The sequence below is a fragment of the Aplysia californica genome, unplaced genomic scaffold, assembly GCF_000002075.1.
Source record: "Aplysia californica isolate F4 #8 unplaced genomic scaffold, AplCal3.0 scaffold00428, whole genome shotgun sequence".
Taxonomy (NCBI): Eukaryota; Metazoa; Mollusca; class Gastropoda; order Aplysiida; family Aplysiidae; genus Aplysia; species Aplysia californica.
In genome coordinates this window covers 279,271-351,359 of record NW_004797698.1, presented here as the reverse complement: position 1 = coordinate 351,359, position 72,089 = coordinate 279,271, and the positions used below count along the sequence as shown (strand labels likewise).

The 72,089-nt window shown below is 38.9% G+C and overlaps 2 protein-coding genes across 6 annotated transcripts in view; one reads left to right on the top strand and one right to left on the bottom strand.

Moving 5' to 3' along the window:
* The window catches only part of LOC101845414 (PTB domain-containing engulfment adapter protein 1), an 82,350-nt gene extending 71,672 nt beyond the window's left edge, over positions 1-10,678 (top strand). For 2 of the 5 annotated variants that reach the window (XM_005104613.3, XM_005104612.3), the window contains exons 9-13: positions 901-987; positions 3,782-3,932; positions 5,620-5,715; positions 6,920-7,038; positions 8,646-10,678. In XM_005104613.3, the coding sequence (XP_005104670.1) occupies positions 901-987; positions 3,782-3,932; positions 5,620-5,715; positions 6,920-7,038; positions 8,646-8,726 (534 nt within the window). In that variant the 3' untranslated portion in view covers positions 8,727-10,678. The remainder of the gene's footprint in view (positions 1-900; positions 988-3,781; positions 3,933-5,619; positions 5,716-6,919; positions 7,039-8,645) is intronic. The other 3 variants (XM_035971397.1, XM_035971399.1, XM_035971398.1) reach the window with 3 other exon arrangements.
* A 14,600-nt stretch (positions 10,679-25,278) lies between these two features.
* Positions 25,279-66,846, bottom strand: LOC101845184 (FYVE and coiled-coil domain-containing protein 1). The gene is made up of 24 exons (XM_005104611.3): positions 66,677-66,846; positions 64,633-64,741; positions 62,961-63,080; positions 62,130-62,242; positions 61,180-61,283; positions 59,810-59,953; positions 58,491-58,554; positions 56,126-56,379; positions 54,869-55,154; positions 54,203-54,313; positions 50,426-52,844; positions 48,427-48,550; positions 47,514-47,658; positions 45,970-46,098; positions 43,989-44,060; positions 42,981-43,147; positions 41,522-41,660; positions 39,960-40,033; positions 38,781-38,941; positions 37,134-37,185; positions 34,368-34,532; positions 28,680-28,839; positions 27,219-27,388; positions 25,279-25,993 (listed from the first exon to the last, which is right to left on the bottom strand). Exons 2-24 carry the CDS (start codon positions 64,724-64,726, stop codon positions 25,939-25,941), a joined length of 5,322 nt encoding a protein of 1,773 aa, XP_005104668.1. The 5' UTR covers positions 64,727-64,741; positions 66,677-66,846; the 3' UTR covers positions 25,279-25,938.
* Between the last annotated feature and the right edge of the window lie 5,243 nt (positions 66,847-72,089).

The window sequence follows — 72,089 nt, the reverse complement described above, 5'->3', positions numbered from 1 at the left end:
AGGCTTGAGTCAACATAGAAGCAGTAGACATGTTACTCTCACAGAAAAAAAAAAACGACAAAAGAGGAAGAAGTATATCAAGAACAACTTTCCGAGAGAATTTGGATCGATTTGTGATTAAAAAAAACTTGGAATAATAATGTTTTGTTTTTTTAAGTATCTGAGCAAAGAGATGACTGGTGGGCCACTATTATGAATGACTATTTCAGATCACGCACTTTAAGAAGAAGGAGAAAAGAAGAAGAAAAGAAGTTGATGGCTTGTATTTGTTCAAATGCTCTTACTTATTTGCATATGCCACTCCGTCATACTCCGTTTTGAAAAAGTGATGTATGACGACAGATTCTTACATGTGGCAGTTGGAATACTCATATGTGTCACGACATGGTTAAATCAGGCGCTCGTCCATTTTTGGGCATGTGGAGTTATTGGTATCATCTGAAAGCTGATTTATTAGCCTTGCTTCCAATTAAATAGATATCGTACTATCTATTTTGAATAGAACTCAAGATATTTACCATTGAAGGAAGCGAGGTCGCCTGGCTTCAGTGGTGAAATTAGAGAGAAAATGGCCCCAAAGTTTAATAACTCCAATAGCTAAAGAGTCTTTGAAACCTGAAAAATGACATAGTTTGTGCCTTTAATCAATATTTTTCAGTAAAATTCATATGCAAATGCATTTTTATATGGACATAAAAGAGGTTGAGTCAAATAATTAAAAATCAATAAAAAATCAATAAAAATGTCCAAACTGGCGAAAAATGCCTGATTCTCTTATTGATTTCTGTATATTGACGAGCGCCTGAATTCACCTCGCTGCCTCACATATTTGAATCAATCAAATATGTCACAACTGGAGCTGGAATAAAGCCTAACATTTTGTGATGACCTCGTCTTCAGATTAATGACCTCTCTTCTGTGAGCTTGACCCTTAGAGAAAGTTCTACAGAGGACGATGATGCTGTGTATTCCACGCCTGAGCACCAGGTATTGACAGGGCTTACTTCATTGCTCTGTTTTGTGGTCTTTCATCCATTTGACTGATAGATGTGGGTCACTTAATATCCATAAACTTCGAACTTGACAAATGTGGGTCCCTTAATATTCATTATATCCACTGAACTTGACAAGTGTGGGTCATTCAATATCCATGTCCACCGATTTTGACAAATGTGGGTCACTAAATATCCCTTAACACGGAACTTGACAAATGTGGGTCACTTAATATCCATAACCACTGACCTTGACAGATGTGGGTCACTTAATATCCATAACCACTGACCTTGACAAATGTGAGTCACTTAATATCCATAAACAATGAACTTAACAAATGTGGATCACTTAAATATCCTTAACCATCAAACTACCTTTTCTTTCTCTGTTGTTTAGTTTGTAGTGGTATGTAATTGTAACTTTGCTCAATAGGTATTAGTATTGACCTGAAAGAGTAAAGTATGGATTTACTTCATTTTAAGTTATCTTTAATCATTCTTATAGGATGTGCTCAATTTTTTCGTTATTCTAAATTTGCTTAATGGAACTATTGCTTTACTGACTCTACTTCACTGCTTTTTTCGCCTCCCAACTGCATCCATCAGCTTTTTGCTTGTTTCTCACACTGCGCCCCAGATTTTTATCACCGTGTCAGCTCTGTTGTGATTATATGCCTGTGGCTTTGTTCTCATGATAACCTTTTTGTTAATTTGATAGTAATATTACCAGTACTGTAGCTTGTAACTCCACAAACTGATTGACCTATTCAACTGATGTGGTAGTATTCGCAGCTGACAGATATGTAGTTGTGGAGATAAACACGCTGGAAAGTGAACATTTTCAAAACTAACATTTTCACAAATTATTTTAAAAGATTGATCATTCTCGAGCAGTTCCCACTTTCTGTGGGTGCCGTTGGGTCATTCCTTAAGAAAGAGTCCAATGGATAAGCTTTGATTTGAGAAAACAACTCTTGGATTTTCCTTGCTAGCATGCTGAGTCTTCACCAAGAGTGAATTGAAAGATGCAGAATGTTTTCGTCTTTTGTCTGTTGCATCAGTGCGGTATTCATGCACCCAATGTTCTCAAATATATCAAATGAATACAAAGAAAAGAAAAACAAAAACTGAACGAATAGATTATATTGATGGTGTGGGGCGCAGATGGGCCATCTTCCAGGATGCCTATTTTACAGAAGAGGCTAAAATCTGTTTAATTAAACTGCTATCAAAGATTACCTACTTACTTACCCTATACCGTCAGGTACATAAGGCGGAGAGCAGTCGACGCAACGCTTGTCTTTCCCTGGCCACATCCTCCAATTTCGGCTCATCCAGGCCCTGGGTGATTGCCTCGTCTCTTATTGTGCTTCTGTAGCTTCCAGTTGGTCTTCTGCGCCTTCTCTTTGCAGTTGGTTTCCAATGCCTTGTCTGATATCAAAGACTTCTTCCACTAAAATTTCATGTTGAAGTTTCAAGCATTTCTATATTTTGTTGAATGTTTACACTCTGCGTTGTCTTTCTCCTTCTTCTCGATCGCATCAAACTTGGAGCCCGCTATCATATACTGGACTGGGCTGTCCTGCTCTGTTCCTCTGTTGGTGTGTATGGACACAGTTTATTGAGATGACATCTATTTGACTTAGTTTTACAACACTGTCAAGAAAGAAATCAAGTTTAAAAAACATTTTAGAGTTTGTCTTTTTGTGTCTAACACTGTTGGTATGCTTTTATTGGATGGGAGAAAAAGGAAAGAACAGCTGAAAATGTATGGAATGTGAACTTATTGTTTGTCCCCTTATTTGTTCGTGGTTGGCGGGTGCTCTGGTGTGGTTTGCTTCTTCTATCCTGTCACACTTGTATTGTCATTATCTTTGTAAACTTGGTTCCTTTATTGTTTGTGGTTAGCGGGTTCTCTGGTATAGTTTGCTTCTTCTATCATGTCAAACATCTATTGTCTTTATCTTTGTGAACTTATTGTTTGTTCCTTTATTTGTTCGTGGTTGGTGGGTGCTTTGGTGTGGTTTGCTTCTTCTATCCTATCAAACATCTATTGTCTTTATCTCTCCCCCTTCTGTTCTGTGTTTTATACTGTCTTGTAACTCCTCTAGTCTTTGGCTCTTCTGAGAGAGCTGTAAAATGCTTACTAAAACACTGTTCCTTTATTTGTTCGTGGTTGGTGGGTGCTCTGGTGTGGTTTGCTTCTTCTATCCAATCAAACATATATAGTCTTTATCTCACGCCCTTCTGTTCTGTGTTTGTTACACCTCTAATCTTTGGCTCTTAAAAGACCTTATTGTGTTGCAAATGCCGTAAAATGCTTACTAAAACACTGTTCCTTTTTTCGTTTGTGGTTGGTGGGTGCTTTGGTGTGGTTTACTTCTTCTGTCCCATCAAACATCTATTGTCTTTATCTTGCCCCGTTGGTGGTCGGCGGGTGCTCTGGTGTGGTTTGCTTCTTCTTTCCTATCAAATATCTATCGTCCTTATCTCCCCTTCTTCTTTTTTATGTTTGTTACTCTCTTGTAACACCTCTAATCTTCTGGCGCTCATATGACCTTATGCAGTTGCGAGCGCCGTAAATCCTCTACTAAAACTTATCTCGCCCCCTTCTGTTCTGTGTTTGTTACTCTCTTGTAACGCCTTTAATCTGTGACCCTTTCAAGACGACCTAATTGTGTTGCCAGTGCCCGTAAAACTCTTACTAAAAATAAAAAATAAAAAGACTGAATTGTGTTGCAAGTGCTGTGTAATGCTTACTAAAACACTGTATCTTTATTTGCTCTCAGCAGAGAACATCGGTGGTGGGCCGGCGACTTGAGAACTTGATGCTAGGTGATGTGGCAGCCAGCAGCCCCGCCCCCGCCACGCCCCCACAGCAGACCAATGGCAAATACCACGGTGCTGAGACAACCGGGGCGGTGCCTGCCATGCCTCTATGTGGGTCTACTCGTGTGTGTGTCTGTGTGGGGTGGGTTGCGGCGGGGGGGGGGGGATGTTTGTGTTCTGTGTGTGTGGGTGGATGGGTGGGGGGTGGGATAGGGGGGGAGTGTTTGTGTGGGTGGATGTGGGTGGATGTGTGTTCTGTGTTTGTGTTTGTATGTGGTGAGTGGGGTGGGGAGGTGGGGTGTGTTTGTGTCTGTGTGTTTGTGCGTAGGGTGCATGCGTGGCCATCTTAGCCAGTTTCGACTGCAATTAGTTTTAGTCAAACCTATTTTAACTGCAATATGTTCACACATAAGAAGAAAGAAGATGTCTCTTCTGGTCAGAGTTTTGCTGCAAACCGAGGACCTTGCATTTTTTTGTGGGAATAGCTTCTCATGTGTTAGCCAGGTGTTTGAACAACAGAAAAGCCAAACAGCAGTGTTTGTCGTATAAGAAAATCCTTAAATCTCACCTCCTTTTTTGCTTTTGTTACTCCATCTTGTAACATCTCTAATCTTCGGCACTTATATGACCTAATTGTGTTGCAAGTGGTGTAAAACTTTTACTTAAACAAAATAAAGCAAATATACACCAAAGGGAAACATTTCAAAATTATTAATGACAATCTATTATCTATTTGTGGTGGCCAAATTTTGCTATTCAAAAGGCTTTTTAATGGCTGCATCGATCGACATGCAGTTTTCGCCAAAAGATTCTTTAAAACATTCTCCAGATCATGACGCCCTTCGTTTTTTCAGTATTGAGACAGTTTTGCGGCAAAAAGCTAAATTTCTTTATTTTGCTGATCGCTTTTGTAGGCCGACGCTTCTGTCTCTGTAATTTTAGAAAATCCGTCAAGTTTGTTTATTTCAAGTCGTACTTCCGTTCGATACCATCATCACGCATTGTCATGCAATAGGCCTACTGAGAACTATTTTAAGTGTATAGATCAAGCCTCATGTTTTCTTTTTTTTTACTTGGTGCTAAAATCGAACTGTCACCCTTTCTTTTGAAGCCCATCATCGTTTTTTCTGGACTCCTTTGTCAAATTTATTTTCTTGCTACTGGGAACAATCAACATGCTTCTGTCTCAATCCGTTCATCGAACGGGGCCCAGCTAGTATATTCTAAACCCATAGTAGTTCATGATCCCACAGGCCAGCCTAGGGGGGAAAAAGCAGAAATTAAAATATTGGAGATATAATGAACCAATATTGTCAAAAGCCCTTCACATGTGTCACAACGCGGTCGGATCAGATGCCAATCAATTTTTAGACATGTGGAGGTAAGGATTACATCTTGAGGCTAGTTCATTTATCCTATTTTCAATGAAAAAATTACCCATGTATCTTCGATAGTTTTCGAGATATTTTGGATTGAAGGCCATAGGGTCACCTGTTTTCTGAGGTAAAATTCTTGAGAAAAAGGCTGCCAAAGTTTGGTGACTTCCAAAGCTTGAGAGTCCTTGGAAACTGCAAATTTACATTTTTTTTATGCCTTTAATCAACATTTTTCAGTAGACTCCACACATAAATGAGTTTTTCAATGGACATAAAAGGTGTTGAGCCAAAATGAAAAAAAAAGAAGAAAAATATTGCTCAACCACCATATATATTCAGATTTGTTTGATATCGTTATTTTGACGGGCACCTGATTTCTCCACAATGTCTTACATATTTATGTTTCTGTTGTCTCTCCTCAGTGAGCCCACCACCTTCCAGCTCCCGCCAGACTCGTGCCAGTTCGTCCCGTGGAGCCAACAGCAGTGGCAGCAGCGCCATGTTTGCTCAGAGCCCTAGTGAGTTACTGCCTCTAATGAGTTTGTAGAATGTAAACGTTTTTTATATTCACCAACATAGATTATTTAGCAGGATGGATAAGTATATGATAGATACTGGACTTCAAGTGTGATACTATTGAGGAGAAGATGGAGGAGGAGGAGGAGGAGGGGGAGAAGGTCTTTGTAGTCTTCAAACCTCAGAGATAATGGATGTTCTTCTTTTCAGCCTCGATAATTTTGTCATACTTACCTAATGTTCTTTCAAAACTGAGTGTAGTTTTGTGATCAGAAGATGAGAAGACAGGTTAACGCAGAACAGGCTATGGCAAAATGTGCTTGTTTGAGTGAAATAGTTGTTTTAGTAAGAAGAAGGGTATTAACACAAGGGCAGTCATTTAATGCAGGTTGCATAAAGCAAGACGGACAAACAGACAGAAAAAATAGATGGTAAGCAAAGAAGTGCAGCGGGTGTTCTGGTGCGGTTTGCTCCTTCTTTGCTATCAAACATCTATCGTCCTCATCTCTCCTTCTTCTTTTTTGTGTATGTTACTCCCTTGTAACACATCTATTCTTCAGCACTTATGTGACCTTATTTAGGAAAACTTAAAGAAGTAAAGGATCTACCAGTGGTGCTCTCCAGCCACTCGCCATATACATTTGTATGTATGGCCTTTTGCATCTTGACTGATGATCTGAAAGTGGTATGAACAATACACCTTTGCCTGAGCGGTAAACATAGAGATTGCCCAAATACTACTTTCCTTCCTTCAGATCTTGACATCTATGATATTCTACAAAGGGATGGTTTGGTCAATATGTTGGAATCTAGGGATGTGTGTTAGGGATGTCTTATTATTTTACAGGCGTGACAGGGATATACCAAGATGATTCACTCCTCTCTTTGAGCCAATTAAAACTGTCTCCTCAAAATCTGGTTGCGCCCTCTTAAAAAATGCGCCTGCTTTTGTGAAGAGAGTTACCCTACCTGTGTGAAAAAGATTAAAGTGAAACTAACAAATTGTGCTATTCCTATTCTTCTTCTAGAGAAACAAAAGAGAGTTTCAAAACAAAGACTGCAGCGCCATCTGAACCAATGCGCGGACTTTCAAACAGGCGTTTGACGGAGTCTTAGTAACATTTAGCAGTCAATATATTTCACTTCTTGCGGGGAATTTTCTCATATTTGCTCCGGTTATCAGACACGTGTACCCACTGTCCTCAGATAACCCTTTTGCGGCCAGCCCACAAGCAGCACCCAGCCCTGGCCAAGTGGACCCGTTTGGCATGCAGGCTTTCAACCCTGGGGAGTCAGGCTCCGAGAATGAACTTTGGGACATACGGGTGAGCATTTATGTGGGGCAGCGTTGTGAAATCAGGCGCTCGTCAGTCAAAACAATGAAATTTAAAAAATCAGCATTTTTCTGGGCGTTGGTGAATTAATTTGTATTTTTTTACTTTTTGGCTCTACACTTTTTAAGTCCTTATAAAAATGCATTTCCCTGTTGATGTTGCCGAAAATAGTTGAATAAAGGCACAAAAAAATGTAAATTTTCGGTTTCTTTGGACGCTCAAGCTTTGGAAGTCACAAAGCTTAGGCAGCCATTTTCTTGCTAATTTTACCTCTTTCACTAGGTGATCTCCTCCTTCTTCAATTGCAAATATCTTGACTTCTATTCAAGATTGATGAGTACTTTTTTTTAGCGAAATGCAAGACACATGAACGAGCTATAAGATGATGTTAATAACTCTATGTGCCCAAAAACTAATGAGTGATTTGTGAGGGGTGCTGACAAAATGAGTTACTTCTCGCAATCTACAAATGGAGACATTGGTCAAAAATCGACACTAAGGTCAAATTTGTAGATTTTCTATTCGTGCCATATTCTTTAAGTATAACATGCCTTTTATTATTTCATACTGACTTACAAATTGTAAAAACTACCCCTATAGATATAAGCATGATGTACTGTTTCCATAAATAAGGCTTGAATCCGAGAAGTAACTCATTTTGTCAGCACGCTTCACATTTGACAGCGTTGTGACACATATGTAAAGAGGTCAAGTGAAAAGGGTTGGGGCGCTAGCCTTGAACTTTGAACTGTACCATTAGAATACGTCTATGAAATCGATCGAGTGAAAAAATAAAAAAAACAACAACAGGGTCATCCACAACGAAATGAGTCTCTGCCGTACTCAGCTGTTTAGAGATATAAGTTTAGTAAGAGTTTTGCGGGGCTCACTACTGCATAAGATCATATGCGCATGCGAAACGCCAGTTGGTTGCATTCATAACAGTTCACAGCAAGGCTTGGTTTTGGTCAATGATCAAATTAGAAAATGTAAAAACTTCTATGTTTATAATGCTTCCTTCGGGTCTTTCACAAGTTCAAACATAGTGTGTGTCTAACTATAATGGTAAAGACGGTATCTCATCCGACACAGAAGGATTTGTCCTCTCCCTGCAGGAGGTATTTATTCGTCAAGGAGGTATGTCTGATACGAAATACAGTAAAAATAGCTTTGTCTCTTCTGGAGAGGCCTGGAGGTTGAAGATACCGAACAAAGAGCTTGATTTTTCTCAAAACAGTGTTTTTGTGACTCTCCACCTTCAAGTGATATTGACTTTGGAGCGAACACAGCTTGGCTATTACATTAATGTCACATACTTGTAGGGTCTGAGCTGATTCTTGATATTGTAGTAGTAGTAGTAGTATATATATATATATATATATATTGCTCGTTAGTCAATGTCTGATGATGACCAATACGTCTGCAGAGGAGAATATTTCTCCAGTGAAATAGAAAAATTTGAAGAATTAAAGGTTACTGTAGTTGCAGTAGTATTATACTCTCAAAATATAACGTGTGACTCATTTTTAGGTATGCAGTTCTTTCAAGCTCTTGTTTTCTCCGATTTACATTCATGTTTTTGTTTCTTATATCAACAGGCGGGATTCAGCAGAGGACTTTCTTTTGGGGCAGACGATTTCAGTCTGGATGACCTTGACCCACTGAATCAGAGGCTGTAGATGGAGGTGAAGGTCATGCTGTGATTGAGACACCTGTAACTACTCAAGGACACAGTCAATACTCAATGCCTGTCAACGTATTCTACCCAACTTTCCTCCTTTCACGATCCGTCAGAAGGACAAGCTACATCTATCTAGTCACAGAGGAGCAGTAACATTCCAGCGACAAAACGAGAATTTGCTGAGAACTGTGGCTTTCGACAGATTGACTGACTGAATATTGTGCGTTTGTGTTGTCTTGCCTCTGCTATTTCTCCTTTCTCCTGAGTCTGATTTGTCCACAGGTCTCACAACTATGTGTAAGAGACCGAGGGTAGAGTCTTTTGTGTTTCAGACCCCTTACACACTGGTGTGAAGCCTAGGTTATGATTGAAGTGTGTGCCAGTGGGTTTGGAGAGGGATGGAGGGGGTTACACTTCTTGGGGCAGGATAGGATATATGAACCATGGTTCGTTAATGGAGAATTGAACATTACTTTACACTTTGTGTAAGAGATGAATCAAGGTAAATTTGAACGGTAGTATTGAATGTTACATTACACTTTGTGTAAAAAATGAATCAAGTTTTGTTAACATGGAACTGAATGTAACATTACACTTTGTGTAAGAGATGAAGAAAGGTAAATTTTAATTATAGTAATCAATGTTACATTACACTTCGTATAAAAGATAAATCAAGGTTAATTATTTAATGTAGAATTTAATATTGCATTATACTTTGTGTAAGAGATAAATCAGTTATTTTAAATGTAGAATTGAATGTCACATTATATTTTGAGTCAGAGATGAATTAAGGTTCATTAATGAAAAAAAAAAAATGTTATGTTGCACTTTGTGAAGGAGATGAGCCGAAGTTAGTTAACCCAGTCATTGCTCTGTCCCCGTCATTTTATGCAAGAAAAATTCTGAAATTATGCAAACTGAGCCCGAAAAAGTGAAATTATGCGATTCTGTTAATTTTAACAAAGAAAGAAAAATAATCAGAAATTATGCGAAAAATTATCAAATTTTGCTAAATTATGCTGGGTGCATAAAACCACAGAGACAGATTGCTTTTGCATCCCGATGGGACGTTGCTACCTCTGTACTAATTCGACATGAATAAGCTTGATTATGACAGCCTGCAGCTTTGTGTGGTGAGCGTCTGAGCCGCAGCTAGATCTAGTAAGGATTGGGTTGATGTAGAACTGAATTTCGATAACTTTACTTTTTTGTCTTCTCCTCTGCGTTTGGAAATCCTTTTCATTTCCGTGTCCTGTAAGTTTATTTTCTGTGCACAATTGTTGTGTGTGTGTGTTTGTGTCTGCGCGCGCGGGCGTGTGTGTGTGTATGTGTGTGTGTGTGTGTGTGTGTGTGCGCGTGTGTGTATTTGTGTGTGTGTGAGTATGTGCATGCATGCTTGCTTGCTGCACCTCACACAGGTCACAAGGGGTCGTTCACCTGTATGCACAAATTGTTAAGTAGGTAATAACGTAATGTATTATATTTTGTTCCTCCCCTCACATGGGTCAGACAGATTTCTGTAGAGATGCAGTGTACAATAATGACTTGTTACATTCACGTAAAGAGCGCCTCAACCCCTTATAAATATCTCTTTCTCTTTCTCACTCTTGCCCCTTTTCCTCCTTCTGGCCATCTATCTCTCTCTCACCCTCTTTCTATCTCCCACGCTTTGTCTCTTTCTACTAGAGCAATAGATACTACTGAGTTTTACTGTGTTTTTTTTCCTTGCCATATATTGTCCCCCCCTCCCCGCCTCCCTCTCCCTCATGCAGAAAATGTTATTATACCATAATATGTGATCGTACTTTTAGCTAGCTTTGATTGGTGGAAATAAAGACAGTAAGGTTTTAAAAAATTGTTTGTCTTTCTTGAGCCAGTGCATTGGCTTAATAATATGTCCAGCAATTAGGACTTTGTGTAATAAAAATAAAATATGTTGAAAAAAGAGTTCATTTCAAGCAGTCTTTCACTTTTTTTTCGACATGTAAAACAATTATAATTGTATTGCTTTTTTTTTCTCACAGTGAATGACTTGCTGTCTTTTTCATGTTCATAAGTAGTTTTCAGCAGTCCCATTTATCAGAAAATTTCTATACAGAGTTTCTTGACTTCTCGTTGTAAGACTCCATGGTATGTCACTTTATGTCCCTTTTCAAAATGGCGTATGGGGCTGTCTTAGACTGAACAGTCATTTTATTAGTTGTCTTTATTGTTGGCTTGAAGTAGGGCCTTGTTTAAGGGTACCTGTTGATAGAATGAGACTCATCCATTTCTTGTTGGGCTATGCAGCTAAGCTTTTCTCATTTTCTTGAAATACCTCTCATCACAGGCTATCTATGCAAAGTTCCATTTTTGCGAATCATGAATAATAGTTATTATTGTGCCATTCTTTGGGGGATGGGGAAAGAGGATCGTCACCACTGCAATATGTGTTGTTTTTTTTGGTACTTCTTTGAAGTTGTCAAATGGGCTGTCTTTGAACTTTGATGATTATTTTTGTGAAATGAAAAGAAAAACCTCAAAAGGAGTGAGTCTCTTAATTGAAGGTTGGCATGCTAAACAGAAGTTTCTCTAATAGTTTTCTTTTTAGGTTTTCTATCAAAATTAAGAAACTGTTATTATATTCATATTTATTTTAGGGGTGTAGGGGGATAGGGGTTGGGCAGCTATGTTTGATGGTCAGAATGTTAATGTTGTTGGAGCCTTTCTGTATTTTCTGTAGATGCACAAATGCTGATTCTATTTTTTCCTTCCCTATGCATGAATGATGATTGAATATGATAATTTATGCCCTCATCAACACAATTTAGGTCGTTTAGAAGGCTGGCTGCTTTGCCTCTACCTACCTGCCTGCACCAGCCTGCACTGAATGGGATACTACATCATAGCAGACAGATAGACATAATATTAAAATGAATATCTTCCTGTGTGGGTATCGAACTCTTAAATCCTCTGTACACAACGACAAAGAGCCTCACCATTACACCTCTGACACTGGTGATATATAGAGATTGGTCAGTGATGTTCATTTATTTATTTTGTGAATCACATTACTTCAGTGTCATTCCACAACTGCCGAAATCAATTTTTAGGGGTTTTGTGATAAAATTGTTATTTGTTCTAATAGAGACAGAATAGAGCATCTTACTGTATAGTTTTATTCTGTTTCGTTATATTCTTTCTAGTTTTTATTGTAAATTAAACAGTGCCAAAGTCATGGTCCTGATTTGGCAGTTCCGTTTTTTCTTAGTACGATCGGGATTCCACAGTTTTAGGCCCCAAATTTGGGGCAGCAAAGGGTGTTACCTCAGAACAGCTATAATTTAGTCAAACTTTGATTGATTTGCTTGTGTGAGCAGTCTATTTGTAATTGGACAGAGGATCACATTATGGGTGAAAATAAGTAGTAAATGTAGCACAAGCTCAGGTGTAGATCTTGCCTAATGCCACTCACTTGTCAGTCCGCTGAAATGTGAAACCAAGAACGCCACTATTAAGGCCATATGAAATTAAAGACGTAATTTTCTCAAAACAACAGAGGTTGACTTAGGCTCTTGTGGAATGACCCCCTCTTTTTTGTCTGTCTCTTCCCCCCCCCCCCCCCCAGCTCTCTCTTTCACTCACTTACTCTCTCTCTCTCTCTCTCTCTTTCTCTCTCTCACTCTCTCTCTCTCTCTCTCTCTCTCTCTCTCTCTCTCTCTCTCTCTCTCTCTCTCTCTCTCTCTCTCCCCCACTCTTTGTCTCTCCGTCTCCCTGCCTCTCCCCTCCTTCTTCACCCTTTCAAGCCGTGATTATTTAAGACATGACCTGACATGCAAAGAGTGTCTTTGAAATATTCGTGATTAGGATTTTCATTGTTCAAAGCTGGTCTATTTTCTGTACCCTGCACTTTGGTCGATCACTGCTTCTATACTTTTTTCCAAAATATGTTTATGAAAGCTTCATAATTCGAAAATTTCTTGGCGAAGCAAAAGCCAAAGTCAACCTGTCTCTTTATTCCCATCGTTACTTCTTTTGTTCGACCTATCCCTACGACCTTTTCTTTCAGGCATTGCTCATTGCATGATCCAATTTGGGTGGTTACATGGAATCCTTGGTATGTGATATGTACTGTTGTATTTTTTCGCTTATTATGCATCGTGCCAAAGTTGCATACCAGGTGGTGGTATCTTTAAACGATCAATCCGCTCTCTAACATTCGGTGTGACAAATTAGGCAGCCTGTTCTTTAATGTATATAAATACCTGTTTCTGTTCGGCCAACTTTTCATAAGGTGTGGTTTACATGATTTTACAGTTTGTTGAAAACAATGTAAAGAAGTTAAATATAATATATTCCTCACGTACTGACAAATACAAGCTTGCCAATTTAATGAGAGAATTTCTACAACGAACAGTTATGAACATGATAATATATTACAGGATTCCTTCGAAATTTTAAGATCATAGATTTACCCTATACTGTCCGTTTTAAAGATATCCTTCTTGTGCAAGTGTTTCCAGGATTATATTACGCAGTCACTTTTGACTGTTTTGTCTTTGTATATTATTTGGATGGTTATAGGATAAAGATGTCTTATTCATATAAACACCTAATTATTCAGTACATTCCTTTCCTTTCATTATTCTCTGATGCTTTTTTTTTCATTCTTTTTAATAGGACCAGACTACTGTATTTTGTAGGATCCCATGTTTTTCCTTGAATTGGTCAAAAAATAAAAATTGCTGTAAAATTAGAGCAATGATGACCATTGCCAAGTGGTCAGGCCATCAGACTCTTGATCATGGACAGTTGTGGCTTCGGTTCCTGGATGTTTCTGGTCTTAAGTTTTGTCTTTGCTAAAAACAAATAGGCCTACTGTCCACCGTGCGGTAAACTGGACTTACAAATACTGACCATCATATGGTAAACTGGACTAACAAATACTGACCACCATATGGTAAACTGGACTAACAAATACTGACCACCATATGGTAAACTGGACTAACAAATACTGACCACCATATGGAAAACTGGACAAACAGACTGACCACTGTACTGTAAACTGGACAAACAAACTGACCACTGTACTGTAAACTGGACAAACAGACTGACCACTGTACTGTAAACTGGACAAACAAATACTGACCCCCATATGGTAAACTGGACACCTTCATGGAGTGGAACCTACAGAAAGCTTGGCCTTGTCCAGGAGGATGTTGTTGTTGTTTTGTTTCTTCAGTTCTGGCCTCTGGGCGATATGCTCTGGCTCTCTGACCATTGTTTGGAAGCAAAAGAAGTTTCCTTTTAATATTTAAATGAACCTACATTCTCTGTATATGTTTACTTTAGGTGGAGTCCTCTGTTTGTGAAGTGTTATCCAAGAACGAATTGATTCTTGGAGTTGGACCAAAAGCTGTTGTTGTAATAATAAAGGTCGTAGAGAAGTCTTCCAGGCTTTATGAAATGATTTATGAAAAAAAGCTCCTGCCAGGCTATGTTTGGTGCAAATGTGATATTCTTATTGAACATGCACAGTCATATCTTGATTTGAAATGTTCAATTTTGAAAGGTAGCGATAGTTTTACTTTTGTGAGAAAAACTGTCTGCCAAGAGAGTCAAACTTGACATCCACCAATGGGTGAGTTCTCATCTGGACACTCTTGAGATCAAATCCCTATAGCCTATATATTTATATACACTGGCCCAATTTTGAAAAATATCTTGAACTGTATAGTATTAAATTCGCAAAAATGATTCAGAGTTTGTGTTTTTGCTCCCCAGAAAACTTCTGCCCAATATTTGGGTGTTGAGTACAAAACAAGGAACGAATCCTTTTTTTTTGCCATACTGTCTAATGCGCCTGTGTATACCTGTCCCCGTGGTTTTATGCCAAAAAAATTCTGAAATTATGCAAGCTGAGACCAAAAATGTGAAATTATGCGATTCTGTTAATTTTAACACAGAATGATAAAGGAAAATAATAAAAAATTTTGCAAAAAATTATCACATTTTTCTAAATTATGCAGGATGCATAAAACCACTGGGACAGGTATGCGGAATCATCAGTTTTCTCTCTATATATTTCTGTATCTACTTATTCTTGTAGAGTCTCACGTCATGAGCCAATAAAATGGGAGGGCAAGCTTTATTGATCCGGGACCTCTTTGAAATGGCAAAAGTTCTCATCTTTTACTACTAGACAAAGAGCAGTGCACTCGGTAACTTTTAAGGAAAAAGTCACGAGTGTCCAAGTCAGGATTCTAATTTAGGCGCTCTCTTTTTATTTAATTTTCTTAAGAATTCAAAAAATGGCTCGACCGCTTGTGGAGTGGAGGCTAAGGATATGGCCCCAGGTTCTGCTCTGCCATGCAGTGAGACTCAGTGTCGTATTCGGTGTCGTATGAGACGGTATAGATGTGTCTTATATTTGTACCGTGGAGTCTACCTAAAACTAAAATCTGTGGGACCACTGGGATTTTCTTTGTTTTAGCTGGGTTGAAAATTAAAACTGTGATGACCATTCCCGAGTGGTCATGTCACCAGAAATTCAAATTCTAAATGTTGGAAAAAGAAGCTTAAAAAATCCATAAAGTAGGTACAATTTTATAAAAAATGAAATCGGTCTAGAGAGGTTGTTTAAAAATAAAAAAATAAAAATCAGGAATTTTATTTTATTTTTTTGATTTACTGCTGTTTTTTGGATTAATAGTGTTTGGTTTAAGTGGAGTCCACTGTTTTTGTTGCTAAAAGTAAGTGAATAAGAGTTCTTAGGTCTCGGAAATTCAAATTAAACTCGTTTTGAAGGCATAGGAGATTGACTGCGAAGAATCATGATCCACAGTGGAGTGGAAGTTAGCCCCGTAGAGATTTCTATAAATAGCTAATAGCCCTTGTTGACACAGGTTGCAGGTGGATGACTGAACAAAGGATAGAAGATGATTTTTCCTCTTTGTTAGTTTGTTGGTGACATCAACCTCCACGACACAAAACTTAATCATTAGCCAGCTGTTCAGATGCACTAAGCCCCAAAAATACTTTTTCCATTCCCGTTTCTTAATCTGTGATATCGGTTGCATATGTGAGGCATCATGGTGAAATCAGGCGCTCCTCAAAATAATGAAATTTAAAAAATCTTTTTTCGGCCCATGGTCATTTTTTTTTCTAATTTTCTTTTTTTGGCCCAACACTTTTGGTGTCCATTTAAAAACACATTTTTGTGTGGATTTTACTGAAAAAACATTGATTAAAGACACAAAAAAATGTACATTTTTAGTTTACAAGGACTCTCAGGCTATAAAAGTTACCAATTTTTGATGACCATTTTCTCGCTAATTTTACCTCTGAAACCAGTGCAACTTCTATTCAACATAGATGGATATTTTTTTCACCAAAAGAAAGGCAAATGAACAGGCTTAAAGATGATACCAATAACCTCATATGTGCTCTAAAATTGACGAGCACCTGATTCCACTCCTCATATGCTTCAGAAAAACTGTCAAAATTCAAATTCTGAATGTTGAAAAAATAAAAAGGTAGAAACATCCATAATTGCACAATTTTTGTTTTTTTAAATAGAGGTTTTTAGAAAAAAATTTCTTCTGAAAAAAATATGCTTTTTGGTCTTAGAAGAGTTGAACAGCTTGCAGATGAATGTTTGGTACAACCCTGTTAGACAACATATGACTGCAGAATAAACCATGAGCTATGAGTTTTTGCTCCTGGCTGCTTTTAAGAGTCAGATCTATTTGATTAGAATGAAATACTATTATTGAACATGCAGATGTTGGCCTTTGGAGAAGATTTCTATGAGTTTTTCATGCCCACAAGTTTAGTGAGTGCTGCACTTTTTAATCACTTTGAGAAATTGTGAGATAATTATGTGGACAACACAATAAATATTTTATGTTTTTACAACCTTTTTTACCATCTCTAAAATTACTTTGTGTGAAAAATCACGAGATACTGATATAAACAAGACTACAAATAGTATGTTTTTAGCTACCTTTGTATTGGTACCATTGATAAAATCACTTGATGTGAAAAATAATGAGATGATGATATAAACAGCACGGAAAATATCATGTTTTTGCAACCTTTGTACTGGTCTAAAATCACTTGGTATGAAAAATCATGAGATGATGATATAAACAACTCAGAAAATATGTTTTAGCAATCTTTGTACCATCTCTAAAATCGCGTTGAGTGATGATGAGATAACGATACACGCAACTCGAAAAATGTTTTGCAACCATACCAACCTTTGTAAAATCCCTTGATGCGACAAATCACAAGATAATGATATTTATCGACAGCACTTTAAGTCTAGATCTATGTCTGCAACCTCTGTACCATCTCAGGCCTTCTCATAGAAATCTTTCCTTGTTACCCACCTACTACGTACTTTTCCTTCATTCCTAATATTATACATGTGTGTAATTCTTTTCTTGTTTAGACAGAAAGATATGACAGCAAATTTATGTTGAAATTGATATCATTGACATGTTCCAGTTTGAATAAATGAATATAAAACCCCCTGAGAACAGTTATTTCCTGTTATGTTTTTATCTGTTTCACCATTGTCACTTGTGTATGAGATGAACAAGCAGTTTTGGGTCTGTGAAGGGGAAAAGGGGAATCTGGTCCTCTCAACATACAGAGGTAGAGAATATTAATAATATTAACAATAAAAATAATAGTTAATAGTGTTTGTGTTGTGCAAATCCCTGTTCGACAGCAAGCTCTACACACTTTACAATCTGTATATTATGACTCCAGCAGACCCTACAACGCCCAGAAACATTCTCAGCTTCCTGGAACAATGAGATCACTCAACTACTATTTATCTAAGCAGCTTTTTCTTTTTGGTTTTAGTAAGAGTTTTATAGCACTTGCGACACAGTTACGTCACATAAGTGCCGGAGATGAGAGGTGTTACAAGAGAGTAACAAAAGCAAAAAAAGGAGGAGGGGAGATGAGGATGATGTTCGATAGAAAAGAAGGAGCGTTTTCTTTGCTAATTTTAACATTTACAACATACCATAAAAGTGGCGTGGGTGGCCTATTGGTTATGCTACCGGACTCGTATTCATGAGATTGCGGGTTTGGGGGTTTGATCCTCAGCTCAGTCCGACATTGTGTCCTTTGGAAAGGAACTTGACACAAATTTCCCACTTGGCTCAGCCCTTTCGGAGACGGATGTTAAACTCGGAGGTCCAGCCTCTTAAATAACCGAAGAGTTTTGGTGGCGGCGTTAAACCAATGTCATTTCACCATTTTCACATACCATAGCCATGGGGCTCTGGTGGCCTGGAGGTTAAGGTGTTGGCCTCTCATTCAAAGGTCCCGCGTTCGAATAAAAAAAATACTATAGCCATAACACAAAGAAAGCACAAACATTAGCAAATATGCAGGAAAGATAAAAAATCACTTTATTTGTCCTCACAGGGAAATTTGTTTTTTACTATGGCAAACACATCAGTTGAATCGTAGCACAAAAGCACAAACGTCTGTTTCAAACATTCTTCACACGCTGTTGCCTAGTCCCGGCAAAGCCACAGTAAAAAATGTCGATATCTCTATTGAGGCAGGCAGAGCAAAGACCCTCTGCAGAACTTGAAGAGAAGCCACAGTTCTGACTTACCTTTGCAGCAACCACATATCATTATGCTACTGTTCAAACCAGGCAAAACTGTAGCTATTATACATACATTCATCCCTGAAAGAAGCATCACGGGGGTGAGGGGGGGGGGGGGGGGGTGGAGAACCATATTGCCGGCAAACTGTTAAAATAATGTACTAAGCCCAAAATTTTAACTAACTGACTTAAGGCGGATGTTTTCTTCCCAAGCTACCCCACACATCTAACTGCCTCTACTCCTCAAGACAATACTTGGAACAGACATGCAGCTATTACAGAAAGGCATCATGCAGAAGAGTTAACGCTCAGATGCCACTGGATCGCTAACAACAACAATGGCCCAAAATTTAAAAAAAAACAAAAACAACTTTTAGCAGTTTCTGAATTTGTATTATCAATGCTAAAGAAATGTCTCATTGAAATTCAACTTGGACTTGAAAAAAAAAAAAGCAAGAAATTTTTTTTAATACGTAAGGGAGAAGCAATCAAAAAAAGAATGAACAATTTTTGCTTTCTGGGCTTATAGTACATCTTAATTTAACAGCTTGCCACACAGTATGTAAAATGTCAACGGTTTTGAGAATTCACTTCAGAAGCACCAGAAATTTTCACTGCATACGCTTTATTAAAACTTTCGCCTACCACCCCAATCTCAATGTGAGACAGAGCGGTGAAATTAGACACTGGTCAAAATAAAGAAAGTGAAGGAATAGGCATTTTTCCACAAGTTCGGGAATATTTAAATTGAAACTTTACTTTTTGGCTTAGCACCTTTCATGTCCATTAAAAAAGAACACTTTCTAAGTGGATTTTACCTGAAAAACGGTTAAAGGCACAAAAAATGTATATTTTCAGTTTCCTCGCACTCTCAAGCTAAGCAAATAATTAAACTTTGCTGGCCATTTCCTTGCTAATTTTACTTCTGAAACCAGGAGACCCCCACCTCCTTCAATCCCAAATATCTCGACTTGTATCCAAAATAAAAGGGTATTTTCTTCAATGAAAGTAAGACAAATTAACATGCTTTAAGGGGATATCAATAACTCCACATGCTCAAAAATTGATGAGCGCCTGATCTCACAATGTCGTGACACAAATTGTGTCGACGGAGGTGTAAAAAAATCTACAATATTACCTTCCTCTCCTTTACTTTTTCTACCTCTAGTCCCTGGTCCCTCCTGAGTTTCTACATAGTTTTTACGAAACGATTAACAAGAGCAGCTGGAGAATTTAATTCTATCACTAGTACAACATTAATTTTATTTGATCATCTTATTCCCACCTGCATTTCATTGAAAACAGAATAAAACAAAGCAAATGAAGAATTTAATTCTCTCGCTAGTATAACATTAAATTTATTTGATCATCCTATTCCCGCCAGCATTTCATTGAAAAACAGAGCAAAAAATAAATAGCAACAGAGGATGAAAAAGTAAAAGTAAAACAGTAAAAAGTAAATCATCTCACTGATATACAGTGGAACTCGGATTCAACGAGAACTCGGATTCAACGAGATGAGATAGATTCCACGTTTTTTTCCTTCTTTAAAATCAATAAAAATAACCCGGATTCAACGAGCACTTAAATCAGCGAGCTCGGATTCAACGAGGTCGCTTCCAGGGTGAACAGCCCCCGCAGACGTGGCTTCGCTTATTTTTCTCCCATAAAAAACTTTATCTATTCGCGGAAAACATCCATTGCACCTGCATCGTGAACCATTGTGTAGATAATTACATGCACTGAGCAAGTAATGTATAAAGTATATTATGCATATTATGAGTTGTGTAAAAAAAAAAAAAGACCGATTCGTTCAAATGCACATGCCTGTGTCATCTCGATGGTTTACCAAAAAGTTGTGTTGCTGTGTAGAGCCTAGCATACGGCAACTTTAGATTCCATAGATCAGTGCACATCCCGCAAACTTAGCCGATTGCATGTGACCAATCAGCAGTCTTCTTTAATATCAACACATGCGTTGTTGGCACGTGCACGTGTCTACTCTGGCGTGTGTCAGGGTCGGATGGGCGGCCTGCACATGTGTGACTGTGTGCACATCGGGGAGGGGGGGGACACTAGCGGTCCAGGCGTTGACGTCGCAGATACAAACGCATCACAGTCTTTTTTTCCCCTCGGCAACTGCTCATTATTACAATAAGCTAGTCTTGACGTAAATCTACGTAATGAATTGTACACTGGTCTATGGAATCTAAAGTTGCCGTATGCTAGGCTCTACACAGCAACACAACTTTTGGGTGAACCATCGAGATGACACAGTCGTGTGCATTTGAACGAATCAGTCTTTTTTTCTTTACACAACTCATAATATGCAGACATTTCAGGCATTACTTGTGACTTCTCTTTATACATTACTTGCTCAGTGCCTGTAATTATCTACACAAAACCTCGTGTTTGCTGTAACGAAGACTCGGATTCAACGACATTTTTGATCAGGCCTGGCGACCTCGTTGAATCCGAGTTCCACTGTAATAACAAACGATGTGTGAATTTATCCATATATAGTTGTAATTGCAGGTATTTTATGCCCCTATGGACACATTTTAGATCATTTAGAAGGCAGCGACCCTGCTCATCAGGGCCAACAGGGCAGACAGGGATACAGTTGAACTTGCTCTAACGGCCACCTGTATGAGACAATCACACATGAAACAAATGGCGGCCATTCCCATTCCTCCCTTGAGTATTTTTTACATGACAATGACACCGTTTTTAGATAACAATTTTTCTCCTCAATAATAGAATCGCCATCCCAGACAGTTTTGACTGTACTTCAGGAAAAAATAACAACCTCCTGACATGGGAATTGCGTCACATCTTCTCACCCCAACGGCAAAGTGTCAATTAATTCCACTACAGTGAACTAACTAATCCATACTTTGGTTCATGTTTCCCATTTAAAAATTACAAAAAGAATATTCAGGCACAACAGGAGTTGAGATCACCACGTATTGCTCAAGCTGTGGCTGGAAAAGGAAACCTGTGTTCCCCAAGACATGAGGGTTGATGAGAAGAAGAAGAAGGGGCAAACCACGTCTAGAACCCCTATCCTCCATTCAAAGGCAACCACACAAAGACCTGCACAACTGTTCATCAAACACAGCAACAAAAAAACCAAAAGAAAAAAGGGAGTGTATACAGACCCGGTAACCGGGAATAAAGTCACAAAGTATACAGACCCGGTAGGGGAACTCTTTTGTGATTTCGGAAACTTTCAGCACCTTCTTGGCTCAGGGTAGAACTAGGTTCTTCTAGATCTATGGCCTAGGTCTAGATCTAGACAGACAGATATAAATCATTGATCTAGTTTCGAGGCTAGCCTAGATCTAGACTGTAGATATAGATCTAGATTCTAGATCTAAAACTAAATGAAGATTGCGGATGTCTTTTCGATGAACGATCGTTTTTCCCCTGTTTTGGAGTTAGAGGAATCACAATTTGAAGAAAAGAACAATGTCATAATTTCAATCGAGCAGTCTCTCTCTCTCTCTCTCTCTCTCTGTATCGCTCGCATTCTTTTTTTCTTTGTTTGTCTCTCTGTCTTTCATTCCTTCCTGCCAACTGGCAGACATGTCATATTATATACATTTTGCTAGCACTTCCCCCTGCGCTCTCTCTCTCTCTCTCTCTCTCTTTAACTCACACACACACACACAGACACACACACACACACACTACCGGGTCTGGGCGCTGAAACCCTCCGAAATCACAAAAGAGTTCCCCTACCGGGTCTGTATACTTTGTGACTTTGTACCCGGTTACCGGGTCTGTATACACTTCGAAGAAAAAAAAAGAGTTGCTGAGCTCCCAAGTCAGAACAAAGTACAACAATGGAATATCACATACTTGTATGTAAATTATAAAAGTACATGTAAAATTTGCATTACTCTTTTCTCTGGTTGTTTCAAATCCTGGTTTTCATTTTTTTTAAAATCCTGGGAATACCCACACCAGCTCAGATTATAAAACACAAAGACAACAAGAAGCTCAGGCTTTTCAATCAAAAAATCTAATTCACTTGAGTAAAATAAAACCGCACCGGCATTAGGAATATACAGAAAAGTGAAAACACAGGGAAAAAAAGATGGAAACAATTTAACCTGTCAAGAAGACGGTTAAAAATAATATGCAGCCCTAAATTATGCACACAATTCTCCTTTTTCTGGAAACTCCAGTAAAAAATGGGAGGCTTTATTTTTCACCATAAATCCAGGCAGTAATATGCAGGCAGAGGGGGACAATAACGTCAAAAAAACTATTGGGAATAGCTTCCTCACACCAAATTTGCTCATAAATTCTTTTTTTTAAAAATCCATATGTTCACATCAAAGTCTCCGGTCCCGTTGAGCTCCAACTTCATCATTCGCCATTCACTTCATTTTATTTACAACAGTTCTCCCATCCGCAGTTGAGAGTCACTAAAAATAACAGTTTCAGAGAGAGAAAACGAGAAAACATTTCTTGCATTCAGAAATCAACAACATGAGCAACATGATGTTTAGTTTAGTTTTAATAAGGTTTTAAGACACTCACAACTGCATAAGGTCATATGAGCGCCAAGGGGAGGACATCAACAGAAAAGTCCAAACAGGGAATGAGGGTTACTTTGTTCACCTCTCTAGACTCAACAGCATAAAATCTGCTTCGACTATCAAGGCACCCCAGAAAAAGCAGCGCACAGGAGAGTGAAAAACATACAAAAGAAGTAAAGAAAAATGACTATAGTATAGATGAGGAAAGAAAAAGCAGCAGTTCCCCTTATGTTGTTTTGGCACAGTATGAGCATACATTGATAAATCAGCCCATTTACAATTTTACGTTAATATACCCCCTTTGAAATTTGAGAATGGCCTAAAGACAACTCCAGTCAGTAGCACTGCTCTGGTGGTGGGGGGGGGGGGGGGGGGGTGACATGACGGGAAGATGACATCAAAGAGTGGACTGGCTGTGACTGGAACATCTTACTATGTAAAGCTGAGAACTGATAGGAGTGGAAGAGACAGGTTGTAAAATCTACAGTTGGTACCCAAAGGGGCAACCAATCTACGGAATAGGTGAAAGTGAACGTGAAATGATCACATGATGTTACAAACACATTGCACAGTTAGCCTTTCCTTTCAATTTTGTTATGAGCGATGTTTTCTGACAAAGAAATACAGTTCCTCCAAAGTTCTTGATATTTATACTTGTAAGACCCCTACTTTTCATCAACCGGAAAAATTATACAAAGGCATTCATAGCTGCCAGTTCATTCTTACAGAGAAAGAAGCTTAGATACCTACATATAAGTTAAATAAATCAAATGTGTACAGAAGCATAACCAAATTGAAAACAAATAAAGACAACATTTTCTTCTCAAGTCACACATCATGACCTCATCCAGTCTGTGGCTAAAAAAGGAAACAGTTATCCCCGTAGGACCTCCTGATAAAAAGTCCCTTACCTAAGACAACTTTCAGCCCATCTTAAGACGTTGTAGTTTAAGGTATTAAAAGTAAGTAGGGTATACTTAAACCTTCTGTAATACTTTACTACATGAAGCCTCACATAGGACAGCTTCAGGCAAACAGCAATGGTGTTAAAAAGTTTACAGTAATCTAATATCGTGTGTTTAGTATTCTTTGGATATATATTTGAGTATTAGAGAATGCATCTAGTGATTTATGTATGTACAAATGTGTGCCATTGTAACCCAAATTTCCCTGTGTTTCTTGTATCACTGCAGTTTCAAATTCCATGGAATGTCCCACTATGGACAATAATAATGCTTTACATGAAAATGTCCATTCGGAAAATGATAACACTAAACAGATGTACTGCCGTAAGCTGACAAACGCATTGTTAAAACTACTCCGCTGTTTTGAGATAAAGAGGCTTTTGGCCAGCATAACCATTTAAAAATGGCATTCTTCCGAAATTTGAATTCTTATAAACTTATTCACAAACTAGTCATAATTTCACTTAGACCTTTTTTCACACAAGTAGGGCAGCTCATCAGGCATACTGATTTAGCAAATTTAAAAAAGTTGGCGCCAAAAATGAAAAAAAGCGTTTTGTCAGCTTATGGCTGAGTAGAGGGAGCAGATTACAGAGCCAGGTCCCCACTACCTACCCCCACAATACCGGCAGTCCCTTCATGTGTTGTCGTTATCGGCACTCATCTCCGCTCAACTTCCCTTTGAGTAGCATTCACTGGCCACCCACATTCTGGCCTCTCCGGCATATAGAAAATAAAAATGAGCAAAGTCAGTGCTTCTTAACCTTGATGTGCATTCATCAAACCCTTCGAGTGGGGTGAACTGAACAGGGGTACACACACACACACACACATACAAACACAGACACACACACACACACACAGAGTGAGTGTCTTGACCTCCATCGACACCCCTGGGACTGACTCACTGAGCTCTTGGGGTTTGATCAAGCTAAGATTAAGAGCCACTTAGAGAAATGTAAAAATGCTAGCAGCTTAAAATTAAATCAAGTATGCATCTTCCGAAGGTATAAAAATAAAGAAAAAAAAGAACAGACCAATCTGACAAGATAACATCAACCTTGAAATAAGAACCTGCGCCAACAACCAAAAACGCTCTGCATTAAAAAAACATTAAAACAAACAATATTTATGCAAATAAATAGAAATTCACTTTAAATACATAGTATATCAAAATTATAAATAAAAGAAAATACAGTGAGCAGATACGACCACATCTTACATAAGCATCAAGAGACAGTACAAAAAGCAATATATCGTTAGCAGCTGTTCAAAGCCCAGAAAGCACAATTTTTCAGGAAAGAGAAAAAAACTGTTTCAATCTTTTAACATTATGTATCTTCTCTTGCTTTTTCAACATTTAGAATCTTAGTTCAGTAAGAGTTTTACGGCGCTTGCAACTGTTTACATTTAGAATCTAAATTTTGACAAAATATGCAACCAATACCACAGATAAAGAAACTGCAATAAAAAAAGTTTTTCAAAATTATGGGCTTAGTAAATCTGAACAGCTGGTTAACAACTTATATATAATATATCGATAGAGTTATGCTCTGACCATGTAACTGGAAGAAGCAGGTCAGCTCTCTTTTATTCTAAAACCGTTGCCGAAATCGATCTGCAGGACCTCAATAAACTTTAAAGTCAACAAGAACTATAAAGAGTATAAAAGTACTGTGGGTTAAGGTTGTAGACTTCTCTCATTATCATTTAAGATCAAGACGTTTTGTGTTTTAAAAATCTTTTTATTTATTTCACCTGCTAAAAAATTATCTGTTCGTCTTAGGTTATATTCTGCATACTGCTTCTATTAGATGCATTTCATAAAACTAATCGCAAATTTCACACTCGGCTTTATTTTCCCCCGAATGAAAAAATTACACAGTCAGAGCATAACACCACCCAAAAGCATTCAACACAACATTTCTTTGTGACCGTCAGGGAGCTGAAAACATTCTTGAACATCCAAACAACCAGATCTTCTATGGTGAGTCATCGACCAATCCCTGTGATCGGGATCACAAATTGAAAGTCCACGGATGTCTGTGTACTGGCAACATAATCCATAGCGGGGTCAGGTCAGGATGAGGACTTCTTGTAGCTCAGAGAGTAATGCACTTTTTTCGATGTCAGTCTGTTCGAAAAATGGCAATAACAAAGAACACATTAGTACTTTTATCCTTTCGCATGACAAAGAAACAAAAACAAGTCATGACTTAGCTCAAAGCCACATTCAAACTTTTTCCTTCTGTATGACAAGGAATGATGTCGTGTTGTTATCTCAATGTCACAAGAGTCGTAGTTTCCTTTTGTGGGACAAGGAAACATATCATGATCTTAGCTCAATGCCACAATACTGCGATTTCCCTATTGTATGACAAGAAAACATATCATGATCTTAGCTCTTAGCTCAATGCCACAATTGTGCTATTTCCCTTTTGTAGGACAAGAAAACATGTGTGAGGCATCATGGTGAAATCAGCCACTTGTTAAAATAATGAAATTGAATAAATTGGCATTTTTCTGCACAACACGCAATTTCACATCAAATTTTAATGTTTTGACACAACGCCCTTAAGATTCATTTAAAAACACATTTTTTACGTGGATTTTACTGAAATCAAACAGTTAAGTAATTTCAGATTTTTAGAATCAATCTGTTTCACCCTTTCATCACATCCCTTTGAAAAGAATCCCAGATGTGTGGACGAAAATGATTTTGGATCACCACTTAAGTGGCATTTTTGGTTCCGTGTTTCATCGGATCGTTACCTAAGTGATGTTTTGCGGTACAGGGTTCATAAATCCCAAGATCTACAGCTGTTCCTGTGCAAATTAATAACCTAATTTTACCCATATTGTGATTCTCTGTCCAATTATGAAAAGTGTCAGTGCTCACACAAACAAATCCATCTCAATACTAGACTAAATTATAGCCCCTTTTAGGTAAAATAATAAATGGGCTGATTTATCAATGTCATGCTTATACTGTGCAGAAACAACATAGGAGGAAATACTGCTTTTTCTTTCCTCATCCATACTATCGTCATTTTCCCTCTACTTCTTTTGCATGTTTTTCACTCTCTTGTGTACTGCTATTTCCAGGGTGCCTTGATAGTTGCAGCAGATGTTGTCAGACTGTGCTGTTGAGGCTAGAGAGGTGAACAGAGTAAGCCTGATTCCCTGTTTGGACTTCTCTGTTGACATCCACCCCTTGGCGCTCATATGACCTTATGCAGTTGCAAGCGTCGTAAAACCTTACTAAAACAAACATAAAAGGAAAAAGCCTTTGCTGCCTCAAATTGGGTGTGTAAAATTGGGGAATCCCTTGCATACTGAAAGAGTAAAAAAAATCTAACCTTGAGTATGTGTTGTCAAAAATGAGAGTGTAGATTCCAGACTTCTTGGTGGTGAGCTCCCCGTGCACCGTCTGCTTGTGAGAGTCGCACTTGCACGGAGCCACGATCTCCTCAGCCTCGGACAGGGCCACAGAGTCGTCCTCTTTGTAGTTCACCGTGAACACAATGTCCTGTGGACGAGGCAGGGAACGGAGAACCAAGGAAATAATTTTCACATTCCACGTGAGAAACGTTTACAAGAAAACAGTCACATGATTAGAGCACGACACCAACTAGTTATAATAATAATAATAATAATAGCAATAATAGTAATAATAATAAAAATAATAATAATTTTATAATAATAATAATAATAATAAACACAATTGCATTTATATAGTGCATACATAGGCTTTACAACTATTAATTACAATCAAGACGTCTTTTTGTGAGTTTTAAGAAGAATTAAGTATTCTGTAACATTCTAGTATATAAAAACAATCAATACCTACAATCTGGATTTCACACTGCAGTGTCGTTGGCCAAGTGAATAGACTCTGGGATTTGCAACAGTAAAGATATGGGTTTGACTCCCATCTACCAAGATCATTTGGAAGACAGGCTACTCCAACTCTACCTGTCAGGACCAATGTTTCATCTCCTTTCCTTCCTAGCTTTTAGTTTAAAAAATGAGTGCTCAAGTCATGGTTCTGATTAGGGTACTCTCTTGTTCTTTAACCCTTTCGTGACCTATACGACATACGCCATTCGTCCTTTTTTCTTTTATGGCTAAGGAGCCAAGATGTTGCAGTGTTCGTCATGATCTGTGAAGCGCGAGGACCATGATGACAAAAGCTGTCCGTCTTTAGTTATATTCTGCATACTGCTTGTATTAGATGCATTTCATAAAACTAATCGCAGATTTCACACTCGGCTTTATTTTTTCTGTACAGAAACATATTTTCCTTTTAGAGATGGTAGTATTTACAAACCAGCTCTAATTATAGGCAACTGACCTCTAAATCTAGCATTACTCTTCATCCCTGGGGGTCCAAAACTGTGCGTGGTGAAGCAAAACCTGACCCGGTGTCATGAAAGGGTTAATTTCTCAAAACTTAAAAAGAAATGACATAGGAGCTTGTTCAAAACTTTGAAAAAAAAAGACCTAAGAGCTTGTAGAATGACGGTGAGGATATAAAGTAAAGTAAAGTTGTTCCCGCATCCAATCTGTACATTGGGGATTGCCTTGTTAGTGAGACAACTTCCAGGGCTGTCGGCTCGGCATATTGTGGTAGGGTGGCCAGTTCCTTTCCACGCCGCCTTTACTTCCACAACTCTAAGTCAGGTACCCATTACTGCTGGGTGGACAGGAGGGGACGAAAAAAAATCTGTGTCCGAACCGGTGCTCAAACCTGGACTTTCCGCTTTGGAGAAGAGGGCACTAACCGCTCCGCCACCAAACATAACGCAAGCTTAAATCACCTTGGGGTGGCTGGAGAACTCCCACTCCAAGGCAGCGTTCTCCTCCGGTATACTGATGGGCACGGCGAAAGTCCTCCCTGGCTTGATCCACACCTGGTTCTGGGAGTTGACCTGGCCAGAAAGCAAGTCCTCCGCACTCAGCAACATGGAGGTAGACATACTGGGGAGACACAGAAAGCTTGTTTGAGCAAAGAGAAGTAGTGATTTTGTTTTAGTAAGGTTTTAGTTTTAGTAGAGGTTTTTACGGCGCTCGCAACTGCATAAGGTCATATGAGCGCCTGAAGATAAGAGGTGTTACAAGAGAGTAACAAACACAAAAAAGAAGGAGGGGAGATAAGGACGATAGATGTTTGATAGGAAAGAAGAAGCAAACCCCACCAGAGCACCCGCCAACCACCCATACAGATCGCTTTTTTCAGCAAAGAGAAGTAGTAAGTTTGTTTTAGTAAAGTATTGATTGAGTAGATATTTTACGGCACAATCGACACAATTTTGGTCATTTGAGCACCAACAGGTTTCATCGCAACAAAATCAGACGTGTTTTTAGTAAAAGTCTTTCGGAGATCGCAACCGCACACGGTCACACTATTTTTATTATGCTAAAAAGAAGGACAGACATTTATTAAATTTTTTGTAAATATGGAAAAGATTTATTTACATTTGTATATACAATATTAATTTCAGTGTATATATATATATATATATATACACCGATAACGATAACTATATATTTTCATATTCTATTAAATAGTCCAATTTCTTTTACGAAACTTAAAATTTTTCTAGGGTCTACAATGCCAAAAAGAGTTTTGATATTTTTACATTAAAAATATTTCTTACGAACATCATTAAATTCGACACATTTCGTTAGGATGTGCCGAACTGTGAAATTTGTGTTGCACGCCAAGCAAAAGGGAGCTTCCTCTCCTTCAAGTAAATGTTTGTGCGTGGCGTGCATGTGTCCTATCTTCAATCTGGTAAAAATTACTTTTTCTCTTCGTAGGAGAAATAGTGGTTTCCAGGGCGTAAGTTTCGGTTGAATGTAATGGAGTTTGTTGTGTATTTGTTGGTTCCAAATTTGGGACCAGGAGGATGTGATGTGTTCTTTTACTTTCGGTTTCATGTCAGAGAAAGGGTTTTTACTATTTAAGTTTTCAGATAGTTTTAGAGATACTTTGGCAAATTGGTCAACGGCTTCGTTGCCATCAATGCCTACATGGCTTGGAAGCCAAGCTATTGTAATAGTTTTTCCAGACTGATATAGAAAATGCAGTTTAATTAAAAGTTTCAAAATTCTATTGTCGGAGGTGTCAGAGCGCTCTAAAGATTTCAGACAAGAGAGAGAATCTGAAAGGATTAGGAAAGTAGACTTGGTTGATTGATCTATTATATTTAGGGCCATTTCAAGAGCTGTAGCCTCAGCAGTGTAGATTGAGGCTTCTGGGTGGAGTTTCCTTAAGCTTAAGCTGTGTGGCGATGCAAGGGCAGCAGCTCCTACTGAGGAGTCATTTTTGGATCCGTCTGTAAAGAGTTTCTCTGCTTCAGGGTATCTATTTATTAGCTGTTTGTATGACTTTAAGTATGTAGTTTCGTCTGTAGACTTTGTGTTGTGTTTTTCAAGACTAGTATCTATGTTTGGTTTGGTTAAATGCCATGGATGTATGCTGGACATGGCAAAGGGCTCGATTATGTCTTCAGAAAAATCGATGTCTTTGAGATCGCTCTGGAGTCTTATTCCGAAAGGGCTTACTTTATTTCCTAAGGAGGATAGAGTTTTTAGATCTTCGGAAAGGCCAAAGACACATTTGTGGGCTGGGTTTTGGGGTACTGAGCTAAGTTTCAAAGCATACTGCAAAGAGAGTTTTTTCCTTCTAAGTTCTAAAGATGGTTCATGAGCTTCTGCCTGTAAACTTTCTACAGGTGAAGTACGGAAAGCACCTAGGGCAAGGCGAAGGCCTTGGTTCTGAAAAGGGTCTAAAATTTTAAGGTAAGACTTTCTAGCTGATCCGTAAACAGGACTGGCATAGTCCAGCCTGGAACGGACAAGAGAACAGTAAAGTTGAAGAAGTATTTTGGTATCTCCTCCCCATTCGGGATTGGATAATACTTTTACCGCATTGAGAGCACTCTGACACCTCGTCTTTAGGTCTTTCAAGTGTGGCAGGAAAGAAAGTTTATTGTCGAAGATTACAACCAGGAAACGGGTTTGTTTTTTAACAGGAAATTTCTCTCCAAACAAATATAAATCTGGTTGTCGCACACACTTGTGCGACAGACAAAAATGTACACAGTTTGTTTTTGTTGTAGAAAATTTGAACCCGTGCCTGTTTGCCCAGGTTTCCAGTTTATGGAGTTGAAGCTGAAGCTGGTGTTCAATGTGATCTATTTTGGACTTGGATTTATAGCAGATCAGGAAGTCGTCAACGTAAAGTGAGCAGTCGATATTGTTTTGAAGGGTTTTTGTGATGGAATTGATTTTAATTTCGAAAAGAATGGGCGATAAGATGCTTCCCCGTGGGACGCCTTCTTCTTGGGTGTGTAAATTTGATAGGGTCGAACCTACTTTTACTTGAAATGATCGATCTTTCAAAAAGTTTCTTATAAATTCGGGAAGATTTCCGTGTAAGCCCAAGTCACGCAGGTCTTTTAAAATACCATGTTTCCATGTGGTGTTTAGGACATGTTTTGAGAATACCAGAGACAAGGTTGCCCTGACTGACATGAAATTGGAGACCTACTGGAAAAAGAAGAAGAGGTAGGACAACTGTAAAAGTTTCAAAATCACACTTAGGGATGAGGCAATCACCCTGGGCGTAGATGTACCAAGATTGGACGAGGAGATGGCCAGGACTGGGCAAGCAAGGTTTGGACTGTTCTCTGTCTTATGTATCTATCTAACAATAGAGGGAAGAGAGTAAGTAAGTAAGTGTGAAAAAGAAAGGAATGAAGAGATTGCTAAACTGATTCAGCCCGCAGTGCCACTCACAGCAGCTGACTGTCTCCTGTGTTCTTCGCGTCACTTTCCTCTCGTCTTTTGTCCTGACAGCTTACATTTCAACCCTTTTTTTTTTGGTGTCATTGAATAGTATTTTTTTATTCTGAACATTTCTATGTGCCACACATAGGGTTTTAATCAAATTTAGATATTTTAAAAATTAACTTTTTGCGAGACCACCTGTGAGGTCATGAAGCAGCCACAAATTATTTGTGTCAGGAGTCAAAATCATCTACGTGCTGAATCAGTTAAAGTTACTCCGCGGGTCATTTCAATATTTGTAGCACCTTTTCCCGCTACAGAATACGATGTTGGGAGACAGTGTGAGACCAAACAAAAAGAAACACAAAGAGTGATATATTTCCCCAATTTCAGCATCACTTTTCCTGCACTTGTCATCACAGCAGATACATAAAGCCCCATTCTTTGCTCTTAATTTGCCCTGGTTCTTCCAAGGGTAGGGACAAAATTAAAATTTAATTTCTACCAAAACTGAAAATACTCTAGTTAGTATAAAAAACACATAGAGTACCTTCAAAATCGGAATGCGGCTGCCTGAAGGCTAGAGGTCCAAGAAAATAGGAAAAATGGTCAAATATGCAAAAAATCCATTGCACTGCAGATGGTGGCCTCGGTGGCCTAGTGGTTAGGCTCGGATTTGTAATCGTGAGATTGCGGATTTGGCGGTTCGAGCCGCAGGCCCGACGTTGTGTCCTTGGGAAAGGCACTTTACACAAATTTTCCTCACTTCACCCAGGTGGGAATGGGTACCCGGCCATAGACAGCGAAAGATCTTGTCAGTATTTTGTGTTATAGCGCTTATGTTTGCTTGCACAGTATGCTTCCCAGGAAGTTAAAGTTGTTTCAGAATGATCTCAGGTCTGCTGGGGTAATAGTATAGATTGTAAAGCGCACAGAGCTTGCTGTTGAGTGGGGATTTGCGCTATACAAATGCTATCTATTATTATCTATTATTATTATTAAGAATCAACAGTCAACTTCCTCTAAGATCTAGTAGGGGAACGTAAAGAAGAATGTCCATGAGTGCGACGAGTGAAATGACATTTTCTTCAGAGCGGCAGAAACTTTTTCCCCATCTCTTCTTCGTATTTCCATCCCACTTTGTGCAAAACATTCGCCTGAATACAATCATGTATAAGAAAGAAAAGTGCAATTCCTTTTCTTGGGAACCCAAAGCAAAAAAGAACGGTAAATACCTCTAAAATGTGGTAGTCCACAACTAAGATACATTGTATGGTGTAAAGGAGGGGGAGGGTGTGTGTGGGGGAAGGGTTTAGGCTGGCTTCAAATATTACACACACAAACTTGGGTACAATAGAAAGTGGGGAGGAGGGGTGGGCATTTTGGTCTGGCGGGTGGGGGAGGGGGGGGGGGGGATAGCAAAACACACAAACACACACACATACAAACCCCCCCCCCCAAAAAAAAAAAACCCAACAAAAAAAACCCCAACAAAACAAATACATTCTCAGTTCATACAAGCTTGGATGAGACTTTGCACAAGCAGCATCTATGAAGTCGTCAGAGGTCCACAGGTAATTTAGGCGTGAGAACTTTTCTTAGTTTTATTTTTTAAAACATTCTATCAGATGCTCAACTACCGTGGTGAAATGAGGCAAATATTACCCTAAACCAAACAAACTGTTAAGTGCAGAGAGACTAAAACATTTCATCAAGAAACATTGTAACTACATCAGTCATTTTTTTTTTTTGTACAGTAGTTCAAGAAGCGAAAGTCATTAGCCCTACAACCCCCCAAGATTAATAAGTTACTCACAAAGCAGACAAAATTATCTAAGACATTGTTCACCCATTGTCAAATAAAAATATGGCAATCTTACGCAATGTTACCAAAAATGTAAGGGGGGGAGGGGGGGGGAACGGGAAAAGGCCATCTGTACAGGTAATTATCTTATACAGTTGACCGTTAGAACAGGATCAGCAGTCTGTTGTAACTGCCTTAGCCGTACAGCGAAATTGCATCAAGGACACATTTTGCTATCTATTCCAATCCAGTAATAAAAAGACACGAAATTCTCGGCCGATCCACTTTTTCAAAATAATAGAATAGACTTCCTGTTAGCAGATACAAAAGAAAATATAGCACTGACAGACAATTTTGAGTCATTTCAGCCCTTTTTTTGTCCCCTTCGAAACGCAAATATGAAAAAAAAAAGCGCTCCCCTGACTTCAGTATATGTCTAATATTTTCACTTCTATATTAGGTAAGCATACATAACTTTCAGCATTTCTTAGCATTACTTGAGGCAACCTACCTGGGAAGTGTGAATGATGCTGTTCTTTTACTATTTTAGATATGACCTTTCAAAACTGGAAAATTGTTGATTTCATACAACACCTTCGATTTTGCATAATCACTTTTAGAAACCCCAAAGTAATATAATTGGAATAAATCTTCAACATTATATCGCCATCTGATAGATTATTTTTTAACCTTCGGTTTGATGGGTCATAAGATATGGTTTGTGTGAGTTTAGTTGGAAGTTTTGACATTTTCCTCTGGCGAGGTAGGGGCGTAAATATAGGTCAGGGAAAAGCCCTGGACCCAGTGGTGGATTTTGGTCTGGTAGTAAAAGAGTTAACCTAACTATGCTACGGTACTGGCACAATACAGCTTCAGCTACCAGACACCCCCCCAGTCTGCAACGTACTTTTCGGGAGTGTCGGTTGCCTGCTGGTTTGAGTAATCTGACATCGACCTCTCCACATCCGCCTCGGTGACAATCTGGAACATTCCTTCCTCTGGGTTATCTGGGTCGTCCACCTGGCCGGCCGCACCTTCTGTAGGATCTAATTGGGCTGGATTAACCCTGGAACTTGGTGAGGGAGGAAGCAAGAGGGGCAAAGGGTGAAGTACAAGTGCTTTATCACAAACTTGAAAGAGACAAATTTACATACCTGCCAACCGCTCCATGACTTACAATAGGAGTTTTCCTTAGAAACCTTAAAAATAGAAGTTTTCCTCAAAATCCTCCTTAAAAATAGGAGTTTTCCTAAGAATCTTCACTAATAATAGTTCACTAATAATAGGAGTTCGGGGGAAAAAAATCAGAGTCTCCAGAATCATAGTAGAATCAGATTACTATTTGAACCAGTTGCGGCAATTAATTATCTTGGACTGCAAAATGCACGAAAAAAAAAAAAAGGGGAACTTCCCATCACTTATGGCATGTTGCAATAGATGTCGTAATTTCTTTTTTTTTTTAAAGATGACAGAGCCAGGATGTAGAAATGAAGAGAAATGCATGATAAAAATCGTACATCACCATGAACAGTCCCTTTCCCTGAGGTGTTAGTGTCAAGGACAGGGGTTATAGAATAAGTGTAAACGTAAGTAAATGAGAGTGGTGGTGGGGGGGGGAGGAGGGGGATGTGGTTACTTTATTGGTTGTTGGCTTGACTCTTGCAAAGACAAAAGAAACTGACAGGACGTATCGCGAGCCTTTGATCTTAATCATTAATTGTACATCATTATTACACAACATGCCGCACATCAGGTTACTTCTTTTTTGGTTTTTGAAAAATTCTTTTATTTGTCTAGACCATCACCCACAATGCACAGGTGCAAGAATTTTTTAACACTTTGTCACAAACTTAATGTTGGCCTTTCTCCTAACTAATCCATTATCTATTTGAGGTGGTCAATTTTTGCTATTCAAAAGGCTTTTTAATGGTTGCATCGATCCACACGCGGTTTTCGCCAAAAGATTCTTTAAAATATTCTCCAGATCATGACGCCCTTCATATTTTCAGTTTTGAGACAGTTTTGCTGCAAAAAGCTAAATTTCTTTATTTCGCTGATAACTTTTGTTGGCCGACACTTCTGTCAGTGTAATTTTAGAAAATCCGTCAGGTTTGTTTATTTCAGGACTCCTTTGTCTATTATATATTTGGCAACTTGGAAACACCTGTGTCACTTTTCTCTCAGGATTTATTGCTCCATTCCAGTAGAGTGTAAATATAGTAGGCCAATGACTTTCAGCTGATGGTTAAAGCACCGATCATTCCTTTCATCGAAAGGGGGCCCAGCTTGTGTTTTTCTAAGGGGAAAGTGTCACTAAACCACTACTAGGCCTCAGTGCAAAGAGGGAGTTAAAGTTAGCTGCACGTGACGTTATGACGTGGACTGTCGGGATCTGACTTTCCTGATCTCTCCTTGACGCTGGGAAGATGGGGATGGGTTGGGAGAGCAGAACGGCAAATAAGTTTCTTTAAATTCGAATCAGGGGTGGGGTGGTAAAATCTTATTTGCGTAAAATAGAAAATTTTTTAAAGAGTTTATAAACCTTAACGATTCTGCAAAATTCATAATTACAGTCAGTCCTTAGATTTCCCGGCTTTCTCCTGTATATTTTCGTTTTTATTAATTTTCATGGTGTTTTCCTGACCGAGAAATCTGAAAATGAAATTCCCAGCTTTTTACCGTTTTCCCAGTTGAGTGGGAACCCTTTTAATTTGTACTGTAGCGCTCGTTGAAACAAATTTATAATTTTTGTGAGCCAGTTCTGAGTATGCTATGAACACATCTGCCAAATTTTTTTCCCTGAATGGTGGAAGGGCGGTGGGCCTGACGTACGGTGCTCATGGCCTGTAGTTTGGGGATCCCTGCTCTAGGACAAATGTGTACCATCAGGGTGAAATCAGGTGCTCGTCAAAATAATGAACTAGAAAAAAATTGACATTTTTACGCTCGTTAGGCAATTTCTATCCATTTTTTGTTTTGGGCTCAAAATCTTTAATGTCCAGAAACACATTCCTGAATGCATTTTATTGAAAATTGTTTATTAAAGGCACAAAAAGATGTGAATTCGCAATGTCCGAGGACACTACTTTGGCGGCCATTTTCTCGCTAATTTTCCTTCTGTCATTAGGCGACCCCCACCTCCTTCAATTGCAAATACCTAGATTTCTATGACAGAAAGATGGGTATTTTTTCATCAAATGAACAAGCTTTAAAATTATACGAATAACTCTAAATGACAAAGAGCCTGATTCCACTGTGTATGGCACAAATACGTTATTATAGATTGTTTAAATTAGCAACTAGAGGGGGGGTGTGTCTCTGAAAGGAAACTTAGGAATTTGGTGCAACGCATGAATGGAAGTAGAAGGGATAAGGGTAATGGTGGAGGATAAGGGAAAAGGTGGACAACAAAAATAGTAATAGCACAAAACTTTCCTTTACACTCTCACATACACACACGCACACACACACACACTCACACACACATATATACATGTATTCAGCCAGACCTGTCCAAGATGACCACCAATTGTCAAGGAGAAAAGGAGTGATCATCTTAGACAGTTCATCCTCTTAAACAGAGTCATTATAATAACATAATACAAAAGAAAACCCACAAAGGGCCCACAATTTAGGAGAAAAAAAGAATAAAGCAGGAATGAATTTGACCCACCTCTGTCGGATTTTACCCTCATCAGTCTGATTATGTGGGGACACCGCAGAATCTGAAATAATAAATAAAGAAAAACAAATTGCAGTAAAGTCAGTCACAGAATACTATCGGGATACTATCAGACTACCCATCATGTAACAAGCTTAAATTATCCATTTTTATTTATGTTACTATTGTTAACAAGTATCCATTTGTATTTATACTAGGTGGGCCCCCTTTCGATGAAAGGAATGAAATAGGTGCTTTAATATCAACTAAAAGTCATTGGCCCACTATATTTACACTCCACTGGAATGGGGCAATAAATCTTGAGAAATGGAAAAAAAATTAGAAGGTCTAGATCTATACTCTCAAAACAAAATGCGCCTCGCGAAATATCACTTCCAGATTTTCTAAAATTACAGAGACAGAAGCGTCGGCCTACAAAAGCGATCGGCGAAATAAAGAAATTTAGATTTTTGCAGCAAAACTGTCTCAAAACTGAAAAAACCAAGGGCGTCATGATCTGGAGAATATTTTAAAGAATCTTTTGGCGAAAACCGCAAGTCGATCGATGCAGCCATTAAAAAGCCTTTTGAATAGCAAAATTCGGCCACCGCAAATAGATAATAGATGCGTGGCATCATGGTGAAATCAGGCGCTTGAAAAAATAATAAAATCTGTCTGGTTGGCTATCTTTATTGGAATTTTTTTTTTGGTAAAACACCTTTTGTTTTTTTAAAAACACACACAAAAAATGTAAATTTGTAGTTTCTAAGGACACTCCAGTTTTGGAATTAACGAAACTTTCGCGACCATTTTTTCATGAATTTAATCTTGGATACCAGACAATTAACCCCCACCTCCTTCAATCACAAACACATGTATTTCAAATTCTATTCATAATAGATAAGTATGTGTATATGCCTGTGTGTGTGTGTGTGTGTGTGTGTGTGTGTGTGTGTGTGTGTGTGTGTGTGCGCGCGTGAGTGTGTGTGTGTGTGTGGGTGTGTGTATGTATGCGCGTGAGTGTGTGTGTGTGAGTGTGTATGTGCGTGTGTGTGTGTGTGTGTGTGTGTGTGTGTGTGTATGTGCATGTGTATACTGTGAAACACCACATCAATGTGTCAGTGTCTCGACATCAAAGATTAATCGCATGTTATGTGTTCCACTACTATAAACAAGTTACACTCTCTAAAGGCCAGCCCCAGCCCCACATAACCCCTGTCCCCATTGCAACAAACATTTTCGGGGGAAAGATCAGCCTGATCTGCCATCTCCACACTAACCCCACCCCACCAGTGATGTGAAGTCAGGGTAAAAAATCACCTGCGAAAGACACGCATCACATACTCAAAAGGCGGGACACCCAGTACTGTCAAAAATAGCACCAAGTGCCTGTTTCCATTTGTGTAGAGAGAGGAAAATTCATATCAAGTGCCGTTCTCAAGAACACAACATCTGGACCCTTACAGGGTTCCACCCCACGACCTTTCAGTTTCAACCACAACCGCAGCTACCTAAGTCTTAGTTAAGTAAGAGTTTTACGGCGCTCGCAACTGCATACGGTCATATGAGCACGCAGTGTAGCTAACTACTAGACCACTGATGCCACAACGATGATGTAATGATGTAGCAACACTCATGTGCTGAGCTCGTGTCTCTTACCATGGCTGCCTTCTCTTGTCCCCACTCCATCTGGTGTAGTCTGTCCTTCGTCCTCCTCTTCATCACTGCTGCCAGTGATCATCGACGTAGACATTGACTGTCTCATAGCATCTAAATCTGTGTGCCTCTCGAAACAAGACTTGCACACACGAGCCTTTTTGCTGCAAAAAGGGATTTAAAAAAGGACAACGTCAACATATAAGAACATTAGTCCAGGGGCTATAAAGCTTGCTTAACCACCTCCCTTCAATAGAGGCAGCAAATCAGGATAGATTACACCAGGGTGCCTTACGGCATGAAAATGCGTAATTTTTAGCTTTGTGCAGTTCCATGAATGCCACTAAAGTTGGCAAAATTTGCTGCTCCTTGTTGCCTATGAGGCATTATATGTCCCAGTGTCCCAGTAATCATCCAGCTCTAATTTTTCTGTATGGAGATAAGCCACAAGCACTGCATGGATTTGTATTTGAAAATAGAAATGTGCATATGGGAACCAAATTTGTTAGTATTACTTTACTGCTAGGCTTGCAAGCCATCAATAAAAACAGGTCTAGTCTTAGAGATGAAAGTGTGTTCTCGCAAAACGTAAATGCCAAAATGACTTGGCAGTAAATTTCACTTTTTAATTTAAATTTGAAAGGTGTTTAAAATTACCCACTTCCCTGTAGCCTCGAGTCACCTAATTTACATAAGACATTACCCGCTTTCCTATCTTCTCAAATCCCCTCACATCTACTCTCATATTTAAAAGTACAGTATATGCAGTTTTTACAATTTTACAGGAGAGCTAAAAAACTGAATATTGTTACCATGAAAACAATATTTGCATTAATGATAATCAGGAAGATATTATCAAAAAAGTATTCTTAAAATACTGACTTGGGATGTTTGCAAGGAGTTTGTTTTCTTGGTAACAACGCTTCGTATGTTTTGGCTCTCCTGTAAAATGGTAAAAACTGCATATACTGAACTTTTAAAAATGACGTAAGACGTATGTATCCAAAATGTTAACCGCTTTTCTATCCTCTCAAGCCACATCATGTACCCAAGACATTTTCCACTTTCCCATCTCCTTAGGTCCCCCAACGAGCTTAAGATATGACACTACTCGCTTCCCTGTCCCCTAACGTTACTAAGAAATTACCCACTCCCCCCTCCCTTTCCAGTCACCTCACATACCTGCTATGGGCCACATCCAGCCAGAAATCTGAGCATGCCCAGCAATAAATTTTCCCACAAAGCCGACAATGGTGCTGAAAAAAAAACAAAGAAAAAAAAAACAACAGACAATGACAATGAAGCAGCGAGACAGTACTTATTAACCAGAATATCACATTTCCCTTTTTGGGATTCTAATTTCTTCTTTTTTAGATTCTAACTCAAGAATAAATGAGTATGGATAAAGTAACAGGGAGATTTCACATGATAGAAGTCAGCAGAGAGTTGAAAAGAATGCATCATCTGTATTTCCAAACAAAATATTAGGAAAAAAATTAAGATTCAATATTATGAGGACACAGCTTTATTACAGGCAAGCACACATTTTTGAGGTACGAGTAAAACAAGAAAAAAAAAACAACCAAGAATGCAGCATCTAGTCAGTCGACATGCTGACCTCTAAGATTAAAAAATCCAGCCTTTTCCCCCCTCTCCTTAATTCTCTTCTCCAAAGTTATTAACATTTACAGTACTGAAGGCTATATTGCAACCAAAAAAATCAAGTACCGCACCAGTTTAGGACATGGGATACCATAGCAATTAACACTTTTTACACAAACCTTCAGAGCCCAATAAACAAATTTTTAAAATTCAGTATTTCATCAACCATTCAGCTATCGATATTGTAGAGTGACTTCCTTTGGTATTTACTTCAGTGCAGTGGTTGCGTTCTTAGTTTAAATATGTCAGGCATCGTGGTGAAATCAGGCGCTCGTCAAAATAATGAAATCTAAGAAAAAGGCATTTTTCCACAGGTTTGGCAATTTTTCTAGAAATTTTGTTTTTTGGCTAACACCTTTTATGTTCATATGAAGACACATTTCCAAGTGAATTTTACTGAAAAAACTTGTTTTAAGGCATAAAATACGTAATTTTCAGTTTTCACTGACTCTTAAGCTATTGAAGTTATCAAACTTTGGCGGCCATTTTCTCATTCATTTTACCACTGAAACCAGGCTACCCCACCTTCTTCAATCAAAAATATCTTTACTTTTATTCAAGCTAGATGGATATTTTTTTCTTTGAAAGCAAGGCAAATGAATAAGCTTTCAGATGATAGCAATAACTCTACATGCCCAAAAATTGACGAGCTCCTGATTCCACCACGTCGTGACACATATGTTTAGTGTGCATGGTCGAGTTTGCGATTAAAGTAGCCATTGATAGTGAGCCCATGCAGAGGGCATGGTGACAACCTTCTCAGACGGTACTGGAAGTGATACAGCAAACCTGCAGTAGAAAACACACAACATCAGAAGTGGTGTAGAAAAGAAAACAAGGAGGAAGGAATAATGAATAAATATCAATACTGCAAATCCATACCTTTCTGACAAAGAGAGACGACTCGACATTGTAGGGTCAAGTGAAAAAAATAAAGAGTAAGAAAGAAAGAGAAAAAAAAAGTATGTACGGTTACCTCATACTTTTCGGCTAAAGAGAAAGAATTTGATATTGCAGGGTTATGTAAAACATAAAGAGTATGAGAGAAAGAAAAAAAAAATGTCAGTAAGGCGACCTCATACCTTTCGGACAAAGAGAGAGAACTCAGTATTGCACTGTGGGCAGTGAGTGACCATAGAGTTGTCCTGCCAGCGGTCAGTGGCTTTGCGTTTCTGCTCATCCACCAGCTGGTCAGTCCTCTGCCAAAGGTCATCCTTATCCCTGGAAAAAGAAATTTTTCGTCTTTAGAAAAAAAATGTAGGTGTTTTTAACGCCTTCATCGACACAATTTAGATCATTTAGGAGGCGGGCTTCCAACCTTGCCTGTCAGGGCCAACCTGGACTGAGAAGGATACATCCTAGCAGAAAGACTGAGACACCTGATAAAAATTTTCTCCCCACTCAGGAATCAAACTCGGGTCTCTTACGGGCGACAGCGAAGCTACACCACAGATGAGGGTCTTATCCTGAAGGAAGCACATATTATATTAAATATAGAATTAGTATTATGGTATACAAGCCTATCATTTTCCATCAAGTCTAAATTGCAATCGAAAACTACAAAAATGAAGAGGTACTCTGAGTTGGTTGCCCACATCAAGACTCCCTGAAATAGTAGGTTGTGCAATCCAATATCAAGGCATTCAGGCAGACCTGCCAACTCCTCCATGACCAAAAATTAGGAGTAGGGGGGGGGGGGAAGAGACTCCAGAACCCCAGTAGATTCTGATAACATTATGAACTCATCATGGCAAATAAATGTGAATTGCAAACACAAGCAATAAACACAAATAAAAGAGTGTATTTTCGCATCATTTATACTACGACGTGCAAATATTGCAAATAATCATGCATATGTTAATATTATTTACGATAAGTTGCGTAAGACCAACAAAGGATACAGAGTATTCATGAAAAAAAAAAGGATTTTATGTAAATCAGATTGGAGTTCTTCCATAGACCCATAGAAAAAAAATCGGAGGAAGGGGGGGGGGGTGTCTCTGATTTCATCTGAGTAACCTGCTTACTGTTGTTTAATCAAGCCTAATTTCAACACAAAATGATTAATAGAAAGAAATAATTAAAGGCAGGACAGGTCCCACCTTCTGATTCACTTGGGGAAGTGAAAGCAAGGACAACTATACAAACTTTCGTTTTTGTTTGTTTTAGTAGAGTCTTTACCGTGCTCGCAACTGCATAAGGTCATATGAGCGCCAACAGAATACCTTTGAAAACTTGTTGAACGCATGAATCACTAGATCCGCTTCCATATCTCCAAGTTGTTACAAAAATATTAAATTCTAAAACATAATGAAACTGATCAGAAAAACTCAGATCGACTGCTTAGTGTAGAACTTCGCCTCACGCCATTTTGGAAAGTGACCAATGGCAGATTCTTTCACTGAGCATTTAAAATATTGGGGGTTTTTTTTCAACTTACCAAACATCACCAATAACCCCCCCCAAAAAACCAACAAACAAACAAACAAACAAACTACAAACAAGCTGATTCTATTAGGAGTAAAATTCAGAACCACCTACTTGATCAACTTGATGAGTTTCTTTTTTATCTGCTCATTGTCTGATTTCACTGCGGCAAGCTCGGTCTCCAAGTCCTGCTTCTCCCGCTGACTGCTCTGTCTTAGAGAGTTCAGCTCAGCTTCTGTCACCTGACGTTTGTTTCCTTCAGCAGTGAGCACCGACTCCATCTGTGGCGGGGTTATCAATTGAAATAAACTTCACTTAAAGAGTATCATTTTACATAAACTTTATTCAAAGAGTATCATTTTATATAAACTTTATTCAAAGAGTACCATTTTGTATAAACTTTATTCAGAGACTATCATTTTATATACACTTTATTCAAAGAGTATCATTTTATATAAACTTCACTTGAAGAGTATCGTTTTATATAAACCTCACATAAACCGTATCATTGTATAAAGTTCGCTTGAAGAGAATTGTTTCAAATAAACATCACTTAAGAGTATCAAGTATCATGTGACTTGATGAGTATCATTCTAAATTAAAGGCCCTAAAAAAATATCAATTCAAATACGTTACTTCAAGAGTATCATTTTGAAGAAACATCACTCAAAAGAATAATTTAATTCTCACTTTCAGGTAGAATTTAAATAACGTCACATGTACAGTATCATTTTAAATGTCGGTGGGGAATAAAATGATAAAAAGGCCATTCACATTTCATCACTTCCAGGGAATCATCTTACTTAATGACAGGCATCTTTGAGGAGTGAAAAGAAATTAGTGCAACTCCATTGAAGGAGTTTATTATTACACACTACACAGGTCAATATTTCTGAAGTTTTAGTGAGAGTTTCATGGCACTTGCATCCCAATCAGATCAAATAAGTGTCCAAGATTAGAGGTGTTATAAGAGAGTAACATACAAAGAAAAGAACGAAGAGAGATAAGGACGATAGATGTTTGAAAGGTAAGTAGGAGCAAACCAAACCAGAGCAGCCACCAACCACCCACATCAATACTTCTGGGGAAAAGGGACCAAAAAAAAACTTGTGAAAACAATACCCTCTGCAGCTGGTCCTTCATCCGAGAACATTCCGTCTCCTTGAGCTTGAAACGACTTTCCATCTCTTGAACCTTTAAAAAAAACCCCAAAAAACCCCCAGTATTTCAGAAACCTTAACAACTGCTACTTTAATCTTTTTTAAAGTAAAAAAATTTTTCCATTTGTGTCACGAAGCAGAGGAATCAGGCGCTCCTTTTTTGGGGGGGCATGAGGAGTTATTGGTATCATCTTTAAGCTTGTTCATTAGTCTATCTTTCAAGTGAAAAAAATACCAATCTATCTTTAATGGAAGTCAAGATATTTGCTATTGAGCGAGGAGGGGGTCGCTTGGTTTCTGAGGTAAAATTAGCAAGGAAATGGCCGCTAAAGTTTGGTGATTTGCATAGCTTGAGAGTTCTTTTAAACTGAAAGTACACTTTTTTGCACTTTTAATCAATATTTTTCAGTAAAATCCACACAAAAATGTGAGGCAGCGTGGTGGAATCAGGCTCTCGTCAAAATAATCTAAGTGAAGAAACTTGCTTTTTTCTGTTGGTTTGTGAATTTTTATCAAATTTTTGTTTTTTGGGTCAACACCTTTCATGCCCATTAAAGAAGTCATTTCTGTGGGGATTTTTCTGAAAAACGTTGATTAAAGGCACAAAAAATGTAAACTTTCAGTTACCACGGACTCTTTAAGCTAAGGAAATAACTAATCTTTGATGGCCATTTTCTCACTAATTTTACCTCTGAAAACAGGTGACCCCCACCTCCTTCATTCGCAAATATTTCGACTTGTATTCAAGATAAATGGATATTTTTTTCATCCTAATAAACACAAGTGAACAAGCTTTACGATGATACCAATAACTCTACAAGCCCCATAATTGACGAGAGCCTGATCCCACCACGCTGCCTCACAAATGTGTTTTTAAATGGCATCATCATCATCATTGCCTTTCCCACCCTGGATCAGGCTACAGGCCACAAATAAACACTTTCCACTTTTCCTTATTCCTGGCTAGCCTCTTGATGTTATTTCATGTCTTATCACTTTTCAATACATAAAAGGTGTTGAGAGAAAACACAAAAATTTAATAATAACTGCCATACCGGCAGAGAAAAAAATGATGATATCTTCGATTTCATTATTTTGACCTGCGTCTGATTTTACCACAATGCCTCAAATTTGCTCTCTTAATAAAGCATTTTTCGAATGGAGAAACCAACCAGATTTGCTAATCAAATATAATAATAGTATTAATAATTGCATTTATATAGCGCGTACCCACGCACTTAAGCATGCTCTATGCGCTTTACAATGATTACAACCCCAGAAGACCCAAGAACACTCAGAGACATTCTCGGCTTCCTGGGAAGCATTCAGTGCAAGCTGCAGATTACACGCACAAAAACACTAACAAACTGACATGATTTTTGGCTGTCTCTTGCAGGGTACCCATTCCAATCTGGGTGAAGTGAGGAAAATTTGTGTAAAGGGCCTTTCTCAAGGACACAATGTCGCGTTCCTGATGGGATTCAAACCCACGGCCGTACACTGATGGCAAAACTGATGTGTTCTAGCTAAAAACTCGCCCTCTCACAGAAGCCGATGTCATTGCATTCCCAAGTACAGTAAAACTATTGCTTTTTGCAATTCTTACAAAATCAAAACAAAACAATAAACCTACAAAAAAACTTAAAAGATTTCACTCAATAGACGCAATTTAGATTACTTTGGAAGCAGGAATCGACCCTGCCTGTCAGAGCCAACCTGAGCTGAGAGGAATACAACATTTCAGTAGAAAGACCTGGAAAATATAAAAAATTCCCTACATGGAAAAAAACTTCACATGGAGAACTCTGAACAAGAATATTTTTCCAGAATCTTTAAAAATATTTGGGAAACATCTGAGACCCCCCCCCCCCCCCCTCCTCCAAAAATATAATAATTAAAAAATAATTTTTTTAAAACGAACAAAAACCCAAACAAAAGTAAACCTGAGAGGAATCCGTCTCCCTGCCCTGACGTGCTGCGCTGAGCTCTTCCTCCAGCTGCTCGATGATAATCTCCAGGTCAGAGATACGAGCACGCAGACCGTCACTCTCGCCATCACCCATCTCATTTGGCTATAAAAAGAAAAAAAAATTATACAAATGATCATAATAAAACGTGACAACCTCACTGGCCCCTGCCACCGACCACTCGGAGACAAAGAGTTGACACAATCTATTCAATTGTCTCTGAAAAATGTTGTTTAATTTATTTTCTAAAACTTCAAACAAATACATAGTATCTTTCTAACATTTCTGTAAATAATTGCAGACACAGGCTGGATCTGAGGCGTCAAGGGACTTCAGTATTACCTGGGTCAGAGGCAAGTGAGGGCTAAAAATAGCTTGGCGCTGTAAGGGTTAAAATTTTTAAAAAGGCTTCAAACTTTTAAAGTAAGATTCCTAAAAAATCATCACCCCGTATTCTTCATGTCTTGAAAAAGGATCATTTGCACTTCTAGTGAGCCATGCACCATAATTCATTGACTAGCTGTTCAGATGTCATCATCATCATCCAGTGCCAGATCTGCAACAGACATCGGCGATCATAGTTCTCCATTCATTCCTTTGCTCAGATGCTCTCAAAAAAGCTACGCTTCCCTGATCTTTCCCTGTTACCCATTTGTTTCGGTTCCCTAAGTACGTTGTTCTGGGCCTACCCCTGTCTCGTTTGCCTTCAATTTTGCCAGTGTGAGGTACATGTTCAAGACACTTATGTCTATTCAGGAGTCCCAAAAACTGCATTTGCCGTTTCCTGATTGTTTTTAACATCGAGTGTCCCACGTGGGCTTCATCAAGCACTACCTCATTTGATTTCTTTTCCTTCCACGATAATCTTAGCAGTCTCCTAAGAAATCACATTTCTGTGTGCTTCTATTTTATTTTCAGTCTTTAGTGATACAAAGCCCAAAATTGTGAAAATTTCTTTTATTACAGTTCTTAACTCCTTGTCTCCAGCAAATCGTTTCCAGTGGCTCACAGTTGAAACTGCTGAGCCAGTGATTTGCGGTCAGCGGGTAAGTTAAATTCTTTTATGACAACAACAACATATTATTAACTTTTGGGAGCTTTTTTCGATAGATGAAGAACTATCAAAATAGATTCATTTGCTTTGATTCAATGACCAGTTGAGTCACTTTCATGTTATGCACCAAAAAAAGGCTCTGACATAATGGGAAAACCCCCTCCAGAGATAAAGAGTTATTTGTGGCATAGGTTGCACCTGCACAAGGAACATTTTGTCAAAATTCAAATTCTAAAAGTTGAAAATCAAGAAAAAATACATAATTTATGTAGAAATAGAATAGTTAGAAGAATGAAACACTTCTTCCTCTCTTCTCTCTTCTGAAAAATGTTGCTTTCTGGGCTTCCGACATTTGAACAGCTTGCATGCTATATATAATACAGCAAAAAGTACCGCAAAAAAAAACAACCCAGAAGGACACCAAAAATGTTGCAAAAGTGAACTAAGTGACTGACGGATGCCTTGCCTGTGAAATCTCATGCCTGTTCATCTGTTCTGAGCTAAGCTGGAACTGCAGAGCTGAGATCTCCTCGTTCAAATCCTCCACAGCAGACTTGTGTTGCTCGCACTGTTCCTCCAGCTGTTTCTTCAATGACTCCACCTCTGGAGAACTAAAGGAAAAAACAAAACATTCACAAAAAAAAGATCAACATAGTAAGGATACCCATCATCATCATCATAATCATCATACAGTGCCAGATCTGCGACAGACATCAATGATCATGGCTCTCCATTCATTCCTTTGCTCGGATGCTCTTAAAAAAGCTACATTTTTAGTAAGGATATTGATAAACATTACAAGAGATTGCAGGGTCAGGGGTTAGAAGCTCAGCTTGGTCTGATGTTGTGTCCTTGAAAAGGGCAGTTAACAACACAAATTTTCTCATTTCGTTTGGTCCTATTGGAGATGGATGTTAACCCTTTGAACCCTGACCTCCTGAAGCTACCATGCCCTTCCGCGTGAGCTTCTGAGTGATATATTATTAACATTCATGAGATCATCAGAATCACTTTTCATAGTCCACTCAGGGTAGTCCTCGTCATTACAAGCATCTAATTCGGAAAGACCTTCAAAACAATCAATAACATCCTGTGTAGTAAACACTGTTTTCAGTGAGCATTTTGTCCCAGGATGGCCGGGTTGGAGATAAGGTCTCGCTCACCAGTGTACTGGTGGCTACAGGGTAGTTTCAAGCACCACAGGACTACCAGTGACAACAGCAAAAAGGGTTAAATTCAAAAGCAAGAAATCATTCACATGACAAAAATAGTCCAACGACAGGAAAAAATACAGGTTTCTTAGAATTCAACGTTTTAACGAGTGCCTGATTTCACCATGACGACATACATTTTACCTCGCTTCAAGTACTATAGCCTACCTGTTATTCTGCGTAGCGTTCTCAACAGAAGACAGTTGGGTGTGAAGTTCAGAAGTTTGATCCTTCAATCTATTTATCTCCCCTTGAAGTTCTTCCACTTGATGGGACAGCTGGTCTCGTTCACCTAAAACAAAAGATTGTTTTTTTTTAAATTTGTTTTAATAAGGTTTTTACGGTGCTCACAACTACATAAGGTCATATGAGCGCTAAGGGGAGGACGTCAACAGAGAAGTCCAAATGGGGGAATGAGGCTTTCTCTGCTCACCTCTCTAGCCTCAACAGCACAAAGTCTGCTTCGACTATCAAGGCGCCCCGGAAATAGCAGTTCACAAGAGAGTGACAAACATACAAAAGAAGCAGAGGAAAAATGATGATAGTAAGGATGAGGGGAAAAAAAAAGCAGCAGTTCCCCCATTGTTATTCTGGCACAATGTGAGCTTGACAACGATAAGACAGCCCATTTACAATTCTACTGTGCATAAAAACATGTTAATATCCCCCCTTTGGGAATGGCCTAAAGACACTTCAGTCAGTAGCATTGCCCTGGGGGGTACAAAGGATTTTTTAACAAAAGAGTCAAATATATCCAGACCTTAACAGCATGTGAGGTAAAAAAGGTCAAATTCACAAAAGTGTCATAACGTGACGGAATTAGGTCCTCATCAATTTTAGGGCATACTGAGTTATTGGTGTCATCTTAAAGCCAGTCCATTTGCCTTGCTTTCGATAAAAAAATATCTGGAAATCTTGAATACAAGTCAAGACATTAGCAATTTAAGGAGGAGGGGTTGGTCTGGTTTCAGAGGTAAAATTAGCGAGAAAATGGCCGCCTTAGCTTGAGAGTCTGTGGAAACTTATAATTTACATCTTTTAAGCCTTTATTCAATGTTTTTCAGAAAAATTCACACAGAAATGTATGTGTTCTTTAATGAGCATGAAAGGTGTTGAGCCAAAAAAACAAAAAATTGATAAAAATTCCCAAACCTGTGGAAAAATGCCAAGTTTCTTCACTTTGATTATTTTGACGAGCACCTCATTTCACCACGCTGCCTCGTAACTACGGGCTAGCCAACTATTTCAAAACCCAGGCGGGGACACTTACCTCCATAATATCAGACTATGTTACAACAAACAAAATAGCATCAGATCAGACTGGTTTTTGGTACAGTGAATGTAATGTCTTCTTAATTCCAAATTGCCAAATCCAGGGTAGTCATGAGAAATTCGTGACAGTTGGCGAGCCGGCAAATACTACGTTTCAGGGTATGTTTTTTAGTGCTGAAAGCTTACATTTACATGTGGGGGGCGAATGACATAATTTCAGCAGAAAAAAATGTGTGTTTTACAGAGAAAAAAAATAAAGGTAAAAAACAGAGGCCATTTTGGATTTTGTTTTACAGTGTTAGTTTTCCGCCTAAGGTTTTTTTGTTTTTAAACTAAAGGAGTTGAACCTACACGGTATGATCAAACTTTGCATAGAGGATCCTTTAAAAATAATAAATGCCCCTATTTTTATTGCATAATAAAATATCTTAAAATATACATTTACTCCACAGAACTGTTTTTTTAAACTGCACATGCCTTTAAACGAATTTGACAAAGACACGCACATTTAGCAATACCATGCTTCACAGCCAGACGAAATATGCATTTATCGGAGTGAGTACAAAAAACAAAACAAACAAACAAAGATATAAAAAAAGTTTTTACCATCTAGCATAAGGCTATTGTCAGAATAACTATCAGAGTATATATATCTTTAAAGGTCTTGTAATCCTTGCAAGTGGTTGAATGATGCATCTGATGTGATACATACTTTTTTTAGCTTTATTTCTCTTTTCATATTGAATTTTAATGAAAGTAATATATAAAATTTAAATTCCTATGTATACCGGCATGTGTTTTTACTGTCCTGAACAGCCAAGAAAAATTTCCCTCTGGGATAATAAAGTATTATCTTATCTTATCTTACTTGACAGGTCTTTTAACGAGCTCTCACCTTGGAGAAGTGACTTCTCATCCCTGGCCTCCTCCAGTGCCGCATGCGCCTCCGTGAGGCTTTCCTCCAGAACCTGCGTGCTGAACTCGTTCTTCCCTCTGGCCGACGCCTCCAGCTCTGCCTTCTCCTCGCTCACTCTCTTCAGGTCCGCCTCCACACGGAGAAGTTCTTCCTCCAGCCCCCGTTTCTGAGACAGCTTCTCCTGAGCCTCGTCCTCCGCACTCCGAAGAGAGGCCTCCAGCTCTTTGACCTTTCTCTCAGAACTTTCTTTAATGTTCAAAGCACGGGTCAGTTCCTCTGACATGGCACCGACCTCGGCCGACAAGGAGATCTTTTCCGACGTGACAGACTCCAGCTGAGAATAGGTCAAGGCCAACTGCTCCGAAGTCTCTGTCAGCTGACTCTTGATTTGCTGTGCGTCCAACAGTGCGTCATTCATCTGCTGCGCCAAAAGGTCTCTCTCGCCAGTCGCCGACGACACGCTCATGTTCAGAGCGCTGACACTTTCTTCGTGGCTGCTTTTCTGACTGGAAAGTTCTGACGACAGTTGAGCCACACTTGCCCGGAGCTCTTGCATTTGCGACAAGCCTAAAATGTCCTCATTCTCTTTAACTGTTGTTTCTGCCTTCAGTTTCTTCACCTGTTCTGATAAATCTTCAACTTGTTTATTGTATTCCTGAGTCAACTGCTCTATTTTTCCGTCTCTGTCACTGACTGTTTGTTTGAGATCCTGAAACTCTTTCTGCTTAGTGAGAGCTTCTCCCTGCAAAGCTTCTATTTCAGAGGATCTGGAACTCAAATCTTCCTTCAGTTTTCTCAAATCCTTCTCTGTTGAGCTCACTCTTTGCTTCAAGCCTTCAATTTTATCTGTCTTAGTACTGATTTCCGAAATCAAAAGTTCAACTTGGCAGTCCTTTAACCTCAGTTCTTCTGTCCATTTTTCCTCTTGTTCTTTCTCTTTCTTTTGAGCAGCATCATTCTCCACATTATGGCTAGAAACAAGTTTAGACTTTTCACAAACTTCTCTCTCCACTTCAACCTTCAGCTGACCTACTTCCATTTTTAAAGAGTTTACCTCTCCATCTTTAGAAGATACTGCGTCCTGTAATGACAGAATCTGTTCGTGCTTTTCTGCCACTTCAGCATCCTTGCTTTGCCGAAGTTCTTCCATAGCAACAATTAGACCATTCAACTTCTCAGACTTTTCACCTTCAGACTGTCGAACATTCTCAGAATCTCGAAGTAATCCCAACATTCTCTCCTTCTCTTTCTCGCTCTCTGCTCGCAGCTCAGACATTTTTACCTTCATTTCTTCTATTTCATTATCTTTCGCAGCTTGAGCATCTTTGAAACATTCTATTTTTGATGTTAGGTTATTCACCTCCTCTTCACAGGCCGATAACTTAACCTTAACATCATCTCTCTCGCTCTCAACAATCTTCCTCCCTTCTTCTTTCTCCTGAGTCTCTCTCGTCATAGTCTCCTTTTCCTTCTCTAAAGACAGCACTGCACCCTCTAAATCACCATTCTTAGCCCTCACTGTCTCAAGCTCAGCCTCAGCCTTAGACAACTTGTCACTGAGCTCTACGATTTCTCTTTGCTTCTTCTCAGCACCGGTATTTACTTCATCTAGCTGAGTTTGTGCAGCTGCTAGTTTTTCTTCAGCTTCCTCGACCATCTTCTCTCTTTCCTTCATAGCAATTTCAGACTGTTTCAAATTGTCTTCCAACTGCCGCTTCAGTCCGTCAGTCGACTGCTCCTGACCCGTCAACTGAGATGTCATCTCCTCAACAGCCTTGGACTTTTCATGCAGTTGTGACTTTAAACTGTTGCAAGTGGTCGAGCTACTCTCGAGCTGGGCTTTCAAATCTGAAACAATTGCCTCTTTTTCTTCAAGACTTCGCTGTAAATCGTCAATTTCTTCATTCTTAGTTTCTATACCAATCATATCCACTTCCTTTTCTCCTTTCATTTTGTTGATCTCTTTTTCCTGTTCCTGACACTTCTCATTCATGCTCATCAATTCTTTACTTGTCTGTTCCGACTGGCCTTTCAATTCTACGATGTTTGCTTCCAAGCCACCAAATCGTTGCTCAAGCTCTAATTTCTGCTTCTCCAAGTCTATTTTTGAATCCCGCAGCTTTTCACAATCATCTCTTTGAACTTTCAATTCACTCTGAAGCGTTTCGATGTGTTTTTGTCTCTCTTCCATAGCAGCGGTCAACTCCAGCTCTTTCTCATTCAATCTCTGAACTTTCTCTCTCTCCGAATGAACTTCGAGGCTAGCAGCTGTCAGTTGTTCTTGCAGACCAGAGGCAGATTCCTGGGAGACCCGTGCCAAGTTCCTCAGTTCCTCTATCCTCCCTTCTAGCTGGCCGATCTCTTTGTTCTTATCCGATAACTCTTTTTGGTAGAACTCCTAAAGAGAACAAAAAATTGTCTTGTTGTAGTAAGCGTTTCAAGGTACTTGCAACACAATTAAGTCATATAAGTGCCAAAGATTAGAGGCATTACAAGAGAGTAACAAACACAAAAAGCAAGGAGGAGAGATTATTTGCTTTTGTTTCAGTGAGCATTTTACGGCATGTGAAACACAAAAGCGTCATATAAGTGGCAAAGATTAGAAGTATTACAAGAGAATAAGGAACACAAAAAAGAAAGAGGAGAGATAAGGACGATGAATGTTCTATAGGAAAGAAGGAGCAAACCACACCATAGCACCCGCTAACCACTCACGAAAAAACAATAAAAACCGAGAAGGGGAAAATTCCTAAAATTAAAGAACGAATTATGGCTCGAACTGTCAGCAAGTAAAGATTAGGAGTTAACATTAATCTTTATCATCCACACACTGGCACATTGGTTTCGTGTTTCACCGCGCACATACACACACACACACAGACATAATAATATTCAAAAACACACACATACACCCACATACATAGGAAAACCACATATATGTGAATCGTGCTGACAAAATAAGTTACTTCTAGGACTCAAGCCTTATGGAAATCGGTAAATCACGCTTACAGGTAAAGTTTGTACAATTTAAAAGTATGAAATAATTAAAAGCGCGTTATAGTTAAAGAATATGGCATCAACAGAAATTCTACAAATGTGACCCTGGTGTCGATTTTGACGCAAAATCCTCTACGTTACATTAAGTAGAAAAAAGCAAAAAAGTGTTTTTTGACATAGTGTGAGTTACAGGGTTGCTGTACTCAGGCGACGCGTTGCTCAAGCAGCTTTACATACCACTTTAAAAAATGTCGTATCATATGTAGATTATGTTATCCTGCCTTTGACACAAGAAGGGACACACGAAAGACAAGCACAACAAACCAATCAAAAACAAAAAAAACCTTCATTTTTGTCTGATACATCGCTCTGTGTGGCATCAGTGGCCTAGTGGTTAGGCTACTGGACTAGTAATCGTGATGTTGCGGGTTCGGGGGTTCGAGCCACGGACCCGACGTTGTGTCCTTGGGAAAGGAGGCACTTTACATTAATTCTCCTCACTTCACGCTGGTGAGAATTGGTACCCGACCACAGACAGCGAAAGATCTTGTCAGTATGTTAGTGTTTTAGCGCCTATGAATGGCTGCTTGCGCTGTATGCTTCTCAGGAAGTTGAGGTTGTTTCAGAAGGCTCTCAGGTTTGCTGGGGTAATAGTATAGATTATGAAGCATATAGAGCTCGCTGTTGAGCAGGGATTTGCGCAATACAAATGCTATCTGTTATTATTATTATTATTACTATCACATCAATCACACTCACCTGTACTGATGTTTTATCACCAGACAAAGCTGACAGCTGATCGTTCCTGGTTCTGATGTATCCAGCCAAACTTGAAAGATGGGCTTCTGAGGTGGTGCCAGAATGCGGGATCTGAAACATAGACACAAGAAAAAAAATATGTCCCCATAGGCACAATAAGATAAGATAAAGATAAAGATAAATCTTTATTGATGCTGGCACACTGGTTTGTTATTTCACTACACACACACAGTTGCACACACGCACACGCACACACACATATACATGCACACGAACGCACACCCATACACACTCTCCCTCTCACATCCTCTCTTCTACACACATCTGTACACACACACACACACACTTAATAGTATGCTTGCACTAACAAACAGACTCACAGTCACACACAAAACATAAATGAAAAATTAATTATTGTCACAATAATACATAATCCGCATTCTGATAGTAACCTGATGATATTCTCACAATTCATGCTTTAAAGGTTTAAGGAATACAGATATTACAAGATGATTAAGATGGTAGGAGTTGAATGGGTGATGGTAAAAATGACCTTCTGTATCTTTCTTTGCTACAAATCATAAGCGTTGAGGGATCAAACAAGTCAAGAATTGATGAGAATGAATGAGAAGTGTCAGGAACTTAACTGTCACCACTAATCCTTACCTCAAACTGGGTCAACATTTCTACCACAGCATTTTGTATTTGTGCCACCTCTTCTTTGTACCCTGCACAATCCGCCTCTCGCTGACCTAGATCTGCCTGAAGTTTGTCAATCTCCCTCTGCTTCCTGTCGCTCTCGTCTTTCACTTCCTGCTTCCAGATCTCCTCCTCCTCTTTCAAGGAGTTCACTCTCTTTGCCTCCTCCTCCTGACATCTGCCCTCCAGAAGCTTCAACTGGTCCGACTGAACTTTCTCCATGTGTTCTTTCTCCATCTTCAGCTTCACAAAACTGAAACATCAAAATAATAATAATAATAATGTGTCCCACCCTGGGGGAAGCTAGAATAAGCGAGAAAAACTAGAAGAAAATACCACTGATGAATAAAATAATTAAACACTAAGTTGCGAGGGCCGTAAAACCTGTGCTAAAACTAAACTAAAATTATTCAAATGAAAGAAGAAATAGTTATAGGCTGATGTTAGGGGACCATACGCTCCAATAGCGCTTGGCGCTAGGGGACCGTACGCCCCCATAGTGTTTGGCGCAAGGGGACCGTACGTCCTACCTGCACTAAAGCGTGGTGTTACGGGACTGTACGCAAATATGCATGCATCTGGACTTTGCAAAAATACTGGAGGAAAACTGTCAGTTTAACGAAGCTCCTGGCGTAAAGAGTTATTACTAGGAGAATGTTTAAAATATCTGAATACAATTGTAAGGTATCCAGTGGCCGTGGGTGAACCAAAATTTGAAATTTGCTCACATCTGCACCAAAGTTGTTGTTATGTGTCAATAAAAGAAATCAAAGAGAGGGTGGGGGAGAGAGAGAGAGAGAAAGAAAGAGAGAGGGAAAGAGAGAGAGAGAGAGAGAGAGAGAGAGAGCCATAGTTATATGGTAGTATTGGTACAGCAAGAAGTCTATAAAAACAACAAGCTCTCTGCACTTCACAATCTATATCATTATACCAGCAGAACTGAAAGTATTCTGAACAATTTCAACTTTCTGGGAAGCATACAGTTTCATGCAAAAGAAGTGAGTTCAGTTCTTGAGCGAGTAGAATTTCTGATGAGTGTCTCTGTCTGTCTGCTGGGACATTTTATCCTTCACAGCCTGGATGGCCCTAATAGGCTGGGTTAAACCAGCTCTTCTCCTAAATGATCTAAATTGTGTCGATGGGGATGTAAAATATCTTCAATTACTTTAACTATGATGCGCTGTACTGGCACGTACAAGCACACACTCCCATCGAACTACACACCTTACGTCCAACTCTTTATATCTCTCCTGAAGTTCTGAGTGCTGGCATTGTACGGTAGACAGCTGTTGCTGCAAGGCCTGCAGCTCTCCCTGGGCGGCCCAGGCCGACTGGCCAGCCTTCTCTTTCTCCTCACTCAGCTTGTTCACCTGGACGATGAGGTCATCTCGGACGGCCTGGACCGATTCTAGGTCGCGGTTCAGACGTTCTGTCTCGCCGGTCTGCTCCACAGAAACACTGATCTGGCTGATCGTGTCCTTAAATAGAAACAGAAATTAGAGAAAAATGGGTTTTTTATAAGTCATCGCCTACTGAGGTCAAAACATGCATGTACTTTAGTTTTAATAAGACTTATACGGCACTTGCAACACAATAAGGTCATACAAGTGCTGAAGATAAGTGTCGTTACAAGAAAGTAACAAACATAAAAATGAAAGAGGAGAGATAAGGACAATTATAGATGTTTGATAGGAAAGACGGAGCAAAGCACACTAGAGCACCCGTCAACCACACGCATGTAAAAGAATGGCTGACACAATACAACAGAAAGAACACGTTGATGAAATTAACTTTTGTCAGGTTGAAACGTTTTTCCAAAGTCAAAGTACGTTTGAACCTGCTCTAACAACCACCAGTCCAAGACAATCACTCGTACAAACATAAAATGAAGAGGGACGAAAAAAAAAGTAGGAATTTGAGTGTAGGTGTATGTGTGGGGTGTGTATGTATGTGTGTGTGTGTGTGTGGGGGGGGTTTAGTGTGCATGTGTATGAATGATCACATACATAATGTTTAGCATAATAATGTTAAGATGAAGGTATTATAAGACATTTAGAGCAAAAGAGTGGGTGCTACAGAACAAACGATCTGATTACTATAACTATTAGAATATAAGGGAGCAGAGGCACAAGCACTCACTCATACATGTATCAATCCACACACCCACACACATCCAGACCCACACACACCCACCCACACATCCACACGCACCCACACACACACATACACCCACACACACATGCGAGCGCAAGCGCAAGCATGCACACACACATACACTCACACAAACATCGACACCTGGAGTGAGAGGAAGAGAGATAAGTTCATTTCTTTTTTTAATATAAAGAAAAGCACATCGACAGGTCATCATTTAAAACAAGGAAAAAGCAAAATAGACAGTGAGAAGCAGGAGCGGGAAAGAAAAGTAGGACCTACCAGTGGTGTCCTCCAACCACGCATGAGGAAGGGAGAGATAAACAAGACAACAAAAGGTGATCAATGTATGTCTACCATAATTAAACAAGCATCTGGGATTCCCAAGGTGATTGACCTGATCTATATTTACAATTTTCTTGAGATAGAGCTCACTATCACATTGTCCACGCAGGATACGAGTCAACTGATAGAAGAGCGAAAAGCTTTACTTTATTAGCTGGTATCTCATCTCCAAAAACCCATGTTATTTATTCAGCTTGGTCCCTAAAGAATAAGAGGGTAAAAACCTGATATATGTATCCACTTTTTTGCCACATCACAATCAAAGATGCTGCCAGTCACCTTTTATCATGCACATCAATCTAAAGCGTGATATTATTTTCGTCAGCAAGACATATATCTTGCAGATAATATTTTAATTTCATACAGGATATTTCTCATTCTAAGACGTGCAGCTGGAAGGAACTAAGAGGTACCAGAAGCAAAAGAAAGAAATTAAAGAAAACTGAACAACTCTGATAGTCCATCTTAACAAACTTGCATTTTTCAGGATTTGCTGCTCAACTTTATAAAATGATGTATAGCATAAGCAGCAACGTCAAACAAGGTGCTTTTTTGTTCATTCTTTCCTGCATGTAGCATGTATCCCCAACCTTCCCAACCCCATGCTCATCCTCACAGTTAAAATACAGACAAGACATTTCACAAAGACAAAAAAATTACCACTTATTTTTAAATGTGGGTATTTCAAACCTCCACCAATAATTTAGACCAATGCCTGGGAACCTGGGTGATATTGCCCACTAGTGGGCCATTTGGTAATTTTGGTGGGCAGTGGAAATCACCTGCTTCTCCGACAACGACCGGGTCCAACAAGAAAAAGGAAAAAAGCAAAACCAAGCGTAATAATAAGTCCTTTTCATAACCATAATCTTGAACAACAATAACAAAAATACACAAAGGAGAGACTATCTAATAATGATGAATAAAAGTCACAAACTCTTTATTCACTATATCAACAAAACAGTACTCAAATAAAGCATAACACACACACACAAACAGAAACACACACACACACACACACACACACATACAGAAACACACACACACACACACACACACACATACAGAAACACAGACACACACATAAACTAACCATGCTGGTAATGCTAGACCTTCGACTGATAGGCACAGCCCATGAAGATCCTGATCCGGACTTGCTGTAATAAAAGAAATGTAAAAAAAAAAGCCATGAAAAACCAGAACATTCTTTCTACTGGTGTACAAAATCCTACACTCATACCTTCAGCAACTCAATGAAAATCATACACAGTGACAGTGCATTGGTACTTTGAGCCAAGATGACAAGCTGTTTCATCATTACATCTACACACCTATGTTTGTTGTCATATATCCCAGATCTTGGGGGATCTTAATTCAACAACAAATACACAGTTTTGCGACAAAATGAGACATATCCATTTTTCCTGTTTTGAAAAGACAGAAGATTTCTATTCTTCACCCATTTACTGAATAATCTTGAGCAACTTTACTTTTAGAGTAAACATGATGTAAGACGTAGTTGATATTGGCTTGTTTATGAAATTTATGTTGGATTCTTGATGAGATCTCCACACATTTTGGACAAAACGCGATGTATCCACATTAATTCTATAAGGAAGGGAAAGAACGGCAAACAAATTTTCATCCACCACAAAAGAAACCCAAGTGACTCCAGGACAGAAATTTATTGATGTGCAGAGGATATGTCACTGTTTGTCAAAAAAGTTTTTTAAAGTTTTATTAGAGGTTTTACGGCGCTCGCAACTGCATAAGGTCACAGGAGCACCAGAAGATTAGAGGTGTTACAAGAGAGTAGCAAACATAAAAAAGAAGAAGGGGAGAAAAGGACGATAGATGTTTGATAGGAAAGGAGAAGCAAACCACACCAGAGCACCCGCCAACCACCCACGTGTTTAAAAAGATCTAACACTTGTGTTGTGTTGTAAAAAAAAAGTGCAACTTTCTGCTGTTCTTTGATGAAGGAAATTTGTGTTTTATAAAAAATAAAGCTGACACTGGAATGTGCCTCACCTTTCTAGATAGGACTCTACTAGTTTCGGCAAAACTTCGAAAGTGGTGCTTATCGAGTTTTGTCACGAAACTGTTCAACAAACAAAGTTTAAAATGTAGCTAAAGTGATCATTTGGGGAGACTGGATATTACCTACCACTCACCTCAGAGAGCCAATGGGTAAAGAAGTAAAAAAATAGGGGGAAAAAAGGAGCACAGCCTAAAATATGTTAGCCCGTTCAAAAAAGTTATCTTCGTTTGAAGAATGGATTGATAAAAAAATGTATGAATTTTATACACAAGTGTGTGGCATTGTACAGCATATTTGAATCAGTAAATTTCTAAATTCTTTGACAAGAGTTTTAACATTATTACATTACGGCACAAGAAAAATGGTCATACTTCGCAAACGACGGCCATGAAGTGTCAAGGTCATAGCCTCGAGGAGCCAGGTCAAAGTGTAAGGAGTTGAGGTCGTACAGGGAGCTGATGAGACTCTGAGAATCTTTTGGGCTCATTAGAGCACTGGAAGGTAGAAACCAATCCCTGAAATGCAAAAACAACTTGTCATTTTAAAAAGTGAAAAATGACGAAGTTCTATGCTGACATGTCGATATGTATACTTTTTAGTACAAAATAAGTATTTTCATAAGCGTTTTACGGCACTTGCAACACAATAAGGTCAGATAAGTGCCAAAGAATAGATGTGTTACAAGAGAGTAACATACACAAAAAAAGAAGGAGGAGTGATAAGGATGACAGATGTTTGATAGGAAAGAAGGAGCAAACACACCAGAGCACCCACAAATAAGTATTTTGCAAAAGTTGTTCTATTGCTTGAGTAAAAAGAAGCACATAAACAAAATAAAAGCTTTTTTAGTACCTTCCAATCACCTGCTTGCTCAACCTCAGTAAGAACTAAGCCAAATCAACAGGAATCATTTGGTTTACACACTGTTATGTGAATATGTTTGTGGAACAGACGATGCGTGAAAGAGTATGTGTGTATGGGTTTGCATGGGCACATGCGTATGTGTATATGTGAGAGTGAAACACCAAACTAATGTGCCAGCAACTGGAAAATAAAGATTTATGTTATCTTAGCTATGAAATGTCAGCACTTTTTGGTTAAGCGTAGGATCTGTATCCTTCACAGTCTCATGGACAGTATCACAGTCAGGTATGTTCCCTTCATTGAAAAAAAAAATCCCCCAGAGTGACGTTCTGGTGTAATTATGGCACATGTCAAAATCATGAATTCAAAGAAACCTGCATTTTCCTGCTCGTTCAATTTTGATCGAAATTTTTTTTGTTTGGGCTCAACACCTTTATGTCCACTAAAAAATGCATGTCTAGGTGAATTTTACAGAAAAACATTGACTCAAAAACTCGGTTTCTAAAGAAACACAAGTTTTGATAGTCACCAAACTTTGGCAGGTTTGAAAGGTAAAAGGGCAGAGAAATGTGGGTACATATTGCATTGGCTACAACTGTATAACTCTAATGATTTGTGCTTTACTTCCATTTCAAATTTTAAAACAAAAAGACTTTAAAAAGAGATTCGGACATTTTATGCCTTTTATGCCTTTCATTATCCTTTAAAACTTTTGGTTCTTTACATTTTCATGATATAAGAAAAATTCCTTTTTTCAACACAACAGGCTTTTGTTCTAATCAATCGATGTCTGGTCCTCATGAAATAATACTGATGACACAAAGTACAAATATAGTCTTTGCTTTCGTTACAAGAGAACTCTTTTGATGCGACTCACTTGGTTTTGTCATGAACAGCACACTGCTGTAGTGTGTCTGCCAGTCTCTGATGAACCAGGCAGAATCTGATAAAGGCCCTGCCACGACCAAGGGATGTCTTGTTCTGAGGACGTTAGAGAGAGTACTTGTCAGTAATTGTTTCAGTTCAGTCGAACTTGCTCCAAAGACCACCTGTCTAATACAACCATCAGTACAAACGACAATTTCCTGCTCTCCCCCAACTCTTGCTGATGTCCTTAGCTTTCACTATGTTCTCGGCATCACCCTTGACCATTTTGAGAAATGTCAGCCAAAATATAAAGCTAGAAAGCTCCCACTGAGCTCAGAAAAAGTCCCACCCCCCTCCACCCCCTTCCCTTTCTCACGCGCACCCAGACACACGATACACACATACATACAAGCCTGCATGCATGCAAACGCTCACACACATACATCAGACATACAAGCACACACACACATGCACACACACACACATGCACACACACACATGCACACACGCACATGCACACACAAACACAAGCATGCACCACTTGGCAATATTTCACAACACAAGACATGTCAACGGCAGGCCCAAACTTTGTACCCCTACCATGATGCTCAGAAACTGTGTCCCTCATAATTAAACAGCAATTGCAAGCATACTTTCTATACCCAATGTGAACAGCAATAAAGACCCTACCACAGAATTATACTCCAATTGTAAGTGAACTTGCATGCATCACGAAACAGATATGAAATGATCTCTAAAGCTTTATGATGTTTTATCTTAAGCATGGACTCATGGACATACATTTTACACATGAACACGGAATGGGACCTCCAACAAAGGGGAAGACCTTTTAGTATCAAAGAAAAAATAAATTTATAAGTGAGTCAGACATGGCATTAATATATGTCTTGAAGTGGTGGGGGAAAAAGTATACAGACTGACTGACAATGTCAAACTAACCTCTCCCAAAGACTTCACATACTTGATACCATCGTTAGAGCCACGAGCAGAACCTAAACATTGGCAGAAATAATCCCAGTAATCTTTGCGCCTTCCCATGATGCTTGTGCGCTCTGAGAACAAAGAACATTCCATCATCTTCTGAAAAAAAACTCATTTATGGAATTAATATTTTCATGTAGATCTAGCAAGCATTTATGCCTGTCCTGTTTCTTTTCACAATATCATTGCAAAATCAGACATTGAAAGATGAAATTGGGTTTATGGTTATATTGAACAAACTTTCTCTGCATAACTAATTGGGTCAAAGACAACAAAAACAACAGCAACAAAAATTCACTGTAAGGTCATTTGCTATTTCAGCAACCACCTTTTGAGAACAGCCATTTCGTTTTCCAATTTATTTGACCTCCTACTGGGGTTCACTCGATAATGCTACCACCATCAAGGGTAATGGGGCTGCAGCAGGAAGACATTCTTATTTTACTCTCCGTAAGGTGGTGACCTCTGAACTTTCAGAGAGATACACAGAGGCAGATTGAGAACACCAAATTACAAAAAAAGAAGCGCTAAATGACATACAAGGTGATGCACTTTTCCCACACACTCAAGCCACCTCAGATCAAAGAGAATGTAGTTATTGATTTGAGATGTTGCAACAGTATTAAGTAAAAGATCAAATCTTTTAATATTCCTTCTTCTCTAATTTCTTTCTATATCTCTTATTTTTTTTCTGATACATGCACAAATACAACACATACACTCAGAAAAATTAAAATGTGCAAAGGAATCTTTAATTATATCTTGAATATAGATTATTATCTCACTCACCTCGCATGCCAATTTGCAAAAGATGTTCAAATTTTGCACAAAATCTTTGAAGGACCACACTGTCATCTGTGATAGGTTGGTGATGTTCAAAGAACTCACTCTTCAGCTGTACGATGCACTCTACAGAAAGTAAATCATTCAACAGTTAACATCAAGTACATTTCAGAAAATAATCCGTTTACAACGCAAAATTTTGTTTTCGTGCTGGGTCTGAAACATTATTCAAGGTGAATTACAGAGAAGGGTCAGTTTCAGAAGATGAAAACATTACATTTTGCTATCAACTTAGCAACTGAATGAAGTACATCATAGGTTGGCATAGAATAAGGGTGCATCCCAGTTGCGGTCCCAAATGTAGCACACTGAAATGTGATCTGTAGCTTATTCCTATCCAATCAAAAGTAGACAGCATTAAAAAAATTGCATTTCATCAAGCTTGGCATAATCAATCAATTACAGGTTTTAGAATGGTATGGCAGGGACACAGACCACCGTGGGAGATTTGCTGAGAGAAAAAGAAAAAGGATAAGAATGAGTTGTGCTACAGGTGGGAGCAAGAGAGGTGGAAATTTAAGGTAAAGGTCTATTTTAGTGTGCCCCCTATTGTTCATAACATAAGTTAAAATTGTCTAGAAAATTGCACGTGACATCATGACTACCCCATTTTGGCCCCACAGTCAGTCGAGACTCTGGAAGTTCGAAATGGAGTTCTGAAGTAGACCTTTAAGTGACTGGCTGAACCCTTCAACAGCTTTAGACTGTAACTAGCTGGGCCCCCTTTCGATGAAAGGAATGAAATAAGTGCTTTAATATCAACTAAAAGTCATTGGCCCACTATATTTACACTCTACTGAAATGGGGCAATAAATCTTGAGAGATGCAAAAAATTATAAGGTCTACATCTATACTCTCAAAACAAAGTGCGCCTCATGAAATATAACTTCCCGATTTTCTAAAATTACCGAGATCGAAGCGTCGGCCTACAAAAGCAATAGGCGAAATAAAGAAATTAGCTTTTTACAGCAAAACTGTCTCAAAATGGAAAAAAAACAACGGCGTCATGCTCTGGAAAATTTTTTAAAGAATCTTTTGGCGAAAACCGCATGTCGATCGATGCAGCCATTAAAAAGCCTTTTAAATAGCAAAATTCAGCCACCACAAATAGATAATAGATTAGTCTTGTAAACTTCAACTTCAAGCAAACTATATCTGTTTGACAAAAAAAACACTGCAAGCGAGACTGTAGTGAGAAGTGTTCCTTCTGGCTTGAATTTCCCATTTTCGAGAACCAACCTTTCATCAATCCTCCATTCTCATCCTTCCCTACTTTCACCTAATGAGTTTTGTTTCAGTAAGAGTTTCACCACACTTGCAACACATTAAGGTCATATATAAGAGCAGAAGATAAGAGGTGTTACAAGAGAGTAACAAACAAAAACGAAGGAGGAGAGATAGGGACGATTGATGTTTGATAAAAAAGAATGCGCAAAGAACACCAGAGCATAGTGATCTGCCAATAATCCACCAGTTAAACAGGTAAAATTTACAAAATTATAAAGCAGTCCCAAAACAGTGCAGTCTCTCAACATCATAACTCATTGACAGTATGTGAACTGTACGAATCCATAGTGAGCAAACTTCCAAAATTTGTAAGTTTTACATAAAAGCTTACCAAAAACATCTTGCAAAATCTTCCTTTGCAGTTGGGAAGGCACTGCTTTATTTGTTGGGTCATTGGAAACTGGGTACATAGCAGAAGCTGCCATCTTCACTTTCACAACCTGAAAAAACAAACATAAAAATATTAGCAACTGTTGTCAAGACATTCAAATACTCCCCTTTTTTCTATAATTAGCACACGATAGAGGAAAAAATTAAAACCCTATTCATTTCCAAATCCTGTATGTGTCCCAACGTCCTGGAATCAAGCGCTCGTAAATTTTTAGGCATGCGGAGTTATTGACCATCATGTGAAAGCTTATAAATTAATTTGCCTTGCTTTCTATGAAAAAAAAACACCCATTTATCTTGAAAAAAAGTTTAAAATATTTGCATTTAAAGGAGGCCATTAATCAACCCTTTTCATTAAAATTCATACGGAATTGTGTTTTTATTAGCATGAAAGGTGTTTGTGTCAAAAAACAAAAATTTGGTAAAAATTGCCTTTTCTTCGATATTTTGATGAGCGCCTGATTTCACCACAATGCCTCATGATATAATGTGTGGCATCATGGTGAAATCAGGCCCTCATCAAAATGATTGAAAAAACTGATCATTTTCCCACCTCTGTCGTGTGGTAGTTTTTATCACTTTATGTGGAAATCTCTGGTTTTGGCCCGCGAGTACTGATATATATATATATTATATATCGACACTGACTTTAATACACTATGTAATGATGTTTTATCTGAAAGAGTGCGAGAGATGCGCCGTTTGCAGTTCTTTCGCCGCAAAGCAGATCATCGATAAAAATTGGGGCCAAAGCCGAAATGGTGAAGTGCAAGTGGAAGAGAGTTGGAGGCGACGCTGTCTGCTATAAAAATATTAGTACAAAATGAGCAGTGTGTTTCTAACGACAAGGGGGGGTTTCAAGGGAGCATACCCCCTGACCTAATAAAAATATGGTGGGGGGGGAGGAATCAGAGGGGCACCCTTATTTAACCATAATTTGATGTTTTCCGCAATTAGATAATTATAGTGCATTTAATGCCCTTGGTGGAACCACTGTTCGGGCCAAAACTGAATTATCCAAATTTTTTTTCAAGAGGTACAGTTGTCATACTGGTGCAGTGGTGTGTTATACTGTAGTTAGAAACATCACGATAATAGACGGCAGACCATCAAATCAAGTGGACCGTCACTAATTCATTAATTTAAATTATCAAGAATCTAGATCTAGAAGTCTAGATCTAAATCTAGATCTTGTTTCTGTTTCAACAGGTCAAACAGCATCCTATGAGATGCAAGAACTGGGGCGCTTTTTCGGTAGTTTTCCCACCCCTCAATTGTTATTATTCACGGGTTTAGGCCCCTAATATAAATAGGTGGGGGGTTTCAGGGGGGCATGCCCCCCTGAATTTTACCACAATTTAATGTTTTGCAGTTGTTAGGTTTGATATCTTAGTAGCTCGCCGCGAATCAAACGTGTGTGTATAGATCTAGATTTCTAGATTCTAGATGTAGGTCAGGCTCAGATATATATATATATATATATGGGTTGTGGGAACTACCGAAAAAGCACCAGAACTGGTGGCAATGGACAAGCAAAACTGATGTATGATCATTATCAGCAGAGCAGCTCTAGGATAGATCTGAGATGTGTGAGTGTGAAGTTTTTTCTTTGACTTTGCTTGCTTGTTGACTGTTGATGTTGACCGGGCAAACAACCCTTGATCTCACCCAATCAATACCGCTGGCCTAGTGAAGTGCTATCTGTGCAAAATATACACATCTCACTGGATTGCCATAGGGTGATGAATCTTAAAAAGCATGCCATTTTCCTTTTTAAGTTATCACAGACAATCATATTATTATTGATTGGTAGTGTGGTTGTTTTCTCAGTCCTGGGCCAGGGCTGGAGAGCTGAGGAGAATTTACCGAGTTGTACACTGTACTCTGTACTCTCAAGTTTTTGGCGTAGAATCTTATCTCTTGCTCTTACATTTGAATCGAACCTGCTGACAGCAAATGAAAAAAACAAAACAAGGGGGTGTTACCGACGACTGTTATAATCCTTCGTTTCGTTCACCGCACGGAACACATTAGATCTAGATAGGCTACTGCCTACTGTGTTCCTTTTTTCTCCGCCCTCTCACTCCCAGTCCCAGATAGTGTTTTCAGCACAGAATTCTACACAATTCTGTGGTTTTCAGTCACTCTTGTGTTGAATGTTTACGTTTACCTGAGTGTGCCGTTTTTTCTACCTCTCCGCGTACGAGAGCTTCTGCAGCTTGTAAACAAGGCCAGCTGGCCAACTGGAGGAAATACATAGAAATATTGATCCCAGTTAAACTTGCATCCCGCTTTGGTTCCAATAGCGTCTATCGACCACTATATTTTATAAGAAAAAATGACATACTTAGCACATAACACTAACGGTGACTTTGGGGTCTGCTGCATTATGCGTCACCGCCCTCAAATGGCAGCTCCTTTTGTTAAAATTTTGTTGAGAGACGCTATTTGGCATGATTCATCTTTGTACCTGTACACCAAAGATTTACAGTATCAGTAAATACACATCACGGGGAGAAAATTGTGGTACTTTTGGGAGGAGCCGGAAGTAGCCGCTGGTAGGTGGAATGAAAATATTATTTATCATTGTTTACAAATTGACTACCAGTATTGCTTTGGAGGCATGCTTTTTTCACAGAATTTATAATAAAATAATTTTATACATAAAATATATTTATATATGTATTATATGGGCAGTGCTCGATCAAGGCTCGATTATTTTCGTGGCTTTTCTAAAGGAGCTTTTACGTAGGGTTGAAAAAAAATCCAATTTGTGCTTAACTTTTAAATTCTTGTTAAACTTATATTGTTCCTATCGCTTTCCATCTTCTTTTCTTTGTATTTTACTCTTTCGCAACACCTCTAATTTCCGGCACTTACATGAACTATTGATTTTGTATTGCAAGTGTTGTTTAACTTTTTCTTAAGTAAACAGATCATCAATAAAAACAATAACAATCACGACAAGAACAACAATTTAGAAAACGAAACGAGTAATTTAAACGAACAGAATAAGAACGGTGTTACAATCTTCAGATGTCGCTGCATTATTAATATATAAGACCGATAACCTACATGGACACTCGAGCATCTCAGGCCAGTCCAAGGCTTGATTTTTATCGGCCCACATTGCCTTCGAGTATTTCCTTCATACTGGTCTGGTGACGTTTTATATGACCAAGGTATTTTTATTTCAAACTTCTCACAATATAGAAATCTAATGTATATCCCGATGTACCTAGAAACAGAACGCATATTCAGCAGACAATAAGATTTATGAGTAGGTGGTTAGTGGGTGCTCTTACTTACTTACTTACTACCCGTTACGCCGTCGCCATCTGGCGTTTAGGGCAGCAACAAAGGATCTCCAGCTCTGTCTGTTTTGGGCCATCTTGGTCAATGTCCCCAACGAATGGTTCCAGGACTTCATTTCAGACTCTACTGTGCGTCCCCGGGTCACTTTGGACCTGCCCCTCTTGCGATGCCCTTCGGGTGTCCAGTGGATGTCAGTCTTTGCAATAGAGTCTGGTTCTCTTCTCAGAACATGTCCAATCCATCTCCATCTTCTCCTTTTATTATGGTGGCCATGTCCTCTAGCCTACATTTCCGTAAAAGATCTGCTTTAGAAATATTGTCGGGCCAGAAGATTCGGAGGATTTGGCGTAAGCTGGTTGTATGAAAAGAAGAAAGCTTGGCACGTTCATGATCAGTCATCCACCAGCATTCTGATCCATATAGGAGCGTGGATAGTACACAGCTGTTATACAGCTTTAACTTGGTCTGTATACATGCACTGAACTGTCCAGACTTCCAGATGCTGATCATGTTTATGTGTACAGATCTTGGTTTGCCGAGTCTGTTCATGATGTCTTTCTTTGTGCCGCCCTCAGTTTTAATTAATGTGCTGCCCAGGTAGGTAAATAATCTGTCTGTTATATGCAGGTCTACGTTGTTCACCCTAATCAGCGTTGGGGAGCCTACATTCAGTGTCATCACTTCTGTCTTTTTCTGACTCATTCTTAACCTAATCTGGCGTCCGTATTTTGTGGAGTCGGGTTTTTGTTTCCTGCATGTGCTAGTTGGTATGGGAGAGTAGTGCAAGGCCGTCGGCAAAATCAAGATCCTCAAGGGTGACGAAGAGGGTCCACCATATGCCTCTTGATATATCCTCTGGAGTTTTCCTCATGACCCAGTCAATAGCAAGGTTGGACAGAATTGCTGACATGTTGCATCCCTTTTTAACTCCTGTCTTCATCTCAAAAGCAGTAGTACTGTTTCCAACGACGCACTTGAAGTTTTGGTAGTAGCTCTTGACGACCTCATCTATCTTACAAGGGATTCCATAAGATCGTAGAATGCACTAAAGACTTTCTCTATGCACACTGTCGAACAGTGGGTGCTTTGGTGTGGTTTAAATTGCTCCTTCTTCCTCCTATCAAACATCTATCTTCCGACATCTGTCCTCCTCTTTGTGTTTGTTCGTTAATTATTACTCTCTTGTAACACGTCTAACCTTTGGCACTTATACGATCTTATTGTGTTACAAGTGCCGTAAAACTCTTACTAAAACTAAAGGCATTTGAGATTGCAGGCAATGTGATTTTGACATGGTTGACTTCAAATTATCCTGTTCCTTTAATAAAAATCACCATATAATTATCCTTATTTTGGAGAAAAAAAACACTCTGAAAACGACGACCCAGTTCAGCTGGCACCCAGCATCGCTTTATCATTTACAGTCTACAATATACAGCAATATATTTTTCTATTTTATAATCAAACTGACTGTCTTTTTTTATATTGCATGGAGAATTTATTCCAAAAAAGTAAACGAGAACGGAGTGATAGGGAAATTTGGGGTAATGAAAAAAAAATGTTAACGTACAAAATGTGGTGGTTTTTCCTCCTATGTTTTAAGAATTAGGAAATAGGCTTTAAGTTTGATTGGGGATTTTTTACTGTAATAGCATTCGTTGATGCACTGGACAGGTGGATTGTTTGGCATTATGATTTGGGATTTTGAACTGCAGCCTTCGTTGATTCACAATTTGGCAAATAGGTCGCCATTGCCTTTCTCCCTCTGTGTCACGGTAGTGTGGTAGACAGGACAAGGATAAATTATATACTTTACAGTGTTTCCTTTCTTGGGTTAATTCCTTAACGTAATTCCATGCTATTCCACTTTTCTGTAATCGTCAACTGTGACTTTTCTCTAGGTTCCTTGAGGTCTTTAACTTGATCTCTTCCTCCGTGGATTCCAGGCCAACAATGTCTTTGTTTAATCAGCTTCCTAATGGTATGTCTGTCGGATCAATCGCCACCATCCTCTTCCCACTTCCCTGTTCATCTCCTATTGGGATCTGTCTTGTTCTCTCTAATACTTCCACATTTGTGATCCTGTCTACCTATATGATCCCGGGTAAATTATTTCACAGTCAGTTCCGTTGTCCAGCGTTGCGAAAAAAACCCAACCCACCACTACTTTATAATATATTGGACATGTATTTTGATAATTTTAAGGTGTCCATGTGTAGTTATTTTCACGTGGAGAATATAAGTACATTACATACTATTTATATAGCTGTTTGTCTTTAAATTTTCCCTCTTTGTTGTGTTTTAATTTGTTGGTGTGTCAATTTTTTAATTTATTGTTCTGATGTGTTGTTTTTTCTTCTTCTATTTTTTGCGTTTATATAGGGTAATGTCATTTCATTTAATGCTTTCCTACCTTTTTTTTTAATATACGAGGGAGAGTCAAAAAGTAATGCAAGTTCGTTCATAACTTAAAGAAAAAAGAACGCACTGGCAACTATCATATCTCAAATTGAAGGGGAACATCTAAGGATCAGATTTCTATTTCTCAACATAGTCTCCACTTTGTTCAATAGCCACTGTCCACATTTTACTAAGTTCACATATGCTTCGTAAAACTGAGCAGGTTGGTCTTAGAGGTACAGCAGTCTTGATTTCTCTATCGTTTCCATAGTGTTCACCTCTCAATTGTTCTTTTCTATGACCAAAATGTGGAAGTCCGAAGGTTCCAAATCAGGAGAATAAGTTGGTTCTGGCAGTGTTTTCCCTCCAAACGGGGTGATTGTCACCTTTGTTCTGGTACTCGTATGATGGTGGGCATTGTCATGGTGACACCCCCCCCCCCCCACACTCCACTCTTTTCATGTTCAAATTTGGTCTGACTCGTCAAATTCCCACTTTCACTTTCAGTAGTTTCAGTGTGTCAATGTAGGATTCAGAATTAACAGTTCTTCATCGTAAAAAAATATGTGAGAAATACACTATGAACGTCCCAAAACACGGCTGTCATGATTTTTCCGGATGATTTTTCGGGATGAAGCTTGTCTGAAATGCACATGGACTCCTCTTCCTCTTCTTCCGGTTCATTGCTCAAACGTCTAACCCACCGATATACAGTCCCAAAACATAGAGCTTGGTCCTTGTAAACATTTTAAAGTCTCTTTCGGATGTTATAGTATAGGTGGATTCTCCTTCTAAAACAAGAAATTCAATCACAGCTATTTGCCTCCAAGGAGGGCTGCCATTTTAATGTGACGTCATCAAAGAAACCTCAACTCTAACAGTTTGAGTTCAAAAGTACATGTGCAAGTACTTGTGAGCTGAATTTCATATTATTTTATCATAATTTGATGCAATACGGCGAAAAATAGCGAACGACTTGCATTACTTTTTGACACCCCCTCGTAAATGTGTTACATGTATGTTAAAGCATGTGTCCACCAAAACCAAACACCGACACTGGAAGGCTCCTTGTGTGTGATTCCAGAATTTACATGTAATATCCTGTAGGCCTACTTTTTCGTGAAATACACACGTTTAGGGTTAAAACGGCAAATCGTCGGATAGCAACTTTTGCCATTTTTGTTGCAATTGTTAGCAACTCTTTGACCAAAAAATGGCAACAAACGCAGATGCTAGACTGAATTGAAATATTAATGCCGCATGCAGATTGGGGCTATACATCATTGTCAGGAAATATGGCCAGTTTCTGGCTGCGATTCTGTAGTTCCTGTAGATTCAAGAGGGGGTCACAGAAGAGCACAGAAGCTTTGACACTGCTCCTGTCTAGTGCATGGTTGTGTTCCTGACACAGTAGAACGAAAATCAGTCATTTTTGTTTATCTAGGTCACGTCGAAAATAACAGGACCTGGGGGAAATAAGACTCGAAACCACCGCATTTGATCGAACATTAATTTGTTACGTTTTATGTTCGTCTCAATAGCGACGATAATGTGATGTAGATCTATATGTGACCCACCATGGTGAAATCAGGCGCTCTTCAAAATAATCAAATCGATGAAAACGGCATTTTTCTTCCCTTTTGGCAATTTCTTTTCTTTTTTTTTCTTTTTTTTTGCCTCAAT

Excerpts from the sequence above, each read along its gene's own strand:
- LOC101845184 (XM_005104611.3), bottom strand. The coding sequence starts at position 64,726 with ATGGCAGCTTCTGCTATGTACCCAGTTTCCAATGACCCAACAAATAAA. Across the intron at positions 28,840-34,367 it reads GCAACCGACACTCCCGAAAA|TATGTCTACCTCCATGTTGC; the intron begins GTACGTTGCAGA and ends GTGTCTCCCCAG. Across the intron at positions 27,389-28,679 it reads AGTTCTCCAGCCACCCCAAG|GACATTGTGTTCACGGTGAA; the intron begins GTGATTTAAGCT and ends CCTCGTCCACAG.